We start from the raw sequence: 72,089 nt of genomic DNA on the forward strand, positions 1-72,089 counted from the left end.
CTCACTTACCCCACTTGAAGATGATGCACCGTGGTTCGGTGGAGGAAAAGAAGGAGGCTTTTGGAAGCCTTGTTGAGCTTTATGAGGCGGGACATATGGCTGCTGCTGCGGTAGAGGAGTGGGATTGAGCACATTTTGACTTGTCCACCTCAAATTGGGATGGACTGCCCCTTGGTTGTTGTAATAAGAACCTCCTCCTTGCCTGTATTGTTGAAAAGCAAGGACTTGTTCTTTCTCAGTAAGACAGTTAATAGCATTATGACCGTCATTGCTTCCATACCTCTCACAAGTGACAGTTTCCTGTCTAGTCAACAGATGAACCATCTGTTGATCTCCAGCAGGTTGCAGCTCTAACCTATCAAAACGGGAGTTCATGGCTTCCAGCTGAGCCACGACTGCCTTATCCATTGCGTGAACTGTTCGAATTCCGTCACGTGGGTTCCCATATTCAGCACAATGGGTCGCCATTTCCTCAATAATGCCCCATCCCTTATCATCATCAACGTTCTTTTGAAATCTCCAATTGGATGCGGCATCAAGTATAGCTCTGTGGTCGTCGTACAACCCATTATAGAATTGGTTGCTCAAAAACCACTCATCAAAACTATGGTGAGGAAGAGACCTCACCAACTTCTTGAACCGACACCAAGCTTCATAAAGAGTCTCATCAGGTGCCTGCTTGAAACTAGTAATCTTTCCCCTCAGCTGATTGGTGCGCTGCGGAGGGAAATATCTATTGTAAAAGGCAAGTGTGAGAGTCTCCCAATTGGTGATACCAGTAGCTGTACGGCCAAGATCGGTCAACCACTCACGGGCTGAGTCAGTCAAAGAAAAAGGAAATAGCACCTCCTTTATCTTGTCTTGAGTTACTCCCTTTGTAGCGGGAATAGTAGAGCAGTAATCAGTAAAGATCTCCATATGCCGGTGCGGATCTTCACCTGCCACACCCCTATACAAATTTCTCTCTACCAGATTTATGTAAGACGGCCTGATATCAAAGGTGTTGCCGTCCTCAGTCTGGAGGTTGAAGCCTTTAGGAATAGAGGATGCTTTAGGCTCCGAGTGACTTGCAATATTCGGCATCTTTACTGGTTGCTCGGCAGAAATGAAATTATCTTCTTCTAAAGACTGGTCTTCTGCGAATAGAAAATGTTGTAGCTCGGGCTCGAAAGTACGCAAGTCTTCCTTTCGAAGTTCTCTTTGCAGACGGAGTCTATCCCGAAATAGTCTATCTGGCTCAGGATTAGCTGAAACTAATTTCGACCTGTTTGACCTGGGCATACACAACACTGAAAGAGATAAATGAGAACTGTCTCAAGGAATGAAAATTCCCTGAGACGGATAAAAATAAACGAAAACAAAAACAGATAGGGCTATTGCCTCCCCGACAACGGCGCCAAAATTTGACAGGCTAGTCGTGTACCTACCAAAAATAACCAACTGGCACTAACTAATATAGCTAGGGAAGTCGGGTCGATCTCCACAGGGAGGCAAGATATATGCTAAAGGTCCGTCTATTTGGTCACAAATGGGGGGTTGTAATTTGATTTACTAAACTAAAAGGTTTAAGGGGAAGAGTAATAAAGAAAGAGCAATAAAAGCAGAAAATGTAATAAAGAGTGATCAATGAAGAGGGAACATGTCAGGATTTCGGTTCACTACGGTAGTCTAATGACTCAACTGCAAATAGCCTAGATAACTTACTGTGAGACGGATACTGGAAAGGTCCTTCCGGTCCACTTTAACTTAACTTCCGTCCTCGTCAGGGTAGTCTACTGTCATAGCAGGTCTTTTTAGTCCAATCTTCCGATCCAGGAATAAATTTAACCAGATTAAAGGGTAACTTAGAAGCGTGCACTCAACTAAGTCGATGTTATAATTAAATTGCCACGGGTACAGATTCTCACAAATAAGCCATCTAGCCTATTCACTACATCGTCATTATTCTACCATAGATCCCCTAATCTCAACATGAATGATTTTAGCTACTCATGCTATTAATGTTGTCAATATTAATAATAATGAAATAACTAATAATAAACATAATGAAATTATAATAAAAGTGCATAAACTAAGATTAGGGCAGAAATTAATGACAAGAGAGACAAGAGATTAAAGCAATAAAAAGCAAGATTAAGATTAGAAGGATTATAATCGCGAGAATTCTGGCGTAAAGAACAACGATATCCAAGCAAAATAACCCGAAAGCAAAAGTTACAGTAGAAAAGTTTTGGGAAAGATTAAGAGAAGAGAGTGGCGTTCAGAAGTGTTAAACGTAATAAGATACGTCCTAATAACCTAATTAGCGAAGCTTAAATAGAAATAACAAAGTCCAAACTAAAAATAAGCAACACGGACTAATTAAAGCCCGTGAAAACTAATAACTACTCGATCGAGTAGAACAAAACTACTCGATCGAGGACTTCATCAGATAAACCTCTCGATCGAGCACAATTGTTACTTCTATCGAGGAAAGCCTAAAATCAACAATTCGATCGAGCTCAGCAAATCACTCGATCGACCTTCTCAGCATGTGAAACCACTCGATCGACCAAGAAAACCTTTCGATCGAGTGTTCTTCGTCCAAAACAGCTTCAAACTTGTCGCCGACTGCTTCGTTGACCATTCCTTCACGCATCCCAACGCATAACTCTCGCTCTAAATGTAACACCCCCATACTCCAAGTGCCTTACCAGGACCACTCAGGTATGAAGACATTACCATCTCGGTTACTCGAGGCAATGATAATCAAATAAACAATGAAGAAACAACGTTTAAATATAAATACTTAGCGAAGAGTTACAATTCTCAAAACCAAACCAAACGTATAATACATGTCCTCAAACTGACTGTTCTAACTGAAATGTAAATAACTAATAGGCTACAACGGAAGACTCCTATCATCATGTCGTGGCAATCCCAGCTATCCCAATACTCATCTCAATACCTGCTCAATATCTGCTCACCATCCCCGAATGGATCACCGCAGGTTTACAAAACAACACCGGGGTCAGTACTAATCACACAATTCAATATATACTAACAATAAGATAAACAGATAGCTTAACTGTCACACACACACAATCACGCCAAATCTAATCATCTCGATCATCGATCGTCCTTTGGACCACCCGCGATGGGGGACCGGCCGTACCCACCAAATCCCCGCTCCATATAGTGAGTGATAACCCTGTCCATTAATGTGCACATCCCTTCTGTGGCGGGTTCCACAGAAGGCGAAGCTAGGGCGTGAAGCCACTCCCGCAAGTGACCCTACTCAGCCGAGGTCACGCCTCGCGAACCATAGACAACGATCACAACCACAATCACAATACAATTACTATATCAAACAACCAAACACAACACATCAACCAATATCCCATTATGGGACTAATACTGAGTAGGAAATCCTACCTGGTAAGCACACAATCGACGGTCTCTCTTCTTTGAATCAAAAGCTTCCTCTATGAAACCTCCTCCTATCATACGACATATAAATGCTACCGAATCATATACTATACAAAAACCCCCAAATCCCTTAATTAGGGTTTAACCAAAATAAAGGAAATACAACAAAAAGGGTACATAGATCTTACCCTCGACGCAAGGAACTCAACGGTATAACCAACGCTAAGAACTGACCTTCCAAACTCCGGGGATTGCTAATTATGCGATTAGGATGAAGAACTTGCTTGCTTTCTCTCTTAAACAGTAATTTAGGTTTTGCAAAAGTGATTTAGAATAATGACGATAAAGCTTATATACCTTAATCACGTAATTAACAAAACCCGAGAAAACTCCCCGTAAAACCGGACACTCGATCGAGTACCCGAGATACTCGATCGAGTACCCCCTTACTCGATCGAGTACCCTAGTTACTCGATAGAGTACCCAACAGGTCAGAAACTTTTCTAAAACGCCACATACCCTTACTCGACAGAGTAAGGCCTACTCGATAGAGTATCTCAAGACTTATAAATACGGAGTATTACAGTCTTCCCTCCTTAAAAGGAACTTCGTCCCCGAAGTTCAAACCACTACTAAACAAAGGTACTCCCATACATTCCCGACTCAACAACCAAAACAAAATTCAACATAAAACGTGTTACTAACCCAACTCATCCCGACACACATACCGACACAACATACAAAAAGGGTATGAAACTCTTAAAAAAATTGTTCGCGATCATCTCCTACCCCCCTAAAAGAAATAAGGTTACGTCCCTGTAACCACACATACCTGATCAAAAAGGAAAGGGTAACGCTCTTTCATAGCTTCCTCTGGCTCCCATGTAGCTTCCTCAGTCTCGTGGTTAGACCAAAGGATCTTAAGGAAAACTGTCTCACCACTCCTAGTCTTTCTAACCTTTCGGTCAAGAATCTGCTTAGGCACCTCAAGATATGATAAGGACTCATCCAGCTCTAAGTTCTCGGCCTCTAACACATGTGACGGATCACTCACATACTTCCGCAGCTGCGATACATGAAACACATTATGCACTCTCTCTAATGCAGCTGGTAAAGCCAGACGATATGCAACTTCCCCAACTCGCTCTACGATCTCATAAGGCCCGATAAACTTCTGACTTAACTTGCCTTTCTTCCCAAATCTCATAACCCCACGCATAGGAGACACTTTCAAAAGAACCTTGTCCCCCACTTGAAACTCTATGTCCCTGCGATGTAGATCTGCATAACTCTTTTGCCTATCCTGAGCTGCCCTCATCCGTTCCCTGATCATCTTAATCTGTTCCACCATCTCATGCACCATCTCTGGTCCTAAAACCTTTGCCTCAAAGACCATCGTCCCAAAGCAAATTGGACTCCTACATCTCCTCCCATACAAAGCCTCAAACTGTGCCATACCAATACTAGTGTGATAACTGTTATTATAAGAAAATTCTATCAAGTCCAACCTCTGTTCCCAGCTACCACCAAAGTCCATCACACATGCTCGCAACATATCCTCAAGAGTCTTGATTGTTCTCTCAGTCTGTCCGTCTGTCGCAAGATGAAATGATGTACTCATCTTCAAAGTTGTTCCCAACGATTCCTGCAACTCCTTCCAAAACCTCGATATAAACCTCGCATCTCTGTCAGACACTATGTCCTTAGGGACTCCATGTAACTTAAGCACGTTCTTTCGATAGGCCATAGCCAATTGTGCCTTAGTCCATGTATCTTTCATTGGAACAAAGTGAGCTGACTTGGTCAGTCGATCCACTATTACCCAAATCATGTTGTTACCTTGTTGACTCTTTGGTAAACCCACAATGAAATCCATGGAAATGGATTCCCACTTCCACTCAGGTACCTCTAAAGACTGAATCTTCCCTTGTGGTCTTCGCTGTTCCCCTTTAACTCTCTGGCATGTCAAACAACGGACACAAACTCACTGTCTCTTTCTTCATCCCAGGCCACCAAAACGTTTTCTTCAAATCCTTGTACAGTTTGTCACCACCGGATGTACCGAGTATGTTGTACAATGCGCCTCTGTCATGATAGTCTTTTTCAACTCTTCATCATTAGGGACACACCACCTACCATCGAACCTCAAACTACCATCTGTATGAATAGAAAATCGGAATGTTTGTCCCTTTTTCTACTCCACTCTCCACTCCACCATCTTGGGATCCAACGCCCTTTGTTTACCTCGAATGTCATCATAAAACTCAAGATGTCTTGTCATATCACCCATGGCGTCTCCTTTCGCATCATATGTATCCAAAACCTTGCCACCTCATCTCGGCCTCATCAAAGATAGAGTTGTACACAGAGAATGTACACTCTTCCTACTCAAAGCATCAGCAACAACATTGGCTTTCCCTTCATGGTAGATGATTTCCATGTCATAATCGCCAATCAACTCCATCCACCTCCTCTGTCTCATGTTCAACTCCTTTTGAGTGAAAATGTACTTGAGACTCTTGTGATCAGAAAATACCTTAAAGATTGCTCCATAAAGGTAATGTCTCCAAATCTTGAGAGCAAACACCACCGCACCCAACTCCAGATCATGAGTAGGGTAGTTCTCCTCATAAGGCTTCAATTGCCTAGAAGCATAGGCAATCACTTTACCGTTCTGCATCAACACACATCCTAACCCATTCTTTGAGGCATCTGTATAAACCTCAAAGTTCTCGATCCCTTCAGGCAATGCTAAGACAGGAGCTGTGGTCAAATGTTCCTTTAATGTTTGGAACGCCGTCTCACAACTCTCATCCCAACGAAACCTGTTCTCTTTCCTCATCAACGTTGTCATAGGTCTAGCTATCTTGGAAAAATCTTTCACGAACCGTCGTAGTATCCACTAAACCCAAGAAACTTCTAACCTCAGCAACATTCTTCGGTGCTTCCCACTTTGTCACTGCCTCAATCTTCGCCGGATCCACAGCTACCCCATCTTTAGAGATCACATGCCCCAGAAAAGTGACTTTCTCTAACCAGAACTCACACTTGGATAGCTTAGCATACAACTCATGGTCCCTCAAAGTTTGCAACACGATCCTTAGATGCTCCTCATGCTCCTCCCTAGCCTTGGAGTAGATTAAGATATCGTCGATAAACACCACTACGAACTTATCCAAAAACTGTCTAAAGATCCTATTCATCAAATCCATAAACACTGCCGGTGCATTAGACAACCCAAACGGCATCACCACATACTCATAATGACCATACCTTGACGTGAAAGCCGTCTTTGGTATGTCCACCTCTCTAATCTTCACCTGATGGTACCCCGACCTCAAATCAATCTTAGAAAAGACCGATGCGCCACTCAATCGATCAAACAGTCATCTATCCTTGGCAAAGGATACTTGTTCTTCACCGTCACTCGGTTCAGCTCCCTGTAATCTATGCACAACCTCAAACTCCCATCTTTCTTCTTCACGAAAAGAACTGGTGCTCCCCACGGCGATACACTAGGTCTAATGTATCCCTTTTCTATCAGATCATCCAACTCCTTTCTAAGCTCCTCCATATCCTTAGGACCCATGCGGTACGGTGCCTTAGAGATTGGCCCCGTCCCTGGTTTCAACTCTACTGTGAAATCTATCTCTCTTCCCGGCGGCAACCCCGGAATCTCCTCTGGGAACACATCCTCGAACTCTCCCACTACTGGTATCTGATCAACGGTCGGACCCTCTATCCGGTCATCTCTCACATGGCACAAGATCAAAGGACATCCCTTCCTCAGATAAGACTTCAAGGTGACAACTGCAATCAACTTAACTTTGGGTTTGACTAGAAACCCACGATAAGACACACTAACGCCCTTAGGACCTCTTAAAGACACTTTCTTTTGATGACAGTCTATCTTAGCTTTATACTTTCCTAACCAATCCATCCCGACTATCATCTCAAAACCGTCAAAAGGAAACTCTAGCAAGTCTACAGGTAGATCAACTTGCCCAACTATCATAGATACATCTCTAAACAACCTCCCACATGATACGGACTCACCCGAAGGTATAAAAACTTGTTCACTAATGGACTCATATACCCTCAAACCCAACCGCTTAACATGACTCGAAGATACAAACGATCGAGAAGCCCCGAATCAAACAAAACAAAGGTATGAACACCATTAACAAGAAAAGTAGGGTGATAACGTGAGCATCCTCCTCAATTTGCTTTCTTCTCCATCATGAATAACTTTCCATGGTCTTGTCCACCTCCTCGACAAGATCTTGGCCGAGGTGGTCGGCTTAGCACCCGACCCTTGATTGTTGTTGTTGTTCGTCGGTGGTTTCGATAAAATTACCGCCGTTGCGGTTGCCTCCACTGTAACTCGACTTCCCGGTTTGGCCATGACCGGCCGTGCGTTGCTCGCGTAGCTGCGCAGGTCTCCGGAAAGATCCCGGTGCACTTGTGCACTCATGTCTCTTGTGGCCTACACCACTACGGCTATAGCAGTCACACCCCAACTACCACTAACACTTCCCGGCCGCGCCCAAAGGAAGCCCCAAAGATCGAACCCCGACCTAGAAGAAAACCCTTGGGATCGATTGTGGTTGCCTTTCTTGTGATTAGATTGGCCACCACCCTCGCTCTCGGACTTCCTCTTTTCACCACCGACCTCTCTTGAGCCATCCGCACCAACCTCTCGGCTCTCCCGGCCCTCTCATAGGCTTCCTTAACATCGTAAGGACTCCCACGGGTAACTTATCCATAATCTTAGGGGTCAGACCCTCTCTCAAACCTCGGTGCCAAATTCTCTTCACTCAAACCCATATCCTCAAAGATACCTAGACTTATCATTGAAGCGCTGTAGTACTCGGCCCGACTCTTTTTCTCACCTACGAAACTCCTCCCAAGGTATAGCGGGTAAGCCTTGGTTTGTATATATCTCCTTAGCACTCACTTTCACTGAATCCCACCACTTGCCATTTTGCCTCCCTCGGATAGAACGCAGCGACTGCTCCACTCTCATCTCATCGGGACAAGTGAACCAAATCTAGTATGTTCTCCATTTCTCTAAGCCAACTATCGAGAAGGTTAGGCTCCCCAACTCCCTTATACTCTTTCGGGTTAAACCTCGCTATATAGAGGCTGATTTTAGAATGATCAACCTCCTTCTCCTTATCCTTATCCTTATCTTTCCCCGCAGTCTTTAAAGCCTCTGTGAGAGCATCCTGATGCTCCAACATCTTAACGATGTCATCTATGTTCATAAGCTCAGCTCTCGCATACAAAGCGGTCTTCTTGGGCGGCATCTTGAAACTATATATAAGAAAAGGGTAAACATAAACACACGTACTAAACCTCAAAACACGAAAACACGCTGCCCAGAACCTACTCGATCGAGTTCCCAAACACACTCGATCGAGTACCGGGCTACTCGATCGAGTGCCCAACATACTCGATCGAGTACCCAAACATCGACCCCAACGGACCTTCCGATCTCTAACATACTCGACCGAGTAGCTAGGCTACTCGATCGAGTGACCCCCTACTCGATCGAGTACCCCTAGTTACTCGATCGAGTACCCAAAAACACGATTCTGGACTCAAAATCGTCAAAACCCCACCCGATCGAGTCAGTCCCACTCGATCGAGTCACGCTAACTCAGATACGCTACCCGCATGCTATATCATATGCCAACATGCTAAAAACTTTATATAACCACATATTATATCATAACTAAGCATATAATGCTACGCATTCTTTCGTACGATCTACAAGATCAATATATCATGCTATTAAATGCCACCTTATAAACATCCAACATGTTATCACTCCAACAACAAGTCTACATATATCATTAATCTTTCTTTCACATACTCAACCTTCTACTTCAAACATCCAACAATTAACACACTTCATCACATTCTTACACAAGCTAACCAAACAACACATATGACCTTGACATACACCCCCCATGTGACCGGTTCAAAATTGTAGGGCAAGTTCGCGACTTTAGGACGTCTCCCAAGCCTTTGCATTAGCTCCTACAACTTTTACCCCTGGTTCATTTTAATTGACTCCCTACGTTCATTAGGTTCATTGGTTACAGGTTTCAGGATCGTCGCTCTGATACCATTTGTAACACCCCCATACTCCAAGTGCCTTACCAGGACCACTCAGGTATGAAGACATTACCATCTCGGTTACCCGAGGCAATGATAATCAAATAAACAATGAAGAAACAACGTTTAAATATAAATACTTAGCGAAGAGTTACAATTCTCAAAACCAAACCAAACGTATAATACATGTCCTCAAACTGACTGTTCTAACTGAAATGTAAATAACTAATAGGCTACAGCGGAAGACTCCTATCATCATGTCGTGGCAATCCCAGCTATCCCAGTACTCATCTCAATACCTGCTTAATATCTGCTCACCATCCCCGAATGGATCACCGCAGTTTACAAAACAACACCGGGTCGACTAATCACACAATTCAATATATACTAACAATAAGATAACAGATGACTTAATCGTCACACACACACAATCACGCCAAATCTAATCATCTCGATCACTGACTGTCCACTGGACCAGCCCTGCCAGTGGGGGACCGCAGCCGTACCCACCAAATCCCCGCTCCACATAGTGAGCGATAACCCTGTCCATTAATGTGCACATCCCTTCTGTGGCGGGTTCCACAGAAGGCGAAACTAGGGCGTGAAGCCACTCCCGCAAGTGACCCTACTCAGCCGAGGTCACGCCTCGCGAACCATAGACAACGTTCACAACCACAATCACAATACAATTACTATATCAAACAACCAAACACAACACATCAACCAATATCCCATTATGGGACTAATACCGAGTAGAAATCCTACCGGTAAGCACACAATCGACGGTCTTTCGCCTTTGAATCAAAAGCTTCCTCTATGAAACCTCCTCCTATCATACGACATATAAATGCTACCGAATCATATACTATACAAAAACCCCCAAATACCTTAATTAGGGTTTAACCAAAATAAAGGAAATACAACAAAAAGGGTACATAGATCTTACCCTCGACGCAAGGAACTCAACGGTATAACCAACGCTAAGAACTGACCTTCCAAACTCCGGGGATTGCTAATTATGCGATTAGGATGAAGAACTTGCTTGCTTTCTCTCTTAAACAGTAATTTAGGTTTTGCAAAAGTGATTTAGAATAATGACGATAAAGCTTATATACCTTAATCGCGTAATTAACAAAACCCGAGAAAACTCCCCGTAAAACCGGACACTCGATCGAGTACCCGAGATACTCGATCGAGTAACCTAGTTACTCGATCGAGTACCCAACAGGTCAGAAACTTTTCTAAAACGCCACATACCCTTACTCGACAGAGTAAGGCCTACTCGATAGAGTACCTCAAGACTTATAAATACGGAGTATTACACTAAAATTCCCGTCTCCTCAAAATGCATGCAAAACAGGACGAAAAGGGTACGATTCCACTACTTTAAGGTTCATTCTTACAAAACAAACAAAACAAACCAAAGTAGCCAATTCGGGGCATAATGCAATACAAAACGGTATGAAAGTGCATAGAAATACGTGCAAAAATAGGCTAAAAAGACTATATAAAATGCACGTATCAATATTCAGGACAACATCCCTTGGTGTATGATATTTGCTGATGATATTTTGTTGATTGATGAGACGAAAGAGGGGGTGGAGAGAAAGTTGGAATTGTGGAGGCAGACTTTAGAGACTCGTGGGTTTAGGTTGAGCAGGAGTAAGACTGAGTATTTGAGGTGTCCGTTCACTAAAGTGGCGGGGTCGAGATCGACAGAGGCGGGGAGTATTATTCAGATATCTAGGATCTATTATTAAAAAAGATGGGGAGGTAGACGGAGATGTGGCTCACAGAATTAAAGCGGGATGGTTGAAATGGAAGGGTGCTTCGGGGTTTTTATGCAATAAAGATATGCCCCAAAGATTAAAGGGAAAATTTTATCGCACGACAATTAGGCCTGCCTTACTTTACGGTTCCGAGTGTGGGGCCGTGAAACATTGTCACATTCAAAAGATGAGTGTGTCGGAGATGCGTATGTTGAGATGGATGTGCGGACATATAAGGAAAGATCGATTAAGGAATGAGGTGATTAGGGAAAAGGTAAAAGTGGCGCCAATAGAGGACAAGATGATGGAAAACCGACTAAGATGGTTTGGCCATGTGAGAAGGAGACCTTTGGACGCACCAGTTAGGAGCCCAGAGACTTGGAGAACAGAAAAGGTCCCTAGAGGTAGTGGAAGACCGAGACAGACATGGTTGAGAGTGATAGAGCACGATATGAGATTTCTGGGGCTTGAGGAGAGTATGGTGACAGAGAGGGCACAATGGAGGGAAAGGATACATGTTGTTTTCTAGTATTTGAATTTTTTTTGACATATTTAGTGTTTTTATTTAATTTAAAAAAATTAAATTATTTGTTCTTCTCTCCTTTATTACATTTTTTTACCGACCACTTTCTTATATATTTTACTTGGTTTACTTTTAAGGCATTCCGGATCCTTAATTCTATTTCGGTTTTCAAAATCGTTTTAATCTTTTCTCTCGATTTAAATTTTAAGTTTTTATAAAAGAAATCTGAAATTCGATTTTAAAACCTGTAAGTTTACCTTGACTTTCCATTACATTTTCGCCCCCCCTTTTATTTTTCATTTTCCCTATTCTATTCGCTTTTTGAGGTATGCGTTCACTTATGGACGGTTCTAAAGGATGATTCATGTCAGCCGACCCCAAATAATTTTGGGATTAAGGCTCTGATGTTGTTGTTGTTGTTGTTATTGTTTGATTGAGTCTAAAGATATTATTTACACATGATTGGAAGATAATTTTATATTTAATTTATTGATTGATCAAATATTAGTTTCCATTTTTTTTCGTAGATTGTGTATAAAGTTTATAGAAAAATTCCATAGTTGGCAGAAAAGGAAATGGAAAAGCTGTTAGAAAAGGAAATGGAAAATAATTCACTATTGGAGTTTTTTAGTGAATATATTGAGTTATTATTAAAGAATATCCAAAAATCCCCCTTAGACCCTGTTTGGTAATCAACAGAAGCAGATTGGTCAAGCAGATTATAAGTAACAGATTGGATTAACAAGTTTGACTAGTTTATTTCAATTAGCAAATTTAGTAAAAGTGTTTGGTAATTAGCAGATTCTGGTTAATAGATTGTTGTATCTATGTGTAGATTGTTGACAGATTCATATTTCACAATCTACTAATGTGAATATGCTGGATATAGCAGCATATTGGAAAACAGTAGATTGAGCTCCAATCTACTCTTTTAATATGTCATTTATCAAACACTCAAAATAGTAGATTGATGAGTCAAATATGCTAAAAGTCTTAAATATACTGAAAATTTCTCGATCCGCCGTTTACCAAACACCCCCTTATACTAAAAGAATAAGGATTATGAAATGTTTTCCTCCAAAAGCACTTCCTTAATTAAGGAAAAAATAAGATTTATTTTATTCCATTAAACCATTATCCTTTTATCATATTTTGTTTCATCAAAGTATAGTTTTGTTACTAAATTCTAAAATATAAATATTGATTAATATAAAATAAATTTGATATACCCATAAATTATATATTGCTAAATTTTTCATTTGGTGCTATTATTGATCACTGAACGCATAATTACCCGTAGAAAATAAAACTATAAGCTCATATTATTAGTTTATATGATGAATTTTTATTTAGAAAATTTATAAATAGACAAATCTATTTTTTTTTCCTCCAATCAAAATACTTAGGCGTGAAATATGAAAATTAATAACGTGTCAATTTAACATATAACTAATAACAACCCTATATATACCGCGCATGCATTGCGCGGGATCTAAACTAGTTACTCCCTCCATTTTTTTTGTTCACCCCATTTTTTTTTACACATATTAAGAAAAATTATTAAAGAACGAAAAAGTAATAAAAAATTAGTAAGTGAGATAAAAAGAATGATTAAAGAATGAAATAGTAATAAAAGAAATCTAAATGGGGTGAAAAGAATGATTAAAGAATGAAAAAGGTAGTCCAAATAAAGAAAGAAAAAAAATTGGGTGAAAATAGATAATTTGTCAAAAAAGGGAAATTGGGTGAAAATAGGAAAATGGAGGGAGTATTAAAGAATATCCAAAGATTCCCTAAGATAGTAGGCGGAAAAATCAGTATTGGGAATGAATGAGAGGCTGGCATGTGTCTAGTGGTTACTCTATTATACTTTTATATAGATAGATATAAATAGATAGATAGATATAAATATAGATATAGATAGTACATCCCAGTAAGTCCAACAACAAATTTGAAACAAAGAGTCTCATTTTATTTTGTATGTAGAGGCAAAAAAATAAAGCAAAGAAGTTCCACAACCATACAAGTATACAACAACACTTCGGTTTGAGCCTTTTTATCTGAATTATAAATTTTATTTTTATTTTTATTTTTATATAGTATAAATTTGTCTAAGTTTATAAGTAAAGCGGGTATAAGCAGAGCAAGGACATGTGGGGCGGGGCAGAGTGGTTTGGGGTGAGTCTCATGTGATACCCGCACCCGCCCCACAACCCGCGACGAATGACACTTTTGAAGCCCATCCCCACCCCACGACCCATCAAATCATTACCCGCACCCGCTCCAAGTGGGACGGATGCAGGATAAGACCCGCCAAAACATGCCGTAGGGATCGTTACGTTTCTTTTCGTTACGTTTCTTTTCGTTACGTGACCTAGTAGAGTACAAGTAGGGATCATTACGTTTCTTTTCTTCATTTTTTCTAATAAAATGATTATTAACAATTTTTCAAATTCGGTAAATTAATTTGGAATATACTATTGAAAAAACAATTAGTTTTATTATAGACGGATATATCCGTTTATAGTGAAAGACAAGTTAAATATACTTAAAGTGGTGATATTTTTGAGTCCACATGCAACTTGTTACTTATATTATGCTTAAAATAAGTGGATATTTGGACCGTCTATAACTATAAACGAATATTTTCAATCTACAATGAAAATTTGTGTTGAAAAAAATGAAAGGAAATAAAAAGACAGTAGCTCTTATAAGAGACCGTCTCCGACTAATTTAGTTTGAGACATTATAAGTTTATCATAAAATTCGTGGGTCCCTCACCCTTCATGTGATAGTGATTGTCAGTTAGAGGTCTCTCAATAATGTTATTGAAATACCGTCTCTCCAAAGTTTTTGCCATAAAAAGATCACTTCATCTCGATAAAGCACCGCAATTTGGCCTCCTTAAAGTTCACAAAAATCCAAAAGACAAACAGCCATCTACAACCCAACCTTAAATAGGTCGCCCATTTATTGGTTACGTTAACTTTTTTGCCATTTTATCAATTACTGTTCGGATCAATTGTTATCATTTGCATTTTGTATATTAGTCGATATTCATTTTATTTCGTAGATATTTTTAAATCAAACAATATTTTTCATGAGAGACTATATTTTAGGTATTGTAAATTAATTAAAAGATTCTTCTCATTTATAAATGGTATTCAAAGAGCAAAGATAACAATTGATGGAGATACAAAGAGTAATAAAATAGATAAAACTATTTTTATAAATAAATATTCAAACTGATCTTTTTTATATCAATCCTAGTATAAATAAATCATCTGTGATCTGTGTCAAAATCATACATCTTCAATTTCGTTAATTCCTGTGTTATTCTCACCATCATCATCATCCTCATTTTTTCTAAGGTAAAATTCCCACAAATCTTAATTCTTTTATTTTCTAATTACTTTGAACTTTATTTTCATCCATTCAATTTAATTAATTTTATTTGTCATTTTTTTTGAATTATCAAGGTATAAAAACAATTGGGTTGATAGGTTATTTATAGCCCACCTCATATTTCACCCTTTCATTTATTTTCTTGTGGATATTCACTCTTCTAGTGATTTGGGATTTTGGGGTTTTTGATTTTGTTTCTTGGGGTTTAAGTGGTGACGTGCTAGGGCTGAGCAAAAATATCCGATTCGATTTTAAAACCCAAAACGGTTTAATAATCCATCAGGGTTTTGTATTTTTCAGTTGAATGGCTCGGTTGGTTCTACCTAGTAGATGTTCAGTTTTATCCAAGACAAGTTTTTTGGGATTGGTTTCATCTTCTCCTGTGATTACCTTTTCATAATTTCTCATGTTTTGTATTTTCGGATCGTTTTTATGTATGTTTGTACTTTAATTTGGTCAGAGATTAATGAAATATTGTGTCTTTTGTTTGTGAATTAGTGATGTAGAAGTGTTAAGTTTTTGAATTAGTGAAGGATTGAGTTTTGTGATTGTTGTTGGTTTGTAGTTGATAGGAAATTTGGACTTGAGCCGTGTTTTACGTTCATGCAGCGAGTTTTTTTAATCCGAAAGCCGTTTATCTAATGTTATGTAGTTGCCTTGAGGTTGAAATCAAGGATTTTAGAATGAACAAATTAGATATTGAGTCCCATTTGAGATCCATCTATGATATGTAATGTGGGGACACTTTGCTGTTAGATGTTATTGACTCCGATTTTTGCTGTTACACTTACAGCTACAGGGTTTGTGTCGAGTCGCACCAGTTCAACGTTCAGCCAAGTGTCTCTCTACCTATAGAAGGATCTCTAGTTTGAAGGTTGGTTTGTTTTTTATTGTAGACATTGAATGTCTTTCTACTTGTTATTTTGCTATTGTCAATTTAGGATAATCTGTACTGAATGTGATATGATTATGGTTTTAGGCTGCGCTGCAAAGGACCCGTCGTTTCCCATATTCATCCCTATATGTAAGTTTGTTGACTATGAGCTTCAATTTGTACTGTGACTATTGCACTACACATTGCTGTCATGTTTCTTGTTGTGTTACTCTGATTCCGCTCCATGTGTTGGATGCCACATGGTGTCGGACTATCGTACTCGGCTAGTCTATTGAAATGTTTATTGTTTTGACTTAAAATGAAGTGTGAGAATGTTGTGCCGTGTCGGAATGTCAGACATATGACACACAACCGAAGTTAAGTGTCCAAGGCCTGTCTCTTTTGCACCTAATTTCAGTTCAGTTTAGGTCTTATTTTTTAAGTTAGCTCTGTCCGTTTTTACTTTTCGGGGCAGGTTAGGTCGTTTAAGTTCAGTTCAATTCAGAAAGATTCAAGAATCGGGATTCGGGCCTAAGTAATTTAGGATTCATATGCTGTGTTATGTATTTGTTGTTACGTTTTGTACCTCCTCATTACCATGTTACATTTTTGTATTCAGAGGAGTAAGGAGGTCAAAGGAAGGCTTATCTGCTCAGTTGCAACTGAACCGTTGCCAAAGGAAGCTGAAGAATTGAACATGGAAGCTCCTAAAGAATTTTTCCTGAAGGACTACAAGAAGCCTGATTACTATTTTGATACTGTATGTGCTTTGTTTTTGCTTGCCAAAAGTGGGATATATACTGGGTAGTTGTACTGCACTACTACGCTCCTGAGGAGTGTGCTGTTTATGTTTGCTTTCTTTTATTTGACTTTTGTAGTTATGAGATCTTTGTTTTGACCTATCACTTTTCTCTTTTTGAAGGTGGATTTGAAATTTTTGTTGGACGAAGAAAAGACCCTTGTGTTTTCAAAAATTACCGTCCTCCCCGGAGTTGAAGGTATATTAGCACCTGTTTCCATTATATGAATGAATGAGCTCTATCGTAAAAATTGAACTTGATAGTAAATTCTTGTCATGTTTGTAGGTTCTTCCCCATCTCCTTTGAACTTGGTCGGCGGTGATCTAAAGCTAATCTCCATCAAAGTTAATGGGAATGATCTAAAGGTGTGCTAGTATATTTTATGTACAAATTCTGGACAACTCATCTTGCTTTCATTTTTTCTTTTGTCATTAATTTAGAGCTCTATAACATTTGTTTGAATCTTTTTGAGCTCACATAAATGCTTATTACTTATTGGCTTTGCTCAGGAGGGAGATTTTAATGTTGATTCACGTCATCTGTCGATCGCATCCCCTCCTAGTGGTACATTCACTTTGGAAATTGTTACTGAGATATACCCTCAAAGCAACACATCACTAGAGGTAAAGATCGTTTGTTATCTTATGAGTCACGTAAATTCTCTATGAATAATAACTAATCCATGTCACATTCTTTAACACAGGGTTTATACAAATCCTCTGGTAATTTCTGCACTCAATGTGAAGCAGAGGGTTTCCGGAAAATAACCTTTTTTCAGGTTTGCTTACTATTTTTTACTTGATTATTCAATTTTTGTTTTTTTTTTTTTAATTGAAGGAGTTAATTCATTCAAATTGCTAATTTGTTACTTCATTAGGATCGTCCTGATATCATGGCAAAATATACCGTTCGTATTGAAGCTGATAAGTCCAAGTATCCAGTCTTGTTATCCAATGGAAATCTTATTGGTCAAGGAGATATTGAGGTGAGCTCTAGAAGTCAGTCTGTGGCAATTTCTACAACTTTTTCAGCAGTATTATTATGATGCATGCTTATGTCATCTTGCTTAGTTGGTAAATAGTTGAGGTGTGTACTCGTAATATGCGTTCGAAACCCGTCATCATCAAAACTGCCCTTGTGGCTTCATAGACCAAAACAAAAACTAACTAAAGGTTTATTATTTGTTTGCGTTATTATAGGGTGGGAAACATTTCGCCATTTGGGAGGATCCCTTCAAGAAGCCATGCTATTTGTTTGCATTAGTTGCTGGCTCGCTGGAGAGCAGAGATGACACATTTGTTACTCGTTCTGGACGCGAGGTTTCTCTTAGGATATGGACCCCCTCTGAAGACTTGCCTAAGACGGCTCATGCCATGTATTCTCTCAAGGCTGCAATGAAGTGGGATGAAGATGTTGGTTTCTTAAATTTTTAGATGTCTGCGAGTTAAATGCTAACATGCTAAGTTGATTCTAAACCTATATGCTCTTCTATTTTAGGTATTTGGGTTAGAGTATGACTTGGATCTTTTTAATATTGTCGCAGTTCCAGACTTCAATATGTAAGTTATCTTCTAAGGAAATCTTCTGTTTATCTTTCTACCGTAGATGCCTTTTTTTTTTGGTATTTATAAGTTTGGTGAAAACGACTCAAAATTGTTTGGTGTGCTTGGCAGGGGAGCTATGGAAAACAAGAGTTTGAATGTATGCTCTTGGAATCTCTAACTAGTATTTAGTGATTGCTGTTGTTGATATAAATATGAATTTTGAAACCCGCTAAGCGCTACTCTCCTATGTGACGATTTTATGGTATGAGACTGGCCCAAAAGGAGAGTATCCCAAAGGAAAAATAACTGTATTTGTATAAAACATCTAACGTTCTAAACTTGTGATAATATTGCATACTGTATATGTAATATGAGTTGCTTGATTGGTCCTATTATTTGTATGCTTATCTTACTGTTTAGACTGTCTTATACAACAAACTGTGATTAAACTCAAGTTTTGTTTCTGGCAGATATTCAATTCTAAGCTTGTTTTGGCATCTCCAGAAACGGCTACCGATGTAGATTATGCTGCAATTTTGGGTGTGATTGGTCATGAGGTATGCTTTGAGGGTTAGATAGTTATGGTTTTCTTTTTCTTTTTTCTGACTTAGCCTCCTTTAATTCTTGCCCATATTGTTTTCTTGCAGTATTTCCACAACTGGACTGGAAACAGGTAAAAATTAATCTTGTTTAAAGCATATACCCTCTATTCTCTTGCAATTATGCTAGTACCTTCCCTTAATGGATTTTGAGTAACTTTCTTTCTTATGCCTTCCGCAGAGTAACATGCCGCGACTGGTTTCAGCTCAGCTTGAAGGAAGGGCTAACTGTTTTCCGTGATCAGGTAGACATTTGTAAGATCCTGTATGAGTTCGTAGGAATTAAGCTACTGTCATTTCCTTCTCTCATAGTAATCTTATTATATTTGCATAGGAATTTTCCTCGGACATGGGAAGTCGCACTGTAAAACGGATTGCTGATGTTTCAAAGCTTCGAAATTTTCAGTACCCTCAGGTAACTTTGACTGGCTTGATGCCTTCTCTTTGATGTGAATGCTTTTTACCATCTATTCTCAGCCCCTTTTTTTTCCTAAACAAGTAATGAATTATGGCATGTGTTAACCTTGATTTTCATTTCTCAGGATGCTGGTCCCATGGCTCATCCTGTTCGTCCACACTCATACATCAAGGTAGGTTTCTTTTTCTCTCATTTGTTCATATATTTTTCCTGTTTTCTGTTTAAGTTCGGTCATGATTTTTGTTTGTCTGGAAATTTTTGCAGATGGACAATTTCTACACTGGTAATTTTCACTTGCTAACTATTACATCACAAAAACTGATGGTATTACCCGTGGCTCTGTGAGACCAACCCGTTGAATACACAAGGAAAGGATTTGGGTTGATCTCACATATGAGACTGGGCTCATACTAGACTCTTTGTTTCGATATACCTTAATTTTTTCGTGAATGTTTTTCCAATTACTAACTGCTGATATGGTTTGAATTATGCTCTGACATACGACATCTGGTGGAAAATGCAGTCACGGTATGTCTTGACTTCTATCCACTGCATTTACTTGTAGGACCTTTTGTTTGTCACAAACAACTTATTTAGTATTGTTTCTTATGCAGGTGTATGAAAAGGTGCACGCTTTGTTCGAAATTCTCTCTTCCAACCTTTTTGAATAAGGCTAAGACAAATTTGTGTTACTATTGTACATAATTTTTTCGTTTATGTATATTGAGGTTGTTTTTACCATTAATAGGGAGCAGAAGTTGTCAGGATGTATAAAACCTTGTTGGGAAGCGAAGGGTTCCGGAAGGTAATAAACAGTCCCAGATGGTGCTTTGTTTACTGTAACATTTCTTATCTTCCTTTTCTATACTCGTCTTTATTTTTAAGTCTAACATATACGTTCTCAACAATAGGGTATGGATTTGTACTTTAAGAGACATGACGGACAAGCAGTAACATGTGAAGATTTCTACTCTGCTATGAGAGATGCAAATAATGCAGATTTCTCAAATTTCTTACTTTGGTGAGTTCTTGTTTCATGTGCTCGTTTAATTCAAACGTCGTTGGTTTCTTGGATTAACAAATAACTATAATATAAGGTACTCGCAAGCTGGGACACCTAATGTAAAAGTAACCTCGTCTTATGATGCCGAGAAGAAGACATTTACCTTAAATTTCAGGTACAATTAATAGTATCTCAGGTCCTTATTTCTTCTCTTTATTTTTCTGCTATACATTTGCCAATGCCTGTTGTTTGTGGGATAAATTTGCAGCCAAGAGGTTCCACCAACTCCTGGGCAATCAGTTAAAGAGCCCATGTTTATTCCAGTTGCTGTCGGTTTGCTGGACTCTCATGGAAATGACATTCCGTTATCATCTGTTTATCATGATGGAAAATTTGAGTCTTTGTCTTCCAATGGTCAACCTACTTACACTACTGTTCTCCGTGTAACAAAGGTTTGACTGCGAGTGGTTTTCTCTCTCTCTCTTTTTTTTTCTTCCCGGATATAACATTTTAATGAAACCACGAGATTTACCTGCCATAAAAGTTGACCCAGTTGAGAATCCTACGGTCATTCTCATGGTATTAAACTTAGATTGATCTCATAATTATTGCGGTCTTTGCGCAACGTAATGGAACTGATATCTCATCCCGGTCATACCGTCTTAAAATTCAGTCGTAGTAGCCTTCAGACCTTGATAAATCGGTTGTGGTGCGATGTTGAGGCCCAAATTTAATACCATGGTCATGATATTTTGATGATGGGCTTCAGTATGTGCCATCTACATCTACGCTCTGACTATTCTCTGTGTGAATCCTTGCAGAAAGAAGAAATATTTGTATTTTCTGATATCTCTGAGAAGCCAGTTCCTTCTTTATTAAGGGGCTTCAGTGCACCTATCCGTCTTGAATCTGATACATCTGATGATGACCTGTTTTTCCTCCTTGCCCATGATTCTGATGAATTCAACCGGTATGTGTAGATTACAGTGAAATCTTGTATGGGGCCGTCTTACATAAGGTCTCACACGTCACACACATGTGAGACCAACTAAACCTATTCATCAATTAAGTATTAGGCTAATGGAATGGGTTGGTCTAGTAAGACAAAGACTCGTTATCCTTTGGTTTCGATTATGATGGAATAAAACAAAAGGACTCACTAATTGGCCACCCCTCTTTTGAATGTGAAGTGGCAGCCTCTTTGTGCTATTTACACAATGGCAAGGGTGTGTACGTCTGACCCCCTTTACCACGCCTTTTTACGTGAGCCCTTGACGCATAGCGGTAATGTTCTTGTGCTATATGTCTGATTGATGGGTCTTTCTGATGCAGTTGGGAGGCTGGTCAGATTCTGGGCAGGAAGTTGATGCTGAGCTTAGTTGCAGACTTCCAACAAAATAAGCCTTTGGTCTTAAACGAAAAATTTGTCAATGGTCTCAAATGCATTCTTGGTGACAAAAATTTGGATAAAGTATGAACTTAATATCATCCTTTTCTTGTATTTTCTTATTCTGGTTTCTTTCTTTTACATTTTAAAAATGTACTGATGTTTATTCTCTTTCCTTCTCTCTTTCAAAGGAATTCATTGCAAAGGCTATAACTCTTCCTAGTGAAAGGGAGATCATGGATTTGATGGATGTAGCAGATCCTGATGCTGTTCATGAAGTCCGAACTTTCATCAGAAAGCAGCTTGCGTTGCAGCTAAAATCCGAGTTTCTCAGCACGGTGAGCAATATATTATTTTATTTCTCAGAAGGGGGAAAGCAATTTTGATGCTGACATTAACACCTCTTCAATGACTTTAAATGCTGTTATGCTGACATTTACCGAAAACGAACTTCTTCTGATTTTATCAGGTTGAAGAAAACAGATGTTCTGAGCAATATGTATTTGACCATCCCAATATGGCTAGACGTGCACTAAAGAATATTGCACTTGGTCAGTTATCAGTCTTTATATTCCCTATTGTTTTGGTCTCATAACTATATACCGTATTTCACTCTAAAACAAAATGTCTATATTGCAGCATATATTGCATGTCTCGATGATCCAAAATGCGCCGAACTTGTACTGAATGAGTATAAAACAGCAACAAACATGAGTGATCAATTTGGAGCTCTGACAGCCATTTCCCAGAACCCAGGGAAAGTTCGGGATGAAATTCTGTCTGACTTCTATGACAAGTGGCAGAATGACTTTTTGGTGAGTAGGCACTGGTGATTTGAGACTGAGATTAGTCTTTATTTATCTGCTATTTCAAGATTGCTGTATTCAGTTTGCATATCTTCATATTACCTTGTCAATTTAATGTCATCCACTGATGCATCACTTGTCTGATTCTATCTTAAACTTAGCAAGTAGTTCTGTGGGGATTGGTGAACTCTTCTTGTCTTATTAGACCCATTAATTCCCAATCTCGCCACCAGAACTGCTCGACCCCACCACCTCTTCAGCTTGATCGCCCCAACCCTGTTTCTTCCACCTGAAATGTCAGCCCCAGCCGACACTGTCCCCACCCCTCTTTGATGACAATTGCACTCCCCACCTGTGGTCAACTATTTTTTCCTGAAAATGGGTTTGAGTCGCCTTAAAATCTTACCCTAAGCGCTTTTTGGGCTACTCATTTGGCTTCACTGCTGGTCTCACACCAAATAGCACCCAAGAGTATTGTTAACCCTTTTTTGGGGAAGGGGTTAAATTAGGGTGATGGACTGGGGGAGAATCGGGAGATATGTGTTTAGTTAATGCATATGAGACCTTTTCATACTGAAATTTTTCAAAGCTCGATTGAGTTTATGGTGATTTGCTTACAAGAAAGAAACTCGAGGGATTTCAACATTTCACCTAAATAAATTGTGTTCTTAGTTTATTCTAACGGTACAACAACAGAGCCTTAAAACCAACATGGTTTGGGATCAGCTAGCACGAATCATCATCCAAATCCTTTTAAGCTTGAATCCACCAATTAAGTGTTTTAGATAAATCATTGTTAATATAACTTTGTTCAACTCGGTTTTTATGTCGTTATATAACTGACTCTCGCTTCTTTGTTTCCTGTTGGGAAAAGGTTGTGAACAAGTGGTTCACACTTCAAGCAATGTCGGACATTCCTGGCAATGTTGAGAACGTTAAGAAGCTCTTGGAACATCCAGCATTTGACCTTCGCAATCCAAACAAGGTTCGTTTTTTGGTCGGATCATGCTTCTTATATTCAAATTTCAAATGCCTTATGCTATCATGAGATCATGATGTTACTCATGTGTGGATTAGGTCTATTCGTTGATCGGAGGCTTTTGTGGATCGCTTGTAAATTTCCATGCAAAGGATGGATCGGGATATAAGTTTTTGGGAGATTTGGTAGTTCAGCTAGATAAAATTAACCCTCAGGTATCGTGTTCATTGAATCTTTAAAGAGAGTAAGAGACTATGTATCGTATGACGATCCTTCTTAGTTCTTATCTACCCCAAGCCATTTTAGGAGACCTGTTAAATCTCCATCTAACCCAAAACCGTGTAAATTTGTAATACAGGTGGCTTCAAGGATGGTGTCGTCTTTATCTCGATGGAAGCGTTATGATGAGACCAGGCAAACCCTTGCAAAGGTAAGCTAGTCTCCTATTGCTCATATACATCCCAAGCCTTTCATCCGGACAATCATGACCGCTGACATTGCTGTTTGTTGAATTGCAGGTTCAGCTGGAGAAGATATTGTCCTGCAATGGACTTTCGGAGAACGTTTTTGAGATTGCCTCAAAGAGCTTGGCAGATTAGATGCTCTTTTTCCAGGGAAATTTCCTTGTACTTTTAGCATTTTCAAGAAAAACTAATAAACCCCAGATCTCTGAGGCAGATTTATTTTCCAAAAATAATAAATGTTTTTGAACTATTGTGGGTTTATTACTCAGTTGTGGACTTGCGGCCGTTCAAAGAAACAAGTATACATCGTTTAGTGGTAATTAAACTCAACTTTTTTTCAGTTTCCGCATCGATGATTTGATCATAAGACCATCCGCAATTGTGAAAATTTCACCAATTTTCACGATACACTTTTTCACCTATTCTCTCTCCAATTCACCATCCACCTCACCTTTCCACTCACCACCAAAATTCACCAAAAAAATCAAAAAAACAACCACATCAACAAATACTCAACTTTCCTTCTCTTTCATAGTCCTTTACAATACCCACACTATCCACCTCAACATTCCACTATCTTACACTATATTTATTTTTATTTCATTTTCATTATTTGCAATCAGATAAAATTTTCGATTTTATAATTTATAATTTTTATTGTTATTGAAAATTCAATTCTCTTTTTTTTTTTAACGGTTTTTTTGCATATAAATTAAGGGAAATTTGAAACTCACACTTAATTTCGTTTTTTTTACAATATTTAATCTCGAGTCATTATTTAACATAGATATTTTCTTATTTTAAATAAAGATAGAAAATAGTACATTGCAGTAAGAAAATTAAAACAAAGTAAAAGATTAAGTAGAGAGAAAATAGAAGAAGAAATGTGAGAAAATATGTTGATATTTAGGCTCATTTTATAGAGGGTCAAAAATTATAAATTATGATTATTTTATTTTTTGCAAAAAAAAAAAATTAATTACACTCAATATTACTGTTTCATGTATCCGTTGTGATAAAAAAAAAAAAGCTGTTGGGGATGGCTCTACACACTACACGTGCAACTCCAACAACCCCACTTTTCATATTATTTTTTATTCTATTTGTGGGTCACCAATGGCTCTTCACTACTTCTCGCACAGGTGAGATTTTTCACACAACCTCTCCTCTTTTGCATTTTTTTAATCAATTTAATTGTCACTTCAATTCTCACATTTTTTGTGAAAATGCATGAAGACCCCAATGTGGGTGCTCTAATATACGGTAAAATTAATAAAAGTGAGACACCAACAAAGCCGTGGTTAAAAAGCATTTGATACACTAAAATTACTTGTTTGGTTACCCTATGAAAAAATACGACAACTCTTGTATCGACTCTAACTCATGTATAAACTAGCAGGTTGTCTGGATACCGCAATTCACATAAACCGAGTCTATGAATTTCAGTTTCTCTATAATGGAGGAAATTGCTTAGCTAATTTCCCGTATTAAACAATCAGATGAGTTTTTCAAATTCACATAAAACATAAAAGAAGTGAAAATTCTGACAAAAGTTCATTTTTTACGTACAATGATACGAATTGTTAAGATAGTTCCACTTTTTACGCGGCATTTCTGTCTCCTAATTTCTATTTTTTTTTAAAAAAAAAATTGTGTAAAATCCGTCATGAGCAAATATGGTAAAATCACAAAATAAGGTTGTGTGTTGCCTAATCCAAACATGAAGAAAATAATCAACTAGAAATTTTATATCCCCCAAGCAAAGGGTAATTGGGGTGCCCAAATATACGCGACCCACTTCAAAATACAAAGGGGTTGTCCCCCAAGCAAATGGTAATTGGGGTGCCCAAATTAACGCGAACCACAACCGCATTTGGCTAGGCAACTTCAAGACAGAGGACTTGGCGGCCGCTGTTGGACATAATGCCTAATTGAAGAAGGCAAAATTCTTGCTTTGTTGTCCCACATCGGTGGGAAACAACAAGATTCTCTTGTTTATATATCTTTCCTTCTTTGTATGGTTAAGAGAATGGACCAAGGTGGGTTTTGTTGTGTTTGTTGGGCCTGTGGGTTTGGGTCCAAACACACACGCGCGCGCGCCGGCCTGGCTCGGGTTCGGGCCAAAGGCCCCCTTTTGTCCTTTGTTTTTGGTTTTGTGTGTTTCTGAACTGTCTAAGTTCATTGGGCTTGTGCGGTTTTTAATCAGTCTTTGTGATGTTAGTGGGTGCGATTCTTCCTCCCCATTTTCGGTCCTTGATCGCTCCGTTTTAGGAAGTCATTTACGCTCCTCTAATCTTGCTCCTATTTTGCTATAAATAGGAGCCCTACCGTCACAAAGATAAACATACGAGAAAAATCAAACACTCTCTCTCCTCTTCTCTTCTTATAATAATTCGGGTAAATGATAATTATTTTCGTTCCAAGTCTCACGATTCGAGTGGGCGAATCGAGTTGGAGGCGTAGTGTTATCCTTGGGAACTACGGCACTAGGCGATCGCCACCACGGTCGTGCAGGAATATAGTTTTCAAGGCGGTGGCTCGTTTACGGCACTACGATTCGGGTTTTATCTCTTTGTTTTTCGCTTTTACATTGTTGTTGCGTTTTTCCTCCAACAATTTGAAAACTATATATTTGTTGTTGTTAATTCTTTGTAACAATGTCGTCTGCATTTTAGCTAAAACCCTTCCCGATTTGACTAAACTTGAGAAATTAGACGGTCATAACTATAAGCGTTGGTCGTAAATGTTGATGTTTTTCGAACAATCGGAAATTGATTATGTCTTTGTTTAGTGACCCGCTTTGCTCTGTTAAAGAGGGTTGTTATTCCGAGACCGTAGAGAACACCCTCTCCGCTAAATCTCTTTGTTAAGTCAAACGAAGAGGATATTAAGAAATTTGATAAGGACAATAAACTTGTTAGATGCCAACTTCTAAACAACATGACCGACACCTGTTTGACTGTTTATGGTCCATAAGTCGTCTAAACGATATGGGAAAGCTTAGAGGCTAAGTATGGGGTGATGATGCGGGGAAAAAGAAATATGTTGTGGGTAAGTGGTGGAATTTCGGATGGTGACGGAAACCCATCATGGAACAAGTTCATGTCTACGAGAACCTTTGTCTTTGATGTTGTTAATGAGGGTATGAAATTAGATGACATTTTCGTGGCTAATGTTCTGTTAGAAAAGTTCCCTCCCTCCCGGTCCGACTATAGGAACCACCTTAAGCATAAGAAAAAGGACTGTCTCTCCAAGAACTAGTCGGACACATGAGGACCGAAGAGGCAAATCGCCTTAAAGACAAACCCGTTAGTCAACCCGTTAAAAACTTCGTTGCTGCTTTGTTAATGCTAACGGTTGAGTCCGGTGGTCCGTCTTATCCGAGAAGTTCAAGGGTAAGGGTAAGGCCAAGGTTGGTCGGGGTAAGAACCAGGGTCGACTAAGAAGAATGGTCCAGGGAAGCATACCAAACCGGTTGCTAAGATTCGAAACCAAAGGGTCTCATTGTTTGCTACGTCTGTGGGAAAAGCGGTCACAAAGCCTACCGATTACTAATCGAAAAGAAAAACTGCTGAAGCTAATGTTGTTGTGATTTGACGATGTCATTTGCTTTGTGGTTGTGGAAGCTAATCTGGTGGGCAATCTTCTTTGAATGGGTCTTGAATCTTGGTGCTTCTAGACACCTCTGTCGATAAGGGGTTATTTCTTTGAGTTCGAGGAAGTAGCGGTGGGGAATGTGTCTACATGGGTAATTCTTCATCTGCAATCATCACAGGCAAAGGCAAGATCTTTCTCAAACTCACCTCGGGGAAAACACTTGCTCTCACCAATGTTTTATTTGTACCCTCATTGCGTCGAAACCTCGTGTCTGGTGCCTTATTGAACAAAGCTGGTTTGAAACTTGTTTTTGAGGCTGACAAGGTTGTAATGTCGCGTAATGGGGAATTTGTGGGCAAGGGTTATCTGTCTGGGGGTCTTTTTGTATTGAGCATCGATCAGGTTTTTAATAATAATGCATCTACTTCTGCTTATATTGCTGAGTCTATTGATGTTTGGCATGGTAGATTAGGTCATGTGAATGTTGACTATATTAAAAAAACTTAGAACTATGAGTTTAATTTCAAGTTTGACGAGTCAAGAATTCTCTAAATGTGCTAGCTGTGTTGAGGCTAAATTCACAAAGAAACCTAGTAAACCTGTCACAACTAGGAATACGAGTCTTCTTGAGTTAATTCACACCGACCTAGCTGACTTCAAAAATGTGGCAAGTAGAGGTGGAAAGAATTATTATGTCACCTTTATAGACGACTGTTCAAGGTACACCGTGTCTATCGCTTAAGACTAAAGATGAAGCGAACAATCGTTTATAAACTTTAAAAATGAAGTCGAAAAAATCAACTCGATTTGAGAAAAATTAAAAGGGTAAGGTCTGATAGGGGTGGTGAGTATAAATCTAGTTATCTAGCCGACTTTTGTGCCGCTAACGGTTTAATACATGAGACTAGTCCACCTTACTTACCTCAGTCTAACGGCGTAGCTGAACGAAAAAAATAGAACCTTAAAAGAGATGATGAATGCTATACTTTTAAGTTCTGGCCTATCTGACGATATGTGGGGGGAAGCAATTCTATCGGCTTGTCACATTCTTAACCGTGTACCTCATAAGAAACTTGACAAGACACCCTATGAAATTTGGAAGGGCTATCCTCCTAACCTGAGTTACCTTAAGGTGTGGGGGTGTTTGGCTAAAGTGGGTTTACCAGATTTTAGGAGACCTACCGTTGGACCAAAGACCTATGATTGTGTTTTTATAGGTTATGCTCAAAATAGTTCTGCTTATAGATTCATGTCTTTAAGTGACCGTTCTATATCTGAAGCTAGAGATCTTTGTGTTTTTTGAGCATGTTTTTCCATTACGAGAAGAATGTTGATTCACCTCCTAGTTTTACTGTTACATCCGTTGATATCTCTTCACATGCTAGTAGTAGCACTTCTATTGATCATGTTGTTGAACCTAGAAGAACTAAGAGACCTAGATGTCCAAAGAACTTTGGAGCTGATTTTGTTTCAACTTTCTTTGTCGAACATGGATACTCTGTTTGTGCTAGTGATGAATTTGTTTGACTTTTTAATAGAAGATGACCCAAAAACGTATAGTGAGGCAATGAAATCCATTGATGCTAATTTTTGGAAAGATGCTATTAAAAGTGAACTTGACTCTATTGTGTCAAATCGGACTTGGGAGTTGACTGATTTACCTAAAGGTAGTAAACCCATCACAAGTAAATGGATCTTTAAAAGAAAATGAGACCGACGGAACAATAGAGAGGTTCAAAGCTAGACTTGTAGTTAGAGGCTTTACACAAAAGAAGGGTATTGATTATTTTGATACTTACTCTCCTGTGACCAAAATTTCGACCATTAGGACTCTTATCGCCTTAGTCGCTATTCATAACCTTGTTATACATCGGATGGATGTTAAAACGCTTTTTTGAATGGTGAACTAAGGGAAGAGATCTATATGTCTCAACTTGAAGGTTTTGTGATTGAGGGTCAAGAGAGTAAAGTGTGTAAACCGAACAAGTCTCTTTATGGATGAAACAAGCACCTAAAAGTGGTATGAGAAATTTAACAACACTTTGATAAGTAATGGCTATGTGGTTAACAATTCTGATTCATGTGTTTATTCAAAAGTAATAGAATCTGATTGTGTGCTTATATGCCTTTATGTTGATGACATGTTAATACTTGGTAATAATTTAGAGGTGATAATTAGAACCAAAGAATTTTTGTCATCACAATTTGAGATGAAGGACTTAGGAGAAGCTGATGTTATCCTAGGAGTTAAGGTCATCCGAAACCCCAATGGAATCTGTCTAAGTCAATCTCATTATGTTGAAAAAGTGTTGAGAAAGTTTAACTGCTTTGATGATGTGCCTGCTAGAACACCCTATGATCCTAGTGTAGCATTGTGTAAAAACTTGGGCAAGAGTGTTTCCCAAGAAGAGTATGCTAAAATCCTAGGTAGTGTGATGTTTTTAATGAACTGTACTCGACCAGATATTGCTTATGCAGTTAGTAGACTGAGTCGTTATACACATAACCCTAGCAATGAACACTGGAATGCTCTTCGTCGTTTACTAAAATACCTAAAGGGAACAGTTGACTTATGTTTGCATTATAGTAAATTTCTGCTTTGTGTTAGAGGGATATTGTGATGCGGGTTCAAGGTGTAACGATGAGATCTGTTCTACTAGTGGTTATGTCTTTACCATGGGTGGAGGTGCTATATCGTGGAAGTCTTCTAAACAGACTTGTATTGCACGCTCTACCATGGAATCTGAGTTCATAGCTCTTGAGTTGGCGGGGACAAGAGGTGAATGGTTGAAAAACCTTTTAGCTGACATACCAGTGTGGGGCGGACGGCTAACACCGGTCTCCCTGCACTGTGACTCGCAGGCTGCTATTGGTGTTGCAAAGAATAGTGTCTACAATTCGAAAAAGAGGCATATTCGAATAAGGCACGCTGCAGTTAGACAACTCCAAGACAATGGAGTGATTGCTTTGGACTATGTGAAGTCCGAAAACAATCTTGCTGATCCCTTTACTAAAGGGCTGGCTAGGAGACTAGTCGTTGATACGTCGAGGGGAATGGGGCTTAAGTCCTTAGGTCAAGAGTGAGACTTGACTAGGTCTAAAGCTTCTATTCCTATGGCGTTGTATGATTCATAGCCTTTATGGTGGTGCTTTTGAGACGCACTTGATGAATTATACACCAGGTTGGACTTAAGTCCTTAATGACTCATGTGAGAAGTGCTATTGAGAAGCACTTGAGTCACCTACGTAGGTGTAACGATCATTAGACTATGTGAAGTCTTCTGAACACATCTATTAGTACCGAGGTAAACGCATAGCTCTAAAAGAGCGCGTTGCACTTTCGCGGAACGATCTTAATCTGAAGGTATGATATGTGTTGTGGGGGGTATCGACCGAAGCTCAGCTAGGAATTCAAATCGCAAGATATTCTCTCGCTGTAAGTAAGTTGTTTCCTCATTTCACTAAAGTGTCAATTCAAATCGAAAGATATTGATACCTAAGTATCCAATCCTTCCTTTACCCAGTTTTCTTTCTTTCTGTCTTCTCTTAGCCATTAGTGGGGGATTGTTGGACATAATGCCTAATTGAAGAAGGCAAAATTCTTGCTTTGTTGTCCCACATCGGTGGGAAACAACAAGATTCTCTTGTTTATATATCTTTCCTTCTTTGTATGGTTAAGAGAATGGACCAAGGTGGGTTTTGTTGTGTTTGTTGGGCCTGTGGGTTTGGGTCCAAACACACACGCGCGCGCGCGCCGGCCCGGCCCGGCTCGAGCTCGGGCTCGGGTTTGGGTGCGGGCCAAAGGCCCCCTTTTGTCCTTTGTTTTTGGTTTTGTGTGTTTCTGAACTGTCTAAGTTCATTGGGCTTGTGCGGTTTTTAATCAGTCTTTGTGACTGTTAGTGGGTGCGATTCTTCCTCCCCATTTTCAGTCCTTGACTGCTCCGTTTTAGGAAGCTGTTTACGCTCCTCTAACTGCTCCTATTTTGCTATAAATAGGAGCCCTACCGTCACAGTAAACATACAGAAAAATCAAACACTCTCCTCTCCTCTTCTCTTCTTATAATAATTCTGGGTAAATGATAATTATTTTCGTTCCAAGTCTCACAGTTCCGAGTGGGCGCAACTGAGTTGGAGACTGTAGTGTTATCCTTGGGGAACTACTGGCACTAGCTGATCGCCACCACGGTCGTACCGGAATATAGTTTTCAAGGCAGTGGCTCCGTTACCACGGCACTACGATTCGGGTTTTATCTCTTCTGTTTTCTCGCTTTTACATTGTTGCTGCGTTTTTCCTCCAACAGCCGCTGCCTATGATAGCGCACCCCTCAAACTCCGGCATGACTTACATAGAAACTTTCCTTAGAACGACTTTACTTGTCATGAGTCAGACTTCCAAGCACTCTATACAACCGATTCAGTCCTAAATATGATCAATGACGGATCTTACCAATCACAGTTTTGTGGGTACCTCTCAATGGCCCAAGTTAATGGGTTTTCTCAAACGAGGCCCAATAATAATGGGTCGTGCTAAAGATCGTCGACACTTCAACAACTCTCCTATAAGACCGTCTTATAGCATAAGACTGACCCAAAAGGAGAGAAGCCCAAAGAAAACAATTAAGTTTATTTGTATTTTAAGTTTATTTTAACGACTCAACATTTTATGATGAAAACTAACATATCTAAATATACAACTTATCAATATAAAACTTTAGGTTATCAAAATAAAATAATTTTTTATAAGTTTATTAATTATTTTTTTTGGGCTTTTAGTTATTGGACTAGTCTTATGAATAAAGTGGTCTTACACAACAATTTGTGTCGACACTTTTACTAATTATCGTCGACAATTAACACATCTTTTCAATATTGCCCCCCATTAACCCCATTTGTCTCTCTCTCTAATCTTTCCAAAAAAAGATGGTTTTTTGGAAAAAAAAATCGTACTCAAGAGATATGTTTACGTTTCAAGTTTATGATTTGACGAACGGATTAGCGATTATCGATCCACGCACCCAAAACTAATCTAAGACGGAAATTAATAATTTTTTTTTTAAAAAAAAAAATTGTTGAAAAAGGGTTTGGATGAAGAAATTTTTCGTCCGGACAAAGAAATTTTTCGTCCAGACCATGGTCCAGACAAAAGAAATTTGTCGTCCAGACGAAAAATATTTTCATCCGGAAAAAAAAAAAAATTTCAATTTTTTTTTTTAAAAAAAAAAAAAAAAAACCTGTATGAAAATATTTTTCGTCTGGACCCGGGTCTGGACGAAAATATTTTCTGTCTGGACCTGGGTCTGGACGAAATTTTTTTTTCCGGACCTTGGTCTGGACGAAAATGTTTTTCGTCCGTTTTTTTTTTTTTTTTTTTTTTTTTTTTGTGAAAAAAAATTCATTTTCTGACTTAGATTAATTTTTGGTGCGGTAATCGATAATCGCTAATCCGTTCTAACAATAACGATTCTATTCTAAACTACAAATTTTTAAAAAATTAAACACTAGTTTAGATTACTTGTCGTCGATTTCTTGAATTTGCTAACGGAATTGAAGCGGTGGTGACGGAAATGTCGTACTTGAAATGTTAATATGTGGGAGCTTTAGAGTGAGGGGTAGATTAGGAAAGTCATTACAAATTGTCGACGATAATTAGTAATGTGTCGACGATCTTTAGCAGGCAGGATAATAATAGCCCTAGCCCAAAAGATGGTTATTTTTGCAAAGAACTATTCAGAAAGGAATTAACACCCAGCGATGTTGGAAAACTTAACAGGCTTGTGATCCCAAAGCGGTATGCCCTCAAGTATTTCAATGCCGACGAGCTTAGTGGTCAAGAAGGCGGTGACAATGGCGATTTGGAACTAACTTTCTATGATAAATCAATGAAGAATTGGAAGTTTAAGTATTGCTATTGGCAAAGTAGCTCTAGCTTTGTTTTTACAAGAGGTTGGAATGGTTTTGTTAAGACTTAAGAGTAAGGATTTGAAGGCCAAGGATATTGTGGCTTTCTATAATTGTGAGTTAATGGGGAATAATAATGGTAATAATGTTGGTACAAAATTTTATATGATTGATATTGTGGGTTTTAATGAAAGTGAAGGAAGTTCTTCTAGAGGAGAAGATTTGGAGGAAGATATTGCAAGCAACCAAGGATAAAGTTGAGGAAACAACTCTTGAAAATGAAGACAAGGGCGCAAATTTTGCCTCAAAATTGTGTAATACGGATAGCTAATAGTAGTAGTCAAATTTTTCCCTTGTCACTCTTATTTAGGATACAATAGGTAACCGGGTTTTATAATTTGTACTCCCTCCATATTTTTTAGAGTAAATTATCAATTACACCCACGTCAAATACACTTTTTTACATTTACTCTCACGTCAAATTTTTTTTATTAAATTACACCCAAGTTAATAGCTCAGTTTACAAATTGCACCCAATATCGGAATCCGGCCAAATTTCCGTCAATTTTCAAAATTTCTGGGATAAAACATATTTTTAGGACGATTTTGCCCTTCTGCCTTTCTTTATTACCTTGTGTGTGTTTGATGTTTACTCTCTCATTCATTCCCTTCCCTTCTTCATCCTTTTCTCATATTTTCCCTAATTTGATTTCCTCCATTGTTTTCCTCATCCTCAAGGTAATTCATTCCCCATTGTTTTGTTTTTGTTCAATGTGTTCAATTTTATTAATTTGTATTCAATGAGCTTGAAAAGTATAAGGACTTGGATTAGATGATTTCGACTTTGATGACGTCCTTGGTGGAAGCTTCGATGATCAATTTGGTTCTGATTTTGATTTCAATTTCGATTTTGGAGATTTGATTCCTGATAATACAAGTTTTTTGCAACACTTGCAGCAAGTTAATTAGCCAAGTATTAAGCAAGATAGAGTATTAAGCTAGCTTAAGAAGTAGTTATAGTTAATTAGCGTATTTGTTTATTTTGTTATCAAAATTGTAGAAATATATTATAACCAATTAACTCTTGTACTCTTGTACTCTTGTGTAGTAATCAAATTTATAAAATTATAAAATTATATTATGCTTTTTGTATAATGCAGCTTTGATTAAATTGTGGTTTGTTTGAAGTTGTTTGGATTAGCTTTAGCGGACGATGTTGTCGAACTATTTGAACTTCCGTTGTTTACATTGATGACAACTCTTCATAAAGCTCTGATCTTAGAGAGCTTATTAAGATTTGTTTAGATTAGCTTCTTGTGTAGTAATCGTCTGATGGGGAGGAGGGAAAGCTAATTGGAGGTAGTAAGCATTTGAGTGTGGATAGTGATCTAAGAGAGATGAAAAAGAATCAGACAAAGATGAGCGAAAGAAATTTGTTGAATTACAACATATTGTTCAACAGTACAACTGTTAATTGAAAGAGTACTCTAATTGAAACACTACTCTAGCATACATCACCGTACATCAGTGCAACTGTCATCAGAAGAAGGACCCCCCAACCTAATTGAAACACTACTCTAGCATGCTAGGACCCCCCAACCTCCATACCCTGCCTGCCCCCTTTGAATACACTCATTCATCGGCTGTAACTGTCATCAGAAGAAGGAGAAGAGTCAAGCTCTCGAAGCCTTTCTTCTCTAAGCTTGTCTTCGTGTAGGGACTCTAAATGATCACAATAAACATCCAGAATCCTGAGGTACTCATGCTGTCCTTCTGGGAGGTTCACAATTCTCCTACTCGCACGGCATATATCCACCACTGCATCCCAGGACAAGACATTTCGGATCCTTTCAAAAAGAAGGACCACCTCATTAGTCAGCTGTTTTAGTTCCTCCCGTTTATCGGCAACCATTCCTGCAACAGACCAAACATACGGACGTAAATGAAACTGGTAGTTGCAAATCACAAAATCACAACAAACCTAACTCAATGTTATATAACCAGGATCGAGTTCTGTTATCGCAGAGAGTCCACTATCAGGTCTTGACTTGCATTCGGGGTGGTCTGTCTGGTTGTAAGAGTCTAGCATAATGCATTTGAGCCAACAGTTCACAACAGAAAGAAGCTAACAAAGAACATCAAAATATCAGATCAACCCTCTGATTAAAATCTTTCAACCCCACTAGTTACAGTTAAGAATGTTAAATTTGTCGGTGACAAAGTTAGTACCTATGAGCACACAATTCAAAAACATAGAAAGGAACAAACCTAAAATAATTCTGAAAATAACTTGCTACTGAATACTTCTATAAGACAGATTACCACTTTACCAGATCAAAATAATTTAAGCTTGCTTGGGGTAAGGGTGATTGGTAAAGAAGTAATAGAGCTCAAATAAGAAGAAAACGGGGGAAAGTGGTGGTAGCAAACAACGGAAATGAGAAAGAAAGGCCAATAATAATTGCAGAACGAAAGTCATAGGCACCCACCTCCCTTGTAGGCTAACGCATTACCCCCATTTGGAAGTACAAGTTAGCCTATCACCCACCCCTTTCTCCCCCTTCCATCATCCTGATGACAATTATCCGTCCTAAGCAAGCCCTGAGTAGACAACTACTTGAATCCACGGTACAATGCTAGCTAGGAAAATATAAGAATTGCTACGGCTGCATCATAATTTTGCGAACGTAAATGGATACTGCAACTTACTACTTGAGACGACACCACCAAGGTTCAGAGCGTGAGATGGACTTGGGATATTCACGAAAAGAGGCCGAAGCAGTCGGAGTACCGGGTCTTGGCTAGTCAACATATCCCACACGGCGGTTGGTGCCAAAACAACATCTAAACGCTGAAATAGTTTTGGAGCCTCACCCAATATGCGATCAATCTTATCCTGTATACCCTGAACTATAGGCGCGTTGCTGCTCATCTTTCCTACAATACCCAGAATTCATAAAGTCGCAAATTAGGATAAACAACATTGAATAATTCCATAGCAATGATTATTAACGTGATTGATAGCAACAGAAATCAAAAATTAAAAATTAACCAACAAACAAATTACAAAGAAGAGATGAAAGGGGAACTTACAGATGATTATTAACGTGATTGATGGTGACGGATGATCAATATACTAATAATTAAGATTCTAAGATTTAATTGGGGGAATTTGAAAGGGGACGATTTTGGGGAAATATTGGGGATGAAATTAGGGTTAAAAGTGAAAGGGGGGAAGTGAATGAAGAGTTAACAGGTGCATTTACAATTAGAAATACGCGGGGGCAAATCTGTCATTTTACACGGTTTTTCACCTGAAAATGGGATGGGGTGCAATTTTTAACCTGAGCTATTAACTTGGGTGTAATTTAAAAAAAAAATTTGACGTGGGAGTAAATGTAAAAAGGTGCATTTGACGTGGGTGTAATTGATAATTTACTCTATTTTTTATTTGACGTTTTAGGGTCTAGCACAAAGATTAAGAAATTGTTTAGAAAATAGTAATAATATTAAGTATAGACATTAACTACCTTAAAAATTGAAAAAGCAAACTGAATTGGCTTATATTACGTACTCATCATAAATATTCTCATTAAATATTTTCTCTCTCATCTTATAACTCTCCAATTACATGCTTTAGAATAAAAATAAAAATTGAAAAACTGCACTCATTAAATGAATTATGGGAATTTGGGTGTAATAATGGTGTGGAACTCAGTAAAACGACAACTAAAGTGAAAAAAACATCATTTTGTAAAACGTCATATAATCACAAACGGAGGGAGTAAGTTTTATAATAAAGTTCACAAATTTTCATTTTATCCATTTTAAGTTTAAAACGAGTCAAATATATGTCAAATTACCCCATTTATTGCCTAGGAAATATCAAAAGTTTTGTCTTTATTACCACCACTAGTTTTACACCCGTGCAAAAAAAAATCACGGGTCGTAAGTAATAATATAAATTGTCATAGAGATGATATTGAATTTAATCAGGCCTCTTATTTATTATTGTAACCACATATAATGAATTGAGCTTCCTTATTCAAATGTTAAATTCAAATGACGGTATTGAAATTGTAAATATGATATTGTTGATGTCTGATTACTAAATAAATGTTTTTGTCTCATAATAATGCTTTGTAAGACTTGTGGGTTTTTTTTAAGATAAGAAAATTACTGCTGGTACTTTTTTATAATCATTAAAATCTTTACCATGTGTATTTTTTTAACATTATAATTATATGAATCTTCTTCAAATTTTGCTAAATTTTGTATATTTCTTAACATTATGAATTATAATTATATGAATGTGCTTTAATTCTTATCGAGACTTGCATTTTTTTTTGTATAGGTATGTTATTTGGGTACCTATCAATAAGAAAACCAGTACAAATAATTTGTAATTTTATTCATTTTGTAAATTTTTTTAATTGTTTTCACTCAGATGTATTCCTAACATTTTAGGAAAATATATATGTATAATATGTAATTATAAAAAAGGTTAAAACTAAAATTAAAATATCGTAAACTCAATAGTTTGAAAAGGAGAAAAAAAAAAGCAAATCAAGTGAAATATAGGAGAGAGGGTAATTAAATGTGTAGGATGAACATGGGGGTCATACCTTAATTTTTTTTCTTTTTAATCCTTAAAAATCATGGACCAATAGGAGAGCTTTATTAGCTTCAGCTTTTATAGATAAGGGATGTGGTAATGTTTGACCCGTCTGAAGCGAAAGACGATATATAGTGTTCGTTTTAAGCAAGACTTACGGAATAAAGTTATATTCGAACTGGTTCACTTATATACATATTAAGCTAAAAAAAATACAATATATAGTGGTCGCACGTATTAGACATTCAAGACAATGAAATACTTACATAAATTTAGGATTCGGTGAGAACGATAAGACATTAGACAAAATTAGACGGAAACAATTAAATATTCACGCAACTTCAGAAGCCCAACTTACGCGCTAAACCAACATACTGACTTCAGAAGCCCAACTTCAAAATTAGACGGAAACAATTATATATTTAGGATTCGGTGAGAACAAACACTCGGTGAGAACGGTTTATAGGGCATTAGACAAAATTAGACGGAAACAATTAAATATTCACGCAACTTCAGAAGCCTAAATTACGCGCTAAACCAACATACTGGCTTCAGAAGCCCTAACTTACGCACTAAGAGCATGTTTGGCCTCGATTCTCAAAAATGAGTTTTTGTTTTTCAAGCTTAATTTTTCAAAATTGTTTTTCAAAAGCAGAAACAACAAATTGTTGCTTCTATTTCTATGGGCAAAAATATGGATTTTTAGCTTTTGAGAATTTTTTGTTTAACTTTTAAGAAATGATGTGTTTGACCAAAAAGTGTTTTTAAGTCCAAAAACACTTTTACAAGTTAGGTCAAACGCACACTAAATCAATTTCTTTGTTTTTTTCTCCACGTACTTCAATTTCCTAATCGATTGAAGCTTCTTTAAGCAAATAGTTACTTCAATTTACTAATCAGGTGATGCTTTTTTATCTACATGACATCGTATCCTTTTTCCGACAATATTCCACACAAACTCGATCCACCACAGACAGTCTAGTATTAGAAAGTTGTGGGTCCCCCACTTTCCTAATCTATTTCTTGGTTGCCTTTGACGTCAGTTGTTTTTCCTCAGCTTAGTTTATTCACAAAATCTCATTTGTGACGGCACGTATCCGTCACTTTGGAGTGACGGATACCATTTTTATTAGAATTTGAGAGTTGTTTGAATGTGCAAGTTTTTATTGATCGTATTGTGTGTTACAAGAGCAAACCACACAGCTATTTATACAAACTACATGCCTAGCTATTTACGGAAAATGATCAATACAATATGCAAAATATAATATATACGGAAGGCAAATATTTCGTTACCGAAATATTGCTGTTTTGCCGATCTTGCGGGATAGAGGAGCGTGGGGTGTGTTCATATGAGCAACGGCTCTATTATCCCCCCTCAAGTTGGTGCGTGGAGATTCGAAACGCCCAACTTGGATAAAAGATCATGAAACTGAGCGCGGGCGAGAGCTTTTGTGAAAATATCCGCTAGTTGGTTCTTTGTAGGTATGTAGCTGACAGTAAGAGTACCCTTTTGAATCTCATCGCGGACGAAATGACAATCAATTTCTATGTGTTTAGTCCGTTCGTGAAAGACCGGATTGCGTGCTATGTTGAGGGCGGATTGATTGTCACATAAAAGCTTGATAGGTTGTTTGTGAGGGACCCCAAGGAAGCTAAGGAGGCCTTTGAGCCATTTGAGTTCACAAGTAGTGTAAGCCATAGCTCGGTATTCGGACTCTGTAGAGGAGCGTGATACCGTATTCTGCTTTTTCGTTTTCCAAGAGATGGGGGAGGACCCTAGTAGGACGATATAAGCAGATAGAGAGCGTCGGGTCGCAGGGCATGTCTCATAATTGGCGTCACAATAGGCTAAAAGAGAGAGGTCGCTGTCAGCTCGAAGTATGATGCCTTGGCCAGGAGCATTTTTAATGTATCGTACAACTTGAAGTGCTGCTTCCCAGTGTTCTGTAGATGGGGTTTGCATAAATTGAGCGAGCGTGTGCACGGAATAAATGAGTTCCGGGCGAGTGATGGTAAGGTAGACAAGACGACCCACAAGACGGCGATATGATTGTCGATCGTTTAGTGGCGGTGCTTTGCTTGTGGCTAAGGTATGATTAGGTTCCATAGGAATTGACTTGGGTTTCGAGCCAAGGAGCCCAGTTTCTTTGAGAATATCAAGGGCATATTTGCGTTGCGAGACGAATATCCCGGTTTTGCTTCTAGCAATTTCAAGCCCAAGAAAGTATTTTAAAGTTCCAAGGTCCTTCATGTGGAAGCAATCGCATAAGTATGATTTAAATTTTGTGATCATTGCAGAATCGCTACCACAAATGACAAGGTCATCAACATAGATTAGCACATGAACTTCTTTACCAGGTGCGGTGATAGAAAATAGAGAATGATCATACGGGCATTGTTTGAAACCAAACTTTGTAAGAGCGGAAGAAAGTTTATCATACCAGCAACGAGGGGCTTGTTTTAGGCCGTATAATGATTTGCGTAGCCTGCATACCCGCCCGTCTGTGTTTGAAAGAAAACCAGGAGGAGGTTTCATGTATACCTCTTCTTGAAGATCGCCATGGAGAAAGGCATTGTGAACGTCCATTTGGTGTAGTTCCCAATGCCTAGCTGCAGCAATGGCTAAGAGTGTGCGGACTGTGACGACTTTAACTGTGGGGGCAAAAGTTTCGGTGTAATCAACCCCTTCGACTTGTCGATTGCCCATGACCACGAGTCGGGCTTTGTACCGTTCAATTGTGCCGTCGGCATTGTATTTTATTTTGTATACCCATTTCGAGCCGATGGCCTTTTTGTTAGGAGGTAACGTTTCAAGAGTCCAAGTGTGATTGTGCTCGAGTGCCTTCACTTCCCGTTTCATGGCTTCTTGCCATTTAGCATCCTGCATAGCTTCGTAAAAAGAGTTGGGCTCGTGATTTTTGGTCACGGCCGTCAAGAAAACTTGGTGGTTAGTGGAAAAAATGTTACTACTAACGTAATTGTGAATGGGAAATCGAGTACCTGAGGATGTTGATGATGCGTGGAGAGCGTTGGACGAGGGACGAGGCGTTGAAACAATAAAATCTTTAAGATTGGAATTGGGTATTTTGAGGCGATGTCCACGGCCCAGTGTGTTGGTGTCGGGTATAGAGGTGTCAACAGAAGGAGTGGTGGAGGCGGGTTGTGAAGTGGGGTTAGGTTGTGTGGGTTCGGTGGTCGTGTGTGTGGGTGAAGGCGGATCAGTCGAGGGCTGGGGCTCGGTAGCAGCTTCGGCGGCTGGCGTAGTGGGGTTAGGTTGAATAAGGAGGACTTGATCAATGGGGCTTAAATCATCATTAAAAACCGAGGAGGGAGGTGTGTCAGTGTCGTGGAGTGCAATTGTTTGATATGGGAAATTTTCTTCGACAAAAACCACATCGCGAGACTCAAAATACGAACCCGTGTCAAGGTCATAGAGACGCCACCCCTTTTTACCATATGGATACCCAATAAAAAGGCATTTCCGACTTTTAGGTGCAAATTTATGATGAGAGCGATTAATTGTCTTGGCATATGCAAGGCACCCGAAAATGCGCATATTCTCCATGGGTGGGGGTTTATTAAATAAGAGCTCGTATGGGGTTTTACCGTTCAAAAGTTTCGAGGGAGTGCGATTAATTAAATAGACTGCTGTTAAAACACATTCTCCCCAAAAGAAAACAGGAAGGTAAGCTTGAAAAAGGAGAGCGCGAGCTACATTTAAAATATGTCGGTGCTTTCTTTCGACACGTCCATTTTGTTGTGGTGTGTCGACATTGGATGTTTGAAAGAGGACCCCGTTTTCATCGAAAAATGATTTAAGACATGAAAATTCTGTGCCATTGTCGGTGCGCAAACACTTAATTTTCTTGTTAAATTGTCGTTCAATCATAGCGAAAAAATTTAATAATTTTTGACGCGCTTCGCTTTTGTGTCGTAAAAGGTAGACCCAAGTTGATCTTGAAAAATCATCAACAATCGTTAAAAAATAACGCGAACCACAAGACCCGTTTTCAGAATATCGACATCAAAGATCACAATGAATGAGATCAAAAATTGAAATAGCATTGTTCGAACTTGAATAAAAAGGTTCACGAGCTTGCTTAGCTCGTAGACAAATATCACAAGTTTTGCTTAAAAAATTAGAACGAGTTTGAGTTTTATTATGATGCAAAATATGAATAAAACGAGTAATGTCGGTAGAAGGGTGCCCCAACCTTCGATGCCATAATTCCGTCAAGTCGACCGTGCCCACCATAAAGACCTTGGGTTTAAAATTTCGGACATCCTTCAAAAAATACAGTCCCTCGCGCTGCTCACCCGCACCAATCACCATCCTCGAGGAACAGTCCTGGATTAAGCATAAATTGCGAGAAAATTGAATAGTTAGCGAGTCATCAAGCAATAAGCTAGAAACAAAAATAAGATGGCATTGTAAATGGGCCGCGTATAAGACATCTTTTAAGATGAGACGGTCAGATAAAATGATGTCGCCACACTTTGTGGCTATGGTACGATCCCCATTGGGGAGTCCGACAGATAAAGGGGCAATGTTTCGAGTATTAGAAAAATGTGACAAACATCCCGACATATGATGGGATGCGCCAGTATCAATAATCCAAGAAGATATAGGAATTTTACCATTGAGGCGGTCATTGTTTGACGATTTATGCGACTATCATAACTGGATGAGTTCGACGCGTTCAGCAGCATTCATATTGTTGAAGTCCAGACCATCAAAATCAGTGGTATTGGAGGAGGATGGTGTACGTTGGGCATTTACCTGAGTCATGTGAGCACGAGCTCCTTGCGTGGTCTGACGGTTGTTGCGCCCACGTGTATCAGGGATTACCACCATCTGACTCGGGTCATTAGGGTCGGGTCCGACTTGTATCCTATCCCGAGGCCTAGTTCCCCACCAATCCGGAAAGTTTCCGGTGACCCGAAAACAAGAATCGAATTGATGCCCGGGTCTCTTACAAGCAATACAGGTAGGTTTAGGTGGTTTCGGGGGGGTCGGTGTTATCTATTCTAATCCCGTGAGTCTGATTCCCGCCCCCGAAATTAATCGACCCCTGTTGAACACGAGCAGCATAAATCATGGGGTCCGAGCGAGGTTCAGGAGTTACTGTTTCTAAAGAATTACGCATCCCGTCTTCTTGAAGAAGACGGCTATAAATCTGGTTTAAATTTGGCAGAGGATCAGTCCCTAGAATATGGGACCGTAGGGTAGCATAGCGAGAGTCGATGCCCATAAGAAAGGAACGTACCCGTTTCTTGTCGCGGTGACGGCCAAGGAGTGTGAGCAGATTGCAGGAGCAGGGATTACAGGAGCATGAGGGAAAGCCATCATTAGCAATTAAATCGTCCCATAGCTTCTTCATCCGCCCATAGTACGCCATTACCGACTCTGTTGGCCCCTGTTTACAAGTGTTAATATCACTTTCTAATTTAAAGATATAAGCGTCGTTTACCATGGTAAATCGGTGTTTGATGTCGGCCCAAAGCAAAGTAGCATTGTCCTGCAAGGATATCGAGGTGCGAAGGTCTGGATCAATGGTGTTGAATATCCAGGCCGACACAAGAGCATTAGCGGAGCGCCATGACTTGAAATCAGGGTCAGTGTCAGCTGGTTTTGAGATCGTCCCGTCGATGTAGTCGAGCTTTCCTTTGGCGAGGAGAGCAAGACGGAAACAACGAGACCAATCATCATAATTTTTCCCATTGAATTCGACTGGAGTTATTTTCACGCCCGGAATAATCGAAAACGATGCCGGAGTTTTTGTGTCAGAAGTTTGTGAATCATTGTTCGTCATTTTGATTGGAAAAGAATGACAGAGATTTCGAAAAAAAATCGAATGGATCAATGGATTGCCTGAGAACCTGATACCATATTAGAATTTGAGAGTTGTTTGAATGTGCAAGGTTTTTATTGATCGTATTGTGTGTTACAAGAGCAAACCACACAGCTATTTATACAAACTACATGCCTAGCTATTTACGGAAAATGATCAATACAATATGCAAAATATAATATATACGGAAGGCAAATATTTCGTTACCGAAATATTGCTGTTTTGCTGATCTTGCAGGATAGAGGAGCGTGGGGTGTGTTCATATGAGCAACGACTCTATTAATTTTCCCTCACAAATGACCCAAATAGAGGAGAGAGGGAAGCACATGGGGGTGCCCCCACCTTGTCCCCCTATCCGTTTTGTGAGTGATATTATCCGTCACTTGCTCCGACCCGTCTTCAACAAGACTAATTGTAGTTTATTTTGATAAGTTTGTTTAATTTCCTAATTAGTTTAGGTATATAGTTTTGGGTACAATCTATATCTATCTATCTATATTAATAAAGGAAGCTTTTTTCGAGCGATTACAGAGAGTCCGAGTTTTTCGAAATACTTAATAATTAAAAATAATAGAATAATACTTAGTATAGGTATTAGCATGGTGTACGTAGAAGATAGAAAATTGATTTGCCTTTGTATTTGTGTTAACTCCTACTTCTTCCGGACGTGGTTACTGGTCATTTGCTTTTTCGAGCGATTAAGAGAGTCCGAGTTTTTCGAAATACTTAATAATTAAAAATAATAGAATAGAATAATACTTAGTATAGGTATTAGCATGGTGTACGTAGAAGATAGAAAATTGATTTGCCTTTGTATTTGTGTTAACTCCTACTTCTTCCGGACGTGGTTACTGGTTATTTGCATATTTGACACAAACTCTATAAAATTGTAGAATTCTATTTGGAATTAAACACTTTTTTATGCATATATACACACATAAATATGATACCCATGCACGCGTTTGTGTTAAATGTGGTTTTGGCTACCTATAAACCTATGACTGTTCTTTACAATGCATAATTAATAGTGGCTTTAATTTAGTGATTAATTTTTGTATTATACGGAGTATATATTTGACATATCAATTGGATTTTGTTTTTCGTAGGTCTCGCTTCGCATGATATGTGGAGATTAATGATCACGGTTTTTATGAATTTGCTCTCCAAAACGGAAAATTGCAAGAGATTTCATGATCATTGGAGGTAACTTTGATTTTTATTTTATGTCGAGTTTTATTTTAAAGGTTTATCAACTATTGTACCATATATAATTGTATTTGTATACATGTCTTTTAGCCAAGCATTATTTAATTTTTCTTCTTTTTTATGAAACCCACAAAAGAATTTTTGATTCGCAATAATTCTAATTTTGTAAGTATGTCTATAATTATCACTAACTAAAAAATTTTGTCTTCTATTTGACAGATTTAGAAGAGTGCTTGGTTCCTGAATTGCTATGCGTCAATGCTTACAAAATTATAAAAATCTTTCTAGACAAAGAGTAAGTTTTGAGTAAGGCGGTTTTACACAAATATAATGTAAAAAGTATCTAGATATAACCACATTATTGAGTAAAAAAGTACATATAAAAAAGACCTATTTTACAATATAATTTAAGAGGTCGTTCATAGGTTTGTTAGTCTTAATTGATTAAGATTTAAGAGGTCTTAAGTATACTTGGCTTATTCGGTAAATAAGTGGTTGTGATGCCGCTGATGCAAGACTGCGAGACATGGTATCCTTTTGTTTAGGTCTCTATTTCTCTATGCTACTTGGTACACCACGCTCACACATGACAATTCAATATTGTACCTCTAATTCTCTATGCATACAAGATTGTTTTAATTACACAAGTCTACAAATTATACTTTACATATGTAAATTTGTATAAGATAATTATTTAGAGAGATTACAAAGAGTCGAACAATCACAAACAATTTTTCGAATTCTCTCACAAAGTTGAGTTTTCAAAAGCTTTTATGTAAGTTTGTATTTCCTAGCAATATTAGAAAGTTCAAACTGCATTTTTTTGGTGTTAGTATACAACCTACTTATATTCAATGTTCAAAGGAGTAGCACATATTGAAAAATAATGTGGGACAATTCTACTATTTATATGTAGTATATTGAAAAATAATGTCCCATATTGAAAAATAATGTGGGTGTGGTAAATATACTACGTTTAAATAATATAATTAGAATTGTGTTAAAAAATATTCTATCATTAGAGTATATGTTTCTATCATTTGCACATATTTTAATTATGATAAAAAAATAGAAAATAAACGTCCATGGTAGCATGTGTAATCTATCAAAGAGGTTACCATGAGAAATTTCCAATATTATTGATGGGGCATATTCTGCACCGCTGACCAAGTCAACATATTGAACAAGGTCAAAGATATCCACAGCAAGTCAACGACTTAGACAGCCTAGCCGATGCAGCCCATCTACTGTTAGCCTGGTCTCGGCGTGACAACCACCGCCAAAGGGACACATACCCGCGTACTCATATCCAAGACCCCTCGGCGGTGAGTCAACATGGCCCGCCGGCCTGCCATAGGTCCCTCGGCCGAGGGGTAGATCAGTCTTTCCACCTGCTAGCCACTTGGCCACTTGACCACTACGTGACAAAAGGTGAAAGCCTATAAATACTCCTCAACCTTCATTGAGGAAAGGATCCCACAACTAAACCTAAATACACTATTCATCTGGTAATATCTTCCTTATCTCTCTACAATACATATCTAGCCAAGTAACACAACTTAATCCTTTAAGTTTACTGACTTGAGCGTCGGAGTGAGTACGCTTGGCACAAAGCCAAGCCCTCAGTTCGTTCATTGTTGCAGGAGAGGCCGAGAGGAACGATAAAGGCAAGAAGGGTTCAACTCAAGACATTATTCTACAAGCCACGGGTGGTAACGATACTTGCTCTGGAATTACACCCGGAACAATTATAATGATATAGTTAATTAAATTTTCATTTAAAAGAGAGAGATATCCGTACCAATAAAACAATAAAGGGGTATTATTTTTTAATTGTTATTTTATTGTCACACCATCAAATTTAATGTCCATTTAACAGCCTTTACATTAGGGGTACCATGGGCAAAAAAATGGAACCTCAAGGGTACCATAGGCAGATTCGTAAAAGTAGGGGTAACATAGAAAATCTGACAAAATTAAGGGGTACCACGGAAAATTTCCGTATCTAAACTATGTTAAATTTTTTTTGAAGAAAAACAACGTACAAATATTAATGGAGAGTACTTGATCATATTATTAAATTTAAATATAACTATTAGATATAATGAGTAGCAATTGTCTGTATTCGGTATTCGAGATCTGGTTGGATGTCGAACTAAGTGCAAAAAAGATGGTGTAATTCTGAGTATGTTATTTGTCCCACATTGAAAAACAATGCAGGTTTGATGAATATATATTACGTATAAATAGTAGAATTGTCCCACATCAGAAAAAAATTCAAGTTTGGTGAATATATTACTTATAAATAGTAGAATTGTCCCACATCGAACGATTAGTATAAGGTTGGGTGATTATATGATTATAAATAAGAGTTAACCCACGTACATATTAATCTTTTATTTTTTTTGAAAGAGATATTTTAATAATATGTAAACAAATCATTAGACATAGAATGTAAACATTAAACCCTTATAACGTGTTTTTTTTGCATTATAAATAAGTTAATTACCCCGTCTCAACGCACGGGCATTCAAACTAGTAATATTATATAAAGATCCGACTATATTTCATGTAAACCAATTAAAAGAGAAAGGTAGAGAACTTGAAGAGGTAAGTTTGAGAGCTCGTCTTTATAATATGTAATTCTCTCCATTTAAATTCTTGTGTTCGAGTAAATTCTCGTGTTCTTTCGCGCACAACACGATGGAGTTTGAAATCATCTACTCAGTGTTGTTTATTTTTTAATTAATTACCTATTTTGCCGAATATAGGGTTTTACCTGTTTATTTGCTATATTGTATTATTATTATTATTATTATTAGTTGATTGTATTTTTGTACTTAGGGTTTGAGTTTCATCTTACAGGTCTTGTTTGGTTTTGCGTCTGATGAGCTCCTATTTCTACTACATTTTGGCATCATTTTGAGCTCATTTGGTAGCACTTGGTGACGGTTTTTGACGTTTTTGACGTTATTTAGCCAATTCCATGTGTTTCACCAATTTTAGCATTATTTCAAGTGAGGAATAAGAAGCCAAGAGATCAAGAGAAGTGTCCAAGGAAGAGCCAAGAACAAGCTTGAAGAAATACCACAAGGAAGCCTTCCAAAGGATCAAGCAACGAAAGAAAGAAAAGCGCGTTCCAGGACCAAACTCGCACCGTGCGAGTTTCCAGACACCAGAACTCGCACGGTGCGAAATTTCTGGGTTTGATGGCGTTTGTTAGCGTTTTGTATTACGGGCCTTTCCTTTGTTAAGCCCATAAGTATTAGGTTACGGTAGACTATAAATAAGATGTTTGCAAGTAGGTTAATCATCTTTTGTTCACTTTAATTAATCAAGTTGTAATTTGGGAATATATTCATCTTTTTGAATTGGGTTTAGATCTAAGCATGGAGAACTAATCTCCCTTTCTTAATCCGACTCAAAGGCTTAATCTTTGGTTGTAAGACTCCCTAATCTTTCCTTAATTATTATTATTGTTCTTAATCTCTTGTGTTTAATTGCTTAATTTTGGAATCCTTGTTAGATTATTGTGATTAAGTGTGATTTCCTTGTTACATAATCTTTCCAAGTTCCTTAATTTATTGTTGTTGGGTTTATTAAGTGTGATTTCCTTGTAATCCCATGTTGCAACAACTTGTTATTAGATTAATGAATGTGATTTCTTCTTGGTTTAATTAACATTAGAGAGATTAAGTTGTAATTGCTCATTAATTGTGATTTCATTGTGAGTAATTCCACCTATTAGATTCCTATTGCTTTATCTTCTTGTTAATGAATATATGTGTGTGATTTCCACTAGAGGAGTTGATAAGTTGGGTCAATTATTAAGTGTGATTTCCTTGTGATTGACTTCTAATTAAGGGAATTTGGAGATTTAATCTCACTAATAGGACAATAATATTGATTAAAAGGATTGATTGAGGGGTTTTGTCAACTAAAGTGCCAAACTTTGGGTCGGGTTAAGTCTTTCTTAAAATTGATTAATTTCCATCTTTAAAACTCTCTTGATTGATTGTTTACTTGCTTTGCACTTTTGTTTGAATTTCCTTGCTTTTGTTACATTTGAAACTCAACCCAAAAACCCCCCCTTTTTATATAATTGTTGTTACTTTGTCTTAATTATTCTAATTACTCTTTTAATTTCACTATTGCAAAACCCATCTTCTCTTGGGTTCGATCCCTTGCTTGCTATTTTACTAGTTTATAATTAGTGCTAATTAGTGTGTTTAGTGGTATATAAATTGTTAATTTGACCGTCTTTTAGTGCGACATTTTAGGCGTGTCAAGGAACTCACCTTATAACGAAATTTGCTGCTTGTCGTCTAACTACGTTTTCCTCTTCTTCTTTTTGTGTTGTTAGCCTATCATCTATTGTCGTCGTTTCAAGTATTCCGGGGACTCGGACAACTTGAGCCTGAAGCAAAGGTTGGATATTGCCCTAAAAAATGACGAGAAAGCTGCCTTTATGAGTCTCATCAACGACCCTGGATTCGGAGAAGTGCGTGCTTCTTTTACAGTTGATACCATATTTTATTACGACGCTTTTGAAATTGCAAGGGCGGTCCTTAATGGCGAAACTACCGGTCTTATTGACATGGAAAACGAACTGAAGGATGGAATGACCCCCCTTCATCTTGCAACTACCTGCTGTGCTCCGAGGTTGACCAAGTATCTTCTTCAGAATGGTGGCATTGTTGATGCTGTGTGTGATAACAAAAAACTTAATCTCAAACATGCCACCCCTATTGCCCTCAGCACTTATCCCATGTAATTTATTTTCAACTCCTATCGACTTTAGTTTTTCATAGGTATAAACTTATTAATGCTACAATAATGTTTATGTTATATATACAGATTCACTAGCCATACCGACACACTTTTTGAGCTACTTTGGCGGCTTTGGTTTCATTATGTATGTTCTCAATCTACGCTTCATTGTTATATACTTTTGTTATTTCATTTGTCGAATGTATCGATGATTGTGATCTTATAAATTTAATTATTGCGCGAGCCATTGAGAAACTTAGGGTAATGTTTTTTTTATTCACGATCATCTTATGAAGCTATTGTTTTCATATTTCCACCTGTCCATATGACTGCTCCAGAGAGATCGTGTGGAAATTATAAGGTTGTTTGTCCAAAGTGAGCAACATACTTGGGCCAGGGAAGCGTTTCTCAACTACGCACGAAATGGGGAAATGGATCAGTTAGCTGCACTGTTTTTGGCTGCTCCCGAGCTGTTTTTGAAATCTCCAGAAAGCGGCGAGTTGTCTTTGTTGAACAAGCTCAACAATGACTTGAATAACTTGGAGCATAAGACACATATCAAGGCTTGAAGAATTCGCTGTATGTTCATAATTCACATACTCATTCGTTTTGTCAATTCTTATTTTGTTGCTTTATTAACCATCTAGTTATTTTTCATTGATTTCTGGACACACTTTCTATATTGATATGTACCACATGAAGAAAAGTTGAGCCACGTTTAAAGGGTTTTGTTGTTTTATTCTGAAATAACCCATCTTGCTTTCTGTATATTATTCCTTCTTGTTGTCCCTATTATTATTATTATTATTATTATTATTATTATTATTATTATTATTGCTTTCTTAGAAGCTAAATGGTAAAGAACAATGACGAAAATATTATATGTAATAAGGAGGGATGAATAAAAGATGAGTATTGTTGGTTCGAGTATTTTGTTAAAGAATACATAAATATTTATAGTACTTGTGGAATTATTATGCAATCATGTGTGTATCTTTGATTTATTTTGTTGCATGCATTTTCCCTACTTGACCATCTTAACTAGTTTGGCTCATTTCCTCAATGAAGCCAAAGTCTCGTACCACGGAAGAAATTGAGCAAACAATGCTAGTAATTGAGTCATTCTGACTAGAGCTATTGAAAATAAGTTATCAGCGTTGTACAACCGCCCCGAGGATGCAGGTATATTGTCCAGAATAAACTAACAAAGTGTATAGCACAGTTTCATTAGAATGTTTTAATTTGAAACGTTGCAAATATGATTTTATTTTTGCAGACTGTTGGGGAAGCGTCCTGTAAACCCGGTGCGGGAAGAATCTCACCCAACAACGATACTACGAAGGAACACACACAACCATATTGGAAGAATCACCTATATCATCAACCTTAGCTTTCCCCAACTTTTCTCTTAAAGACTTCACACTTTTCAAGTCTTCCTTCATCATTGGACAATTTCGTTGAATATGGCCCATTTCATGACAATAATAGCACTCCACACTATCCATGTCCCTCGCGCGCGACTTCGATTTACTTCTTTGGCCATTTCCATGTCTTTGTGATCTTCTCCCTCTTTCACAACCATCTGCCACTAGTGCCCCATCACTTGATGATGCATCTCCATCTATTTTTGCCATCATTCTCTCATTTTCTCTCACCACTGTTATTGCTTCATCCAACGAGATCTTCTCTTTACCCACGAGCATCGTCATCACAATGGGTCTAAAACTTTTCGGCAATGAAGCCAATAACAAGAGAGCTTGCTCTTGATCCGTTATCTTCTCATCGGTATTCAAGAGTTGACACACGAGCTGGTTGAATTTATTTATGTGGTCTTGTAAATTTGTATCACCCTCCTCCATCTTGAGTTGATACAACTCCCACCGTAAACATAGTCGGTTGGTGAGCGACTTTGACGCATACATGCCTTGTAACTTTTCTAACAAGGCCCTCGGCTCCTTCTCGCTCAAAAGATTATACTTAATCTCCGGTGCTACCGCCAACCTTATCATACTCACGGCTTTCTTTTTCTTTGACTCCCAATTAGACTCACTCATCTCTAATGGCTTAGTCAATTCCAAAGCCTCATCAAGACTCGACTGGACTAGCAAGTCTTCAACTGTGCTTTTCCACACCATAAAATTCATCTTCCCATCAAACAATGGAACATGAAATTTCTCCGCCATCTTACTTACGATAAATAAGTTCCTCCCTAAATCGGAATCTCCCACACCTCCCTGTATACAGAACCTTCGGCTCTGATACCACTGTTGGGGAAGCGTCCTGTAAACCCGGTGCGGGAAGAATCTCACCCAACAACGATACTACGAAGGAACACACACAACCAACGTAAGTAAGAACAAATAAAAATGACACCACAATTTATCACGTGGAAACCCTTCTCAACTAAGGGAAAAACCACGGTTCTCTCGACAAATTAATTCACTTAATAAGATATTACAAAGTTCGTAAGTACAATCACTCACACTAGTATTGTCACTTTCTCTCAAACTTTGCCTCACTCTTAAAATGATCCTTGGTCTTTACACACATGCACAGAGGCACCCGAATCCATCACCCATTTTTCTTGACACTCCACCTCGTCCCGAGTAGTCAAAAATATACCTTCATCATCACTACTATTACCACTGTTGGGGAAGCGTCCTGTAAACCCGGTGCGGGAAGAATCTCACCCAACAACGATACTACGAAGGAACACACAAAAATTAGAAAGACAAATTACATTATATAGGTGAGAATACTTCTTGTTCTAAAGAGTGAAAAGAGAGTGTTCAACATCCATTAGAAATAATAAGAGTGAGGCAAAGTTTGAGAGAAAGTGACAATACTAGTGTGAGTGATTGTACTTACGAACTTTGTAATATCTTATTAAGTGAATTAATTTGTCGAGAGAACCGTGGTTTTTCCCTTAGTTGAGAAGGGTTTCCACGTGATAAATTGTGGTGTCATTTTTATTTGTTCTTACTTACGTTGGTTGTGTGTGTTCCTTCGTAGTATCGTTGTTGGGTGAGATTCTTCCCGCACCGGGTTTACAGGACGCTTCCCCAACACAGACAAATCCTAAAACTTGAAAAGTATCAAAGAAATGAGATAAGAATCAAACCAAAGGGAAGAAAGAAGCATCTACCCTTGGTTCAAGTACGTGTGAACAAGAGAACATATATATGACGATGTGGTATTGTTGTGATTTTTTTTTTTTTTTTTTTTTTTTAGTGTTTATGTGTTATCCGAAGTTACATATGAGTATATGACGATGTGGTCGGACCAAAACAAAATTCACAACATTTAGCTTGAGATATTTCAACTTTTCCGCCGCATTGTTAAATTACAAAACATCTAATGAATCGGGAAAACTTATTAAAACTTTGCGAGAAACATAATAATAACTCTGAGGCACTCGAATAAAGTATTTTTAACATAATTACATCATAAAACATAGAAAAACCAGTCCTGTTGCGGCTATGGACTTTGAAATGTCTGTAAATCACACCGCCGTCAATAGTTGAAAAACAAGAAGTTATTGGTATGTAAAACAGTTGGAAAGTGATTGTAAATGGTAAGATTAAAGTGGTAAGCATGCCTTGTTAGAAATATTACTGGAGAGCCAATCAAGGCCTTGATAGAGTCCATCCCCGGATGTTGCGCAAGCAGACTGTACCAAAGACTCGTTATCCTTTGGTTTCGATTATGATGAAATAAAAACAAAAGGACTCACTAAATTATTGGCCACCTCTCTTTTCAAATAAATTCTCTCTTTCAAAGGAATTTATTTGATGGATGTAGCGAATCCTGATGCTGCATGTTCATGAAGTCCGAACTTTCATCAGAAAGCAGCTAAAAGCCGAGTTTCTCAGCACGTGAGCATCATATTATTTTATTTTTCAGAAGGGGGAAAACAATATTGATGCTGACTGGTTTCAAATTTGGATCATAAGAACGTGTCTTGGATGAATAGCTGCTGCTGTAATGCTGACATTTTCTGAAAATGAACTTCTGGTTTTATCAGGTTTAAGAAAACAGACGTAAACCAGAAGTTGTATCTACTAATATATAGTATGAATCACTTGTCTGATTCTATCTAAAACTTTGCAAGTAGTTCTATAGTGAACTCTTGTTGATTCCCAATCTCGCCACAAGAACTGCGCGTCCTCACCATCTCTTCAGCTTGATCACCCCAATCCTGTACTTGGGCTACTCCTTTGGCTTCACTGCTGGTCCCACACCAAATAGCACCCGGCCAAGACTGTAGTAGTGAACCCTTTTTTAGGGAAGGGGTTAAATTTGGGTGATGGTGGCAGGGTTACTGTATTTGATAGAATACAGAATGTATGAGAGAATTGGGAATGAATTGTGTATCTTCTCATTAACAGAATGCCCATTTATATAGTTACAATAAGGCCTATAAAATAGGATACTCATATCATAATCATATCATAATTGATATACTACGATATTGTTAACAACTAGTAAATATTCCGCAAGATATGCGGATGATATTACGCCCAATACCTCCCCTCAAGTTGGAGCATGAAGATCAAGAATGCCCAACTTGCGGAGTAAGTAATGAAATTGGGTGACACCTAAAGATTTCGTGAAAATGTCGGCCAACTGCTCGGTTGTAGAAACATGAAATGGTTGGATAAGACCCTCCGTAATTGCATCGCGAACAAAGTGACAGTCAATTTCAATGTGCTTTGTTCGTTCATGGAAGACGGGATTTTGGGCAAGATGTAGAGCAGATTTGTTGTCACAAAATAGCCGCATAGGAGAGGAAAAAGGGACGTCCAAACTAGTAAGCAAGCCCTTGAGCCATTTCAATTCACAAACCGTGGATGCCATGGAGCGATACTCGACCTCTGTGGAGGAAAGAGATACGGTACGCTGCTTCTTAGTCTTCCAAGATATAGGGGAATTGCCAAGAAACACGTACCAGCCTGTCACACTCCGACGAGACAAAGGACATGTACCCCAATCAGAGTCACACCATCCCGAGATCGTAAAATTGCTGTCACAACGAAGCAAAATACCCTGGCCCGGGCTGCGTTTGAGGTAACGAACAACCCTCAATGCAGCGGCCATATGGGCAACGCGAGGTTGATGTAGAAATTGCGACAAAACATGAACTGCAAATGACAAGTCAGGCCGAGTCACGGCCAAATACACTAAGCGTCCAACCAGCCTCCAATAACGTTCAGGATCATCAAGCAAATCACTTTGATCCGCGGCTAATTGAATGTTGGACTCCATGGGAGTGGATGCCGGTTTAGCACCCAATAGACCAGCTTCGGTGATTATATCGAGTATATATTTGCGTTGATTAAGAAAGATACCTTCGGCACTACGGGCAACTTCAAGTCCGAGAAAATATTTTAACGGACCCAAGTCTTTCATATGAAAGCATCGATGTAAATAGTCTTTGAAGGCAGAAATTGCAGGCCCATTGTTTCCAGCAATCACAAGATCATCAACGTAAATGAGTACGTGTAAGCGTACCTCGTCCACAGAATAGGAGAAAAGGGAATAGTCGGAGTAAGACTGACAAAAACCATAGTCACGAAGGGCACCGGCAAGCTTAGCGAACCAACAACGAGGTGCTTGTCGGAGACCGTATAACCACTTCTTTAGGCGACATACTTTACCTTCATGGCCACGGCTAAAACCAGGAGGGAGTTTCATATAGACTTCCTCGGCTAAATCTCCATGTAAGAACGCATTATGTACGTCCATCTGATGCAATTCCCATTTTTTCACAGCTGCTACAGCAAGAAATGTCCGAATAGTAACCATTTTTACAACTGGAGCAAACGTCTCACCATAGTCAAGGCCTTCGACTTGATGATTGCCAAAAACAACAAGACGGGCTTTAAGTCGTTCAACAGAGCCATCAGACTTATACTTTATCTTATAGACCCAGCGACAGCCAAGAGCCTTCTTATCAGAAGGAAGGTCAGATAATTCCCAAGTGTCGTTAGTTTCAAGGGCAGTTATCTCGTCTTGCATTGCACGACACCATCCTTCGTCAGTAATAGCAGCTTTGAAAGAAGGAGGTTCGATCCCTGCAGTAATAGCTGCAAGAAAATGTTTGTGGCGACTAGAAAACTTGTCACAATTCACATAATTTGCTAAAGTATAAGGAGTACCTGAGGGCGATGAAGGCGGGGTCAGTGAGTTGGACGGGGATGGACTTTGAGTAGTATCGAGAACATAACCTCGCAAGCGGGAATTAGGAAACTTAAGCCGATGACCTCGACCAATACCAGGCTCAACCGTTTGTGTCACATTGGGCTGCTCGGAATTGGGCTGCTCCTCAGCTAGTTGTGTGACATTGGGCTGCTCAGAAGTGGGCTGCTCGGCAGTGAGTGGTTCGGAAGTGGGCTGATCAGTGTTAATGGGCTGCTCATTGGAAACGGGCTGGCCAGAGGGAGTGGGCTGCTCAGGTGGGAATTCGGTAGGGGGCTCAAAGAAGGACTCAATTGTGGACTCAAATGTGGGCTCTTCTGAATGTATATCACTACAAAAAAAAGGTTCCATAGCGACGGAAAACTCCGTCGCAAATATGTCAATCCCGTCGCAAAAATAGATCTTGCGACGGAATTGCGACGGATTTCATCCGTCGCTCTATTTCGTCGCAAATTTTGGTTCTGCGACGGGAATTCCGTCGCTGCTAAATACCTGCGACGTGCGTCGCAAATACCCGTCGCAAAACAGTGACTTGCGACGGAAAATCCGTCGCATATCACTGTTCATTGAAGGCCACGTGGTCACTAAAGTCAAACAGGAAGTCAAAATCTGCGACGGATTTTCCGTCGCTAATCACTGTTCATACAGGCCACGTAGGCACTTAAGTCAAACAGAAAGTCAAAATCGCGACGGAAAATCCGTCGCAGATCATGTTCATATGGGACACGTGTCCCTAAAGTCAAAGAAAAGTCAAGCCTTGCGACGGAAAATCCGTCGCAAATTCCGTCGCAGGATTAAATACCCGGTGGGTTTACGAGCGTTCTTCCAGCGCCCAAATTGCTTTGAAAGCAATTACATATACTCCCGGTTTCCTACAAACATTCAGAAAATCCAGCAATTGAGAAATTCACAACTCGTTCAAGACGAGATTTCCAAACAACGTCTTCACATTAACTTAAAATAAAAGGTTTACAACCGTTTAGTACAATAATTGTTCAACAAAGAAAGCCAAATAAGTCCATAAACTACGGGGTAGGAGTGATAACTACTAATCAACAAACAACTACATCAATACACGGGAGTTGGAGTAGGCCTAGCATTGTCGCCACCATCATCATCAAAGTCATTTCTAGCTCCAGATGGACCTCCCGGGTTACAAGTTTGAGTGGTAAAACCTTGTTGGCTCAAGAACTCCTCTATTGCCGCAAGCCTTTGAGATTGTTCGGCCTCGACTTGCTTTAGTCGCGCATTCTCTTTTGCGACTCTACCAACAAAACCCGGAGTATGAGGAGTAGAAAAGAGGTTACCAATCGAGCGGCGGTGGTGCTCCCAAATTTGTGGTGCTTTGCATTTCCGCGCCAAGTACTCTACCTTTCTTATCAAACCCTCCATGTTCTTGATATAAATTTCATTATCATCAATGTTCTCGACCCCTTGGCTCTGAAGCTGAGTTTTCTTTGAGACGATTTTACCCTATATCAATAAAAAAACGAAATATTAGATACCATCTACTAAATAATCATGATTGAAAAAATGAGTTAAAAATTAAATAATTTTAGTAACTTACGAAGAGTTGACCAGTTTTTTTGGATAACCATCCTTTTGTGCCATGCTTCCTTGTTTTCTCCAACACTTGCAAAGCGGACGGAATATCTCCTTTCCCATCTTTATCAATCTGCAATTTTGATACTTGTTAAATGTAATTACTAACTTTAAATAAAGTTAAATAAAAAAAAGGTACTAAGTTAAAAAAAAGTGAAGAAATTACCATTGAGTCCATATATTGCAAAGTGTTTTTTCGACCCATTACGTGAGTAGCCAACGCCTTCGCTTTCTCGTCACTTCCCGACCTACGGTTGGCCGAATTCTGCTCTGATCTTGGCGTGAAAGTAGGATCATCAAGTGGTCTATTCTTCAATTGACGGTGCAACTCAACACTAATCCAATCCGGCTTTTCATGCTCTTCCTTATGATAAACTCGATAAATCATTTGCCGTAAACGGGTCTTCATGGCATCTTCCCAAGCCTTCTTAACCCTTGCCTTGTCACGGGGATCGTAACTAACACGCCACTGTTCAATAAAAAATAAAGTTAGAAAATAAACTTTATTGTAAATAAATATAAAATAAATGAATAAAATACCTAGTATTAAATTAAATGACAATTGCTAATACCTCAAACCAATTCCACCAATCCTTCTTTAGAGTAGATGACGCCGATTTCCAATTAGGAGCATGTTCTTTGTAGTTGCATCCAATATTATCCGATATCAAGTTCACAACTTTGTCATTACTAAACCTGAAAAAAAAAATGAGAAGATAATAAATATTTATATATATATATATATATATATATATATATATATATATATATATATATATATATATATATATATATATATATATATATATATATAAATCGTTATAAAAATAATTAATTACGAAAAAATAACATACTTACCAAACGCCTTCTTGCTCAAGAGAATCAAGAGGAATTTTGTCAGCTATTTGGTATTTCTTCATTCTCGTTTCCCTGTCCTTGGTTTCCTGCATTACTATTACTACCATGTCTTCGTCTCCTCGACGCCATAGAAACCAACTAAATTCTTCAACATTGTTAGAAATCAAATAATAGCAACCAAATAACAAATTAGCAAAGTAAGAAATTGGGAAAGAAATAAATCAAATAATCAAATAATAGCAACAAAAAAAGAAATTGGCAAAGTAAGAAATCAAAGCTTCAAATAATAGCAACAAAATAAGAAATTGTCAAAGTAAGAAATCAAATAATCAAATAATAGCTACCAAATAAGAAATTGGCAAAGTAAGATTGAATGAAAACAAACTAGATTTCATTAAATGAAGCCATACGGCATCTACAACTAATAGTACCAACAAAGTAATAAGATTGAAAGAAAGGGTACAAAACATCTACAACTAATATAAATCCTAGACATCATCATCATCATCATCATCATCATCACTTAAATTAGTGTTTTCGTTGCTTTCAAAAAGCGATTCTAAAAAATCCTCATCATCATCTTCTTCTAAATACTTCTTCAAAGCCTCCTCTCCTAACTCTTCCTCATCTTCCTCCTCTCTGTGCATATCATCATTCTGTAGTTGCATTTCATCTCCTTGAGTTTCTTCTTGTTCCTCCTCCACATTTTCATTCTCATCCTCTATTTCAATTATTGTCAATGTTGTATCACCATTATTAACATCTTCTTGAAAGATAGATTCATCAGTAGGAGCATCCACTTGTGATCTTGCCTTTATTTTAAAAATCTGCGACCACCGATCTTTATCTCTTTTGATATTTGGATAAGGAGCATAGCAAACTTGTTCCACTTGATATGCTAATACAAATGGGTCATATTTTGGAAATTTTTGCTCGATTAACATCCACAAGTTTATATTCCTTATGTACTTGCATTCCTCTTTCGAGTTATCTATCCAATTACATTTGAATAAAATAACGTTGTAAGGGTTTTTCTACTTGATATAAGACAACTCAACAACTTCATTTAGGGTTCCATAGTAGTCGCTCCTTGATCGAACTCACACACACTCCATTGTTAATTGTAGACTTTTCCAAATCTTTCCCATCTATGAAAGCTCGAAATTTGTATCCATTGATTGAATAACGCTTCCATGTTCTTACTTTTTTTGAAGGTCCATTTGCTAAGGCAACTACAACTGGATCTTTTAAATTATTTACCTAGAATTAATGATAAAGAACCAATTATTTACCAAATAATAATATAATTTAAATAAGCATTATAGAATATATATTATTTACTTACTTGACCTCTAAGCCAGTTAGGGAATTTTGTTTCAAATTTGTTCCAAATATCCTCGGCCATAGAAATCTCAGGATATTCTCTTTTGATGTAATCCTCAAAAAACCTTTCCATACGTTTCAACTCATCAGAATCACAATTAGATAAAACATAGAGGTGTGCACGTTCATATTCGTTATCTTCCAAAAATCATTCACGACATTTTCCAGAAGTAGTGCCCTCATGATCTTGAAATAGCTCGGGCAAGGTAGAATACTTCGCCTTTTTTCTGACCTATGTCAAGGTCTTTTGCCTTTGTGTCTATATGATCTTCAAAGTAAAAAGAACAAAAATTTGCTATTTCTTCAAGCAAATATACGTTGCATAATGACCCTTGAACACGAGCTTTATTTCCAATTTTTTTTTTAGATGATTCAAGAACCTACAAAAAAATTGGTTAAGAATGAATGAAATTAAGTATTAACCTTAAAAGGCTTCGTAAAAGATATTGATATTACCTCTCAAAAGGATACATCCACCTATATTGCACAGGACCATCCACTTTCACTTCATATGGCAAATGAATTGGCAGATGTTCCATTGAGTTAAAAAATGAAGGTGGAAGTATTTTTTCCAATTTGCAGATTATCTCGACAATATTTTTCTCGAGACTTGTTATTTTTTCAATTTGTACTGATGAAGTGCACAAGTCTCTGAAAAATTGACTAATCTCAGTTATGGCATTCCACTCATTTTTAGGGAGAAGGTGCCTTAAAGCAACCGAGAACGCTCCATAAACACATGACGGTCATGGCTTTTCAAGCCATGTAGCTTCAACTCATTCATATCGACACATCTTCTCAAATCTGAAGCATAGCCATCTGGAAACTTTAAATTACATATCCAATCACACAACACTTTCTTACGCTCTTTTTCAAAACGATGAATCCACCTTTCGCGACCTTGAACAAAGTTGTAAGATGTCTTTTTGTGCAGTTGGGTTCAAGGTTGTCTTGTCTTTTCTATCCATCACCGTGTGAATTAGTTGTTCGAAAAATTTTTTCTCAATATGCATGACATCAAGGTTATGTCGAATTAGTAGTGTGCTCCAATATGGAAGCTCCCAAAAAATACTTTGTTTCCACCACCCAATTCGTTTCGCTTTAACCGTCTTCAATTCATGGTCAGATGCATCTACGATTTTTGGTAAATCTTTCACACATTCCCACACTTGTTCGCCCGATAACCTCGTTCCAAAGAACATCGTTCTCTATTCTTCCTTTTCGAAAGTGGACTTTATCCTTGCGAAAAGTATGATCAGTGTCTAAATATTGTTTATGACAATCAAACCAACTCCATTTTCTGCTATCTTTGAAGCCAAGTCGATTTAGTCTCTTTTTCGTACAACATGGACATGCATTCTCACCCGATTGAGTTGACCAACCAGATAACATGCCATAAGCGGGGAAAGTCGTTGATCGTCCATAGGAGTGCGGCTCTTAAGTCGAAGTTTTGTTTCCTAGACACGTCATATGTAAACAATCCCGTGTCCCACAATTGCTTCAACTCGTGAATTAGAGGTTGTAAATAGACGTCAAGGTTTTGTTTGGGACTCTTTGGTCCAGGAATAATTAATGTTAAGAACATAAATTGTCTTTTCATGCATAGCCAGGGGTGGTAAATTGTAAGGTGTAAGCATCACCGGCCAGCATGAATATGTGTTCCCGAATGGCCCAAAAGCCGAGAAACCATCGGTGCAAAGTCCAAGTCTAACATTCCGAGGCTCAGATGCAAAAGAAGGATGAAGATGATCAAAATGTTTCCACGCCTCACTGTCACTTGGATGAGACATTGTCCCACTAACTCGGGGGTTTTCATAATGCCAACGCATTTGTTCCGCGAGGTTTTTTGTGGCATAAATTCGTTGCAAACGTGGCCCTATTGGGAAATAATTTAAGAAATTTTTAGGGACCCTTTTGCCATTTGCATTCTTTGCACTTTTGTACCTAGCTCTACCACATTTTCTACAATTGTCGAGAAGAGCGTCGTCCATCCAAAAAAGCATACATCCATTAAAACATGCATCTATCTTTTCATGAGGAAGTTGAAGAGCTTTGAGAACATTTTTGGTTTCATAGAAGTTACGCATCAAAATATGATCTTGAGGAAGAAGGTCTCCCATGAGTGACGTGAAACCATCTACACATTTATGGGCTAAGTTGTATTCACATTTCAGAGAGACAAGCCTTGCAGCCGACTGTAGCAATGAGAGCCGACATCCCTCGTAGACGGGTTGCTAAGCACGTTTTAACATTTGAAAAAAGGCTAATACATTGGGATTTGGAGATTCATCAACCACCTCGGCATTAAGAGCTTCTTCCCTAATTTGATCAATGCTATCGCGCAACGCATCCTCTACCATATCCCTATAAGGATTGTCAGAGGGCATTGCCATTTCCTCTTCCTCAACGGGAAATTTCTCTCCGTGACACACCCAATCATAATAGTTGTCACAAAAACCCTTTAGACCAAGGTGTTTTCGTACTTCTTGTTCAACTAAAAACTTTTTATTTTTTGCACTTACTACATGGACACCTAATTTCTTTATTTCTAATGAATTCGTCTTGTTGCTTAACATAATCAATGAATTTATTAACCCCTATTACAAATTCCTTCCTTAATTTTTTATTGGAATCCAACCTTTCATACATCCAGTTTCGTTCTAATCTCTTCATTGCAAATCTACATATATATTAGTAAATAAAAATTATTAATAAAAATGGTAAGAGCATTCATAAACTTATCTTTGAATTTTTCATACAAAAACAACAACAACAACAAAAACAACAACAACAACAACAACAACAACAACAACAACCACCACAACCACAACCACAACCTGCAAAAAAATACTTTCAGTATTGGGGTCCTTATCTCTCCAACCTAAACCCATCTTTGAATCTTTCATACCATTAGTAAATACTCAATATTTTTCTTGATTGTAATGAGACAAAAATTTGGCAGCACTTCCTTACAGTTCTCCAAATACATTATTTAGAATGAATTCTCACTCTACATATGTATTCGGAGAACATTAAAAGAAATGTCAACCAAATTTTGTCTCATAACAATCAAGAAAAATATTGAGTATTTATCACCTAAATGGCATAAAAGATTCAAAGACAGTCCCAAAACGGGGACTATTCAAGAATTACACCTAATGTGTAATCCCTGAACGGGTACTAGGTCATAAATATATTAACAATCACAACACAAGCATAAGATGAATTAATATTTGTAAAAAAAATAAACATGACACAAAAAAACACAACTTATCAAAACAAACTTAATAATTACTAATAAACCTTATAAAACTAAGCAAAAGTAGAGTAAGCATCCTAAAATTGGTTTAAATATCATAAATTGGCTTTTAACTAAACTAAATTAACTACTCTAACATTTTTATGAAATTTTTTCTCTATTTTTATGAGAAATAGTAGAATTCAAAATTGCTTCAATGTCGACTAGCCTCATTTTATTTAATTATTTACATCAAAATTTGACTACCATCAACTATAATCGATTTAAAAGAGCTTTGAAATACTTAGCTCACTTCATGCAAACCAAAAATATAATTCCCTAAAACATAATTAAGCATTATAAAATTGATTTAAACATCCTAAATTGGCTTTTAACTAAACTTCACTAAACTTAACAATCCTAAACATCCTTAATTGGCTTTCAACTAAACTAAACAATTCTAAACATCCTAAATTGGCTTTCAATTCACTAAACAATCCTAATAATACTAAGCATCCTAAACTAATCATAATTAATCAAAACAATAACCATAAACCCTAATTAATCAAAAGTAAAATTAATTAAACAAACCTTATATTAATTAAGAGAAGGAGACAAAGGAAGGAGGAGGCGGAAGAAGGGCGGCGAGAAAAAAAAAAAAAAAGAGAAAGGGGAAAGGAGAAGAAAGGGGAAAGAAGAAGAAAGGGGAAAAGGGACAAGGGAAAGGAGAAATAGGAGTGATTTGGGAAATAGGGTGGTGGTAGGAGTGGTGGTGGTGGGAGTGGTGGTGGTCTTTTTTGAGGGAGACGGAGTTTTGGGAGTGAGGGAGACGAAATAATTGATGAGCGATAATGAAGGAGAAGGCTGACGCTGCAGCCCGTATAAAGAATTCCTGCGACGGATTTTCCGTCGCAAACTTAAAATAATAATATTTCCTGCGACGGAATTTCCGTCGCACCATTAAAATAATATTATTTTTCCAGCGCCTTTAGAGGTGTACAGCTGGACACTTAGAAATGTCTGCGACGGAAATTCCGTCGCAGGAAATATTAGTATTTTAATGTTGCGACGGAATTTCCGTCGCAGCATTTAATATTATTTTAATATAGCGACGGAAATTCCGTCGCAGATATTCCCGCCATGTCAGAAAATTTGGCGGTATGGGAAAATAAGCTGCGACGGAAAGTCCGTCGCAAATCCGTCGCAGAGTTTAAGGCCCGTCGCAATGTCCGTCGCAGGTTTAAATTTGCTACGGATTATTATTCCGTCGCAGCGTGTCCGTCGCATCGGAGCGTTTTTTTTGTAGTGTATGGGAGGTTGGATTTGAAGGAATGTCCGACATATAGGGAAACGAATTTTCATGGAACACAACATCACGGGACACAAAAATTGTTTCCGTTTCTAAATCGAGAACTTTCCACCCCTTTTTATTATAAGGATACCCAAGAAATAAACACTTGCGACTACGCGGCTCAAATTTATCCCCTCGTGTTTTCTGATTATGCACAAAACAAAGGCAGCCAAATACTCTTAAATTGGAATAAACCGGAGCTTTACCGAATAAAATCTCATATGGGGTTTTGTGATCAAGGAGAGCGGAAGGTGTTCTATTAATCAAATAAGCAGCAGTAAGAATGCACTCACCCCAAAACTTTTTAGGAAGGTTGCCTTGAAAGCGCAAAGCCCGAGCAACATTAAGTATATTGCGGTGCTTACGTTCGACACGCCTATTTTGTTGAGGCGTGCCGACGCAGGAAGTTTGAAATTGTATTCCATGCTGCAAAAAATACCCGGCCATACCACTGAATTCATTGCCATTGTCACTGCGAACCATTTTTACCTGTCGAGAAAATTGTGTATGAACCATAGAAAGGAAGTTCATTAATGTTTCCGTAACTTCCGTTTTGTCTAGCAATAAATAAACCCAAACAGACCGAGAGCGATCATCCACAAGGGTAAAAAAATACTTGGCACCACAAGAAGAAGAAATACGGTACGGACCCCAAAGGTCACAATGAATTAAATCAAAAATGTCAGACGCATTATTTTCGCTTAAATCAAAACTATGACGAGTTTGTTTGGCAAGATGGCACACATCGCACACCGAGTCCTTATTATTTGAATTAACATTACGAGCTAAGGGAATAAACTTGACCACTTGTTCACCCGGATGACCGAGTCGTTTATGCCAAATGTCGTAAGATCCCATCGTCCCCACGACATTGACTGTCGAAACCATGTCCACCGAACGAAGCAAGTAAAGTCCATCCCGTAATTCACCGACTCCAATCATCGTCCTCAAGGAAAGGTCCTGTATAAAGCAAGAGTCTTTAGCAAATTGCAAAGTGTAATTATTATCACAAGTTAATTGGGAAACGGATATTAAATTACACATTAAGCGTGGGACAAATAACACCCGAGTGAGAGTAATATATTTATCAATGCACACTGTCCCCATGACAGTAGCCATAACTTTTTCGCCAGTAGGAAGACCGACAGGCCGGGGCTCGATATTAAATTGCTCCACAAATAAAGACAAGTCACCTGTAACATGATTAGATGCGCCTGTATCGATAATCCAATGAGCAGACGTACCAGATAGTCGATCAGAAGAAGCAACAGAATAGGAAGTAGAAGGTGCTGCAAAGGAAGTGGTCAGAACATTCGCTCGAACAGGCGGCCCGTCATCAGAACTCCCCTGTCCCTGCATTCCCGAGGCTCCCCCTGCAACGGACACGCCAGACCCGCTTGTACCACGGCTACCACCCTTGCGACGGTGCAATTCAGCTAGGGTACGGGGCCGACTTCCCCACCATTCCGGAAATTTATTTAGCTTAATAAAACACGAGCTGAGGTCATGACCGTGTATAGTGCAATGGGAGCAAAACATAGTACGTCGTTCCTGTTTTTCCTTTTCTCGAATAGCCTTCCAATCAGTGGGTGTGCGAGTCACACCCGGAACAGCAAAGGCAACCACATCAGGTGCCTCGGGTGGCGGTGAGCCGTCAACTAGTAAACGCTCAGCCTGTAATGCGGCGTGATAACCGCGGTTGAGGGTGGGTAATGGGTCTAATTGGAACTGCTGATTACGAAGAGTCCCATATAGACTACGGTCGAGGCCCATAAAAAATTGGTGTAGTCGTTCATTATCAAGACGGGTAATGGCTTTAGAAGCAATGTCACAGGTACATTTTCCGCAATTGCAAGCAAACGGAGGTTCATATATGCTAAGTGCGCCCCAGAGGGATTTTAATTTTCCAAAATACTGGGTAACCGACATACCTTTTAATTGTTTGCATTCACCTATTTCAGTCTTAATGGCGTGAATTGACGTACCATCAACAACAGCGTAGCGTTCCGCCAGATCACCCCACATCGCAGCAGCATCGTCGACATAAGGCACGCTCTCTAGAACCGAGGGATCAATAGTGTGACGCAACCACTGAACAATCGTACAATTTACGACTTCCCATTGGGAAAGCATGAATTCATCAGACGGTTTTTTGATAGAGCCATCGCAGAAACCAAATTTGCGACGGGATTTAAGAGACATTCGAATAGAACGACTCCAGTCATCGTAGTTTTTGCTGGTTAAAACGACTTGTGAAATTTTAATGCCCGGAATATCACCGGATCCAAGGAAAAACGGAGAAAGGGGGTCAATTTTTTGGGACTGTGTACCAGTCATAGGAACATCTTCACCAGTCATGGCAAGAAGACGAAGGTAGGGTTTTTTTTTTTTTTTTTTTTTTTTTAGAGAAAACGAACTTGGCTCGATACCATGATAGAATACAGAATGTATGAGAGAATTGGGAATGAATTGTGTATCTTCTCATTAACAGAATGCCCATTTATATAGTTACAATAAGGCCTATAAAATAGGATACTCATATCATAATCATATCATAATTGATATACTACGATATTGTTAACAACTAGTAAATATTCCGCAAGATATGCGGATGATATTACGCCCAATAGTATTGGAGAATCGGGAGATATGTGTTTAGTTAATGTCAGACATTCCTGGCAGGGTCGAGAACGTTAAGAAGCTCTTGGAACATCCAGCATTTGACCTTCGCAATCCAAACAAGGTTCGTTTTTTTTGGTCTCTGATCATTGTACTGTAGTCCCTATTGAACATTTAAGGGTAGGCTAGCTGATCATATACATCCCCAAGAGAGTTTCATCCGATATCATGCATGATTGACGTTGGTGTTTGTTCAATTACAGGTTCAGCTGGGGCGATGATCACTTGGCCGCTGCAGCCCCCGAAGGGGGTGGCTTACATGGTCCATGTGGTGGTGCATGGGCCCGGGGGGATTCAACCCCCTCGTCATAAAAAAAAAAAAAAAAAAGTAAAATGTCTAAATATTAGCGAAAAACTTGTCCTTTCTATGCAATTAGGGTTCTATTTGATCCCCGTTTTACTCCTAAGATGGACATATCCGTACGATAATTAGGAGAGTTACTTGTTTAGTTGCTAGCATAACAATTCTAAGTGGTATATAAAAAAAGTAGGTTGTGATATTGTAATTCACATAAACTGTTTCTATGAATTTCGGTTCCTCTATAATGAAGAAAGCGACAATCAAATGAGTTATTTAAACACATGATAAATAAAATTATGTTAGGTGAAAATTCCTAAAACAAGCGCATTTCTTAGATAGAATGAAACGACCCGTTAAGATAGTTTCACTTTTTAAAGGGGCATTTGGGTCTAGTAAGTTATATTTTCTTTTTTACAATAATATACTCACAGAATAAGGGGGTGTTTGGTTCACGCGTGGGTATGGGTTTGGAATCGGGAATCATACCTAGGTGGTATCGGGTTGGAACTTGATACCTCATACCTTGTGTTTGGTTCAATTTTGGGGGTATGGGGTTAGAAACTAATCAAAGCTAAAAACTCTTCAAAATAAAATATTTTTAATAATAATTTTTATACTATTAAATCATGTAGAGAAAATTTAATCAAATAAATATATAAAATGATTTTTTTACAATTGTTTTTATCACTTTTTAATATTTGTAATTTGATACCATGGGTATCAATCTCATACCCACCCCCCTCGCAGGTATGAAACCCATACCTCAAGGGTTTGAGGTATGAGTATCAAACCTTCAATTTTGTCAACCAAACACATGGTATGGGTTTGGTTCATTCCAAACCCATACCTCATACCTATATTGGGTGAACCAAACACCCCCTAAAGGGGTTGTGTCAATGTGTGACATGATCCAAATATGACCAAAATCAACCAGAAATTTTGTAACCAGAGATAAAATTATTTCAAAAACATGCTGGAAATAAAATTGAAATCAAGTTATTCTGTTCCCTGTGAGTTGACATAATATGAACTTCTTTGATTAAGTAACAAAAAAAATTCAGTCCATAATTACAACCAATTTTTTGGAAATGTAAAGATTTTTGTATCAACTTCTGGAAACAATATTTTTCCTTGCTCAACTCCTTTACATGTATTATGTGATGAAATTTCCATAATTATATACCAATATTATTCTTTCCTTGATTAATATTATTATTATTATTATTATTGTCACATATATTTGCATTAACCCTATCAGTCTTTAGTCTATTTAGTTTTCACAATTTTTTTTCTCTATGAACATGTTCCCTCTGTTGGTCTCACGTTGTTTTTTCTCCTTCCTTTGTTGAGGTAAGCATAAATCTTCTATAGTACTCTACTCTTTCGGTCACGGTTAACAGGTTACACTTCTTTTTTTTGGGTGTTTCAGTCAATAGTTTACGTTTTTGTTAAAATCGATTCCCCTCTTATTTTATATACCTTGGTTTTTGTGTATAAAGCATATGTAAACGTTGAGACAGAGGGAGTATATTTTGTTAGATGCAGATATGTTAACGTTTGATTAAATGCAAATCTTGTTTTTGGTTAACAAAATCGAGTAGTTATAGTGATTTAGTATATGTAGTATTTGAGAATTAATGCAACTCATAGTTGCGTAAATAAACTCATTTGGGAGTCTTAATTTGGGAGTCTTAAATCATTTATGTTACAATTCTCAAACACAGACGGTCTCACTCTCATATGGTATTTTTGTGTGAAACCGCTTTATTTATATTGTAATATAATCTCTTTGTTATATGTCTCATATATAGTCTCGAAGTTTGTGGTAATGGAAGATGTGACGAAGTTGAGCACAATGTTAACGTTAGATGATTCAGATTCAGTTAGCTCGGATTCTTCACCATCACAAAGGCCCACTTCAAAATACAAAGGGGTTGTCCCCCAAGCAAATGGTAATTGGGGTGCCCAAATATACGCAAACCACCGCATTTGGCTAGGCACCTTCAAGACGGAGGACTTGGCTGCCGCTGCCTATGATAGCGCGGCCATTAAACTTCGGCATGGCAACTCGGGAGATCCAGATAGGAACTTTCCTTTGAATGACTTCACTTGTTACGAGCCAGACTTCCAAGCACTCTATACAACTGACCAAATCTTGAATATGATCAAAGATGGATCCTACCAATCAAAGTTTTGTGGGTACCTCTCAATGGCCCAAGTTAATGGTTTTTCTCAAACAAGGCCCGATAATAATAATAGCCTAAGCCCAAAAGAAGGTTATTTTTGCGAAGAACTGTTTAGAAAGGAATTAACACCAAGCGATGTTGGAAAACTTAACAGGCTTGTGATCCCAAAGCGGTATGCCCTCAAGTATTTCAATCATGTCGAGCTTGGTGGTCAAGAATTGGAACTAACTTTCTATGATAAATCAATGAAGAATTGGAAGTTTAAGTATTGTTATTGGCAAAGTAGCTCTAGCTATGTTTTTACAAGAGGTTGGAATGGTTTTGTTAAGAGTAAGGATTTGAAGGCCAAGGACATTGTGGCTTTCTATAATTGTGAGTTAAGGGGTAATAATAATAATGGTAATAATGTTGTTACAAAATTTTATATGATTGATATTATTGGTTTTAATGAAGGTGAAGGAAGTTCTTCTAGAAGAGAAGATTTGGAGGAAGATGTTGCTAATGATGAGGAATTGCAAGCAAACAAGGTTAAAGTAGAGGAAATTACAACTCTTGAAAATGAAGACAAGGGCTTTAAACTTTTTGGTGTGCAAATGTTGCCTCAAAATTGTAATAGGGATTAGCTAGTAGTAGTCAAATTTTGTTTCCCTTGTGAGTTATGACTCTTATTTATGATACATTAAATATAAAAGCTTTAATAAAAGTAATGTTGCGGGATTAAAATCAATATCTATCTATATTATTAAAGGAAGCTTTTTTCGAGCGATTATAGAGACTCCAACATCTGCGAAAGACTTTCGACCAATAATAATTAAAGAAAGTTTGGTAATTAAATATATAATAGAATTGAATCGTAACTACCAACATAATTAGTGCAATCAAACTCTAATACTCAAATTTAATCAATAATAATAATAATAATAATAATAATAATAATAATAATTATAATATATTTGAGATAGACTATGAAACTTAATACGAAGCAACAATTAGGGAAGAATCATGGTTCAATTAGACTTCTACCAACTTTATATGGTGCATCTAAAACACTATATAAGCATTCTACGCACAAATCACAAATTTTGCCTACTGCTCTCTCCTTTTCTTTTCTGAATTGTTTAGAATACCAGCTTAGATGATATTGTTTTCATTTTCTTTTGACCATTTAGATTGTGTGTGTATACATATATATTTTTTTTATATAGAATAATAATGTATACCTTAATGACTATATACTTATAATCTGTATTAATAGTGTGTGTTAAAACTGCAGGTACGGATCAAATTAAGGGAAAATGTGACGGTGGAAGTCATGGGTGGAAAATGTTCAAATAAATATATTCTTATAGCTAGGTACGGTTAGTATCGGTATACATATATACACGTTTTTATATTATTAGCTCATAATTTACTCCGACCAACTACTATAGTTGGTTAGCCTTATAAACTTATTTGTTAATGATAACTTGCGGAATCAAAGCTCATAATTTACTCCTTGAAATCTTATATACAGTTTACTTACAACAATACGCTATTCAGTTTGGACGTTTTGCAGGTTATCAATCTAAGTTTTAGTGTAGAACTAATTCTTTCGGGGAAATCAAGCCTTGGAAAGGGACTGTCCATACTTGCGCCATCTATAACCATCTACAAGACTTCAAGATGATCAACCTCCCTCTTTGTCATGAAAGCAAATTGCGGTTGCCTTACCCGGTTTTTAGCCTTCTTCACCTTTGTTCTATCATCGAGGAATTCAAAGCTATGTTCAATCATGGGACATGCTACCTAATTCTAAGATTAGTGTTTGACTTGAATGTGTATTCTACGTGGTTTTTTTGTATGTGATTTGTCTTTTTGCTATTTTTTTTAGTTTAGGAAATAGTTTATTTTCTATTAGTCTTTGTTTTCTAATTAGACTAGATCTTTTGTTAAGGGTCGAATAAATATATATAAAGACCCTTATATTAGTCTAAGTTAAATTAAGGAGAGGGAGATAATATTTGAGAGCACAATATTATGAGAGTCGATTTGTGAGCTTCCCTCCAGGAGGAAGCTTCAGTTTATTCCGGGGTCAAGCAGATTGGCGTCTGAATTTGGAGATTCAAGGAGTCTGTTTGAATCTTGCTAGCCTCAAGATCGTTTGTCCCTCGAGTAGAATAGGGTATACTTTTGGCTCTTAGTACTTTGTGTATACCGGTCTACCTACTTTTGTACTATTATCTTCACAATAGTGAATTTTGCTCTCCTTCA

At 38.0% G+C, this 72,089-nt stretch overlaps 3 protein-coding genes and 1 pseudogene across 3 annotated transcripts; 3 read left to right on the forward strand and 1 right to left on the reverse strand.

Moving 5' to 3' along the window:
- Positions 1-15,436: 15,436 nt before the first annotated feature.
- On the forward strand, positions 15,437-24,442 carry LOC141638381 (puromycin-sensitive aminopeptidase-like). Its single transcript, XM_074447793.1, has 33 exons — positions 15,437-15,610; positions 16,022-16,102; positions 16,208-16,252; positions 16,722-16,862; positions 17,025-17,100; positions 17,188-17,267; positions 17,412-17,525; positions 17,606-17,680; positions 17,780-17,887; positions 18,102-18,314; positions 18,400-18,461; positions 18,576-18,603; positions 18,917-19,003; positions 19,094-19,119; positions 19,227-19,290; positions 19,380-19,460; positions 19,588-19,635; positions 19,728-19,746; positions 19,987-19,991; positions 20,078-20,089; positions 20,212-20,268; positions 20,375-20,484; positions 20,561-20,641; positions 20,735-20,918; positions 21,288-21,436; positions 21,799-21,937; positions 22,045-22,191; positions 22,323-22,404; positions 22,493-22,668; positions 23,534-23,644; positions 23,737-23,853; positions 23,997-24,068; positions 24,157-24,442. The coding sequence occupies exons 1-33, from the start codon at positions 15,533-15,535 to the stop codon at positions 24,235-24,237; spliced, it is 2,949 nt and encodes a 982-aa protein (XP_074303894.1). The 5' UTR covers positions 15,437-15,532; the 3' UTR covers positions 24,238-24,442.
- Positions 24,443-25,218: 776 nt separating this feature from the next.
- LOC141638302 (AP2/ERF and B3 domain-containing transcription factor At1g51120-like) lies at positions 25,219-33,852 on the forward strand (annotated as a pseudogene).
- A 9,357-nt stretch (positions 33,853-43,209) lies between these two features.
- LOC141638303 (uncharacterized) lies at positions 43,210-44,028 on the reverse strand. Its single transcript, XM_074447706.1, has one exon. The coding sequence runs from the start codon at positions 44,026-44,028 to the stop codon at positions 43,210-43,212; it is 819 nt and encodes a 272-aa protein (XP_074303807.1).
- A 25,435-nt stretch (positions 44,029-69,463) lies between these two features.
- On the forward strand, positions 69,464-70,462 carry LOC141638402 (AP2/ERF and B3 domain-containing transcription factor At1g51120-like). The gene has a single exon (XM_074447812.1). The coding sequence runs from the start codon at positions 69,482-69,484 to the stop codon at positions 70,460-70,462; it is 981 nt and encodes a 326-aa protein (XP_074303913.1). The 5' UTR covers positions 69,464-69,481.
- Positions 70,463-72,089: the final 1,627 nt, after the last annotated feature.

This window comes from Silene latifolia, unplaced genomic scaffold, assembly GCF_048544455.1.
Source record: "Silene latifolia isolate original U9 population unplaced genomic scaffold, ASM4854445v1 scaffold_20.1, whole genome shotgun sequence".
In the NCBI taxonomy this organism is placed as follows: domain Eukaryota; kingdom Viridiplantae; phylum Streptophyta; class Magnoliopsida; order Caryophyllales; family Caryophyllaceae; genus Silene; species Silene latifolia.

Coding starts and splice junctions, on each gene's coding strand:
- LOC141638381 (XM_074447793.1), top strand. CDS start 15,533: ATGGCTCGGTTGGTTCTACCTAGTAGATGTTCAGTTTTATCCAAGACA. Junction 19,120..19,226: donor CACAACTGGACTGGAAACAG/GTAAAAATTAAT, acceptor TGCCTTCCGCAG/AGTAACATGCCGCGACTGGT. Junction 20,642..20,734: donor ACATTTACCTTAAATTTCAG/GTACAATTAATA, acceptor ATAAATTTGCAG/CCAAGAGGTTCCACCAACTC.
- LOC141638303 (XM_074447706.1), bottom strand. CDS start 44,028: ATGACGAACAATGATTCACAAACTTCTGACACAAAAACTCCGGCATCG.
- LOC141638402 (XM_074447812.1), top strand. CDS start 69,482: ATGGAAGATGTGACGAAGTTGAGCACAATGTTAACGTTAGATGATTCA.